Source organism: Mauremys reevesii, linkage group 1 (assembly GCF_016161935.1).
Source record: "Mauremys reevesii isolate NIE-2019 linkage group 1, ASM1616193v1, whole genome shotgun sequence".
Taxonomy (NCBI): domain Eukaryota; kingdom Metazoa; phylum Chordata; order Testudines; family Geoemydidae; genus Mauremys; species Mauremys reevesii.
In genome coordinates, this window is record NC_052623.1 from 252,472,313 (window position 1) to 252,543,803 (window position 71,491).

General features: G+C 49.3%; 1 protein-coding gene across 1 annotated transcript; it reads left to right on the forward strand.

The window, feature by feature from the left end:
* Positions 1-8,885: 8,885 nt before the first annotated feature.
* On the forward strand, positions 8,886-26,504 carry LOC120373215 (sodium- and chloride-dependent glycine transporter 1-like). The gene is made up of 3 exons (XM_039491364.1): positions 8,886-9,009; positions 17,497-17,667; positions 26,202-26,504. The coding sequence occupies exons 1-3, from the start codon at positions 8,941-8,943 to the stop codon at positions 26,502-26,504; spliced, it is 543 nt and encodes a 180-aa protein (XP_039347298.1). The 5' UTR covers positions 8,886-8,940.
* The last annotated feature ends 44,987 nt before the right edge of the window (positions 26,505-71,491 follow it).

The window sequence follows — 71,491 nt, forward strand, 5'->3', positions numbered from 1 at the left end:
GACCTAGGGCTGCAGCGGAAGGAGGGTGCAGGTGCGGGGGAGAGAGCCCAGGGCTGGGGTGGTAGGAGGTGTGTGGGGGGGCACTGCTGGTGGGGAAGGAGGGAGCCTAGGGCTGGGGCGGCAGGGGGTGGGGGTGGGGAGGGCACTGGTTGGGGGAAAGGGAGAAGCCCAGCGCTGGGGTGGCAGGAGGTGTGGGTGACGGGGGGAGAGCCCAGAGCTGGGGCAGCAGGGGGGTGCAGGGGGGAGCCCAGGACTGGGACGGGGGGCAGCCAAAATTTTTTTTGCTTGGTGCGGCAAAAAACCTAGAGCCGGCCCTGGCTCTCGATGGGTGCCCAGATGAGTTAATGAAAACCATGATGGTGATAGCAGCAAAGAGTCCTGTGGCACCTTATAAACTAACACACGTTTTGGAGCATGAGCTTTTGTAGGTGAATACCCACTTCGTCGGATGGTGGTGATGAGATACTATGAACCCAACATCTCCTGGCTGCTCCCGTTGTCCTGATCTTCCTCCACCCTCATGTGTAGGGAACACCAGGTGGTGTGGTGTCATATAAAGGTTTTATTGGCACTTTCTTGGGATGGCTTTGTGAGATACTCATGATTTTTTCACTCCCAAGCAGCTAAGTGATCTACAACTTGTGCTGGTACAGACTTTATACCATGCCACATCCCCATGCGCCCTTTCCATACATTGTGTGGGCACTTTAGCTTAGAAAAAATGAATGGTGTTTGGGATTGATCTAGCCCCTTAAATCACTGCCATGGGGGAACGGATGATAACAGTCCTCTTGGAATATGCCCTCCATCAGGGTAGCTGGTGCAGGACAGACTATGTAACAGACACCCTAGGGCAGGGGTGGTCAATTATTTTTTGTCAAGGTCCAAATTTCTTGGTCAAGGTATAGTCCAGGTCCAGACTCCAGAGAAATATTTTCACACCTCAATAACAACAATGATGATAATAAGCAAATACAAAGATTTTGCGATCCGTGCGAAAGTGTCTGGCAGTCCAGATTTAGCCCACGGTCTGCCTATTGACTGCCCCTGTCTGAGGGCTTAAAAATCACTCTCCCTTCCCCACTCAAATCCATTCTTCCTTGGGCTATTTGAGAGATACCGTTGGGGTCCAGAAGGAAAATCCTCCTGTAGCAGGGTGGACTCCCTGCTCCGGGGTTTTTAAGGGGTTTAAAAGTGGCCTAGCAGGGCTTGAGAGCCGCTGCTCCAAAAAGCTGGGCTGATTGAGGAAGTGGCTGCAGCTGGGGGCCACGCCCCAAACTGAGAAGCAGGGCCTTATAAGAAGGAAGGGAAGCCAGAAGCCAGACAGTCTTTCTCTGGTGATAGAGAGAGATGGGCCTGGCTGCTTAGGGCTTGAGACTAGATACCTGAGTGCAGCAGGGCTGGGGAAGGCTGAGGAGCCAGGGAGCTCCAGCCTAGAAAGCCCCAGGCTGTGGCCTAGCAGTAGGCCAAAGGTACTGGGGGTTGCAGGGGGCAACCTAGGGGTAGGACAAAGCAGCAGGTCCAAACCCAACTTTGCCTGTGATGAGTAGGCTGAGACTGCAGTCTGCCCCAGAGTGTGGGGCTAGACAATGACTGGCAGTAGCCAAATACTGAGGCAAGGTAGGGATAGAGGGTGAGGGTTCCCTGAGACAGAAAGGGAAACCCAGAGAGGAAAAGGGGTTACTGCTAGGGGGCAGCACCCCATGTAGAAGGGCACCGGGTCCAGGGAGGGACACGGGGGCCTACGAACAGGGGGATCACCGGCCTGAAGAGGGTGCTCCAGGGCTGGACTGAGCTAAATTCGGAGAGCTACCAGCAGGAGGCGCCACAGGGATGAGTCCAACCGGTTACACCTCCCTTTTCATGGTGGACTCTTCACTCCAGTCCCCCAAGTTGGGACAATCAATCCAGAGACATGTCACACCCAGGCTGCCGAGAGCAGGTTTGGGGCCCGGTGAAATTTTTTTTCAGGCCCCCCCAGCAAGGGCGGACCAGTGGGGTCAGTTCTTGGGGGGGGTGGAGGGGGGATTTGCGGGTGCGCCTGTGGGGGTGCGGGAGACACCCAGCGCAGTTATGGCAGGGAAGATGGTAGGGTCCCCGGCTGGGGGCGGGGGTGTGGGCGCATGACCGAGCGTGTCGCCTGACCCCTGCTGCCTGCGCGAGGCTCATTGTCTAGCGTGAGGAAGGGAGCGGGGCCCCATGTCCCCTCTACTCCCATAGCCAGGGGCGGGGGAACGTGAGGTCGCTGGCAGGAGTCCGGAAGTGACGTAGCGCGTTACGCGCCACACCGTGGGCCTCTCTGGAGCGGGGTTCCCTCAGGGCGGTTGGAGCAGCGGCGTGAGCCGTGACGTAGCCCCTCCCCCTCACACAAGGTGGGGGGTTATTTCCGTTAGGGTGGCTGGAGCAGCAGCTGCACCTGGCACATGTTATCCTGTCCCGCCGAGACCCACAACTCCCCTGCCGGTCACTTGCGGGGCTGGGGTGAGGTATGCCACTGTCCAGTAGCGTGGGTCCAGGTAGGTAGTCCTTGGCACTTCACAGCGGTGTTGGTGGTTAACAGGACTTGGAAAGGGCCTTTCCAGCATGGAACCAAAGCAGTCTTTCATTGGTGGACCTTTACATAGATCCAATCTCCTGGTTTCAAGGAGTGGCAGGACTGCTAGGGATTTTTTGGGGGGGGTGGGGGAGCACTTCTTTTATCTATGCGAAAAGAAACCTAACACATTTCATTAATGCCTGGCAGTGTTTTGCAGATTTTACAGCAGCTTGGGCACTTTCAAGCCTCCCTTCTTGGCTTTTTTTAATCTACAAAGGAAACTTCCACTCTTCACTCATACACCTTTTCCCAACAATGAACACATACACATTGCCATTATACAGTACTTTAGTCTTATTATTCAATGTATGCCACGTAGACTCTTCCAGTAAAATAACTTTATTACAGAGCTTTGGAGCAACAAGTCAGGACAAGCATACCCACTTTTGAGGAGTCCACTTGGTACAGCCTCTGGTGTCCAATAGATTCCCTTCCTCCACAGCCCTCTGGCTAGAAATCTGGGGTAGCCAGAAGGATCCGATGTGTAATAAGAGGAGTGGGTTAACCTTTCATGTCATTTGTTTCCAAAGACTGTTGGTGTGCAAATTTTAACAACAATTTTTTCAATTTAAAAGATCTGGCCAATGAAATTTCTTTTCTTACTTATACTAAAGTCTAATACATTTGCTTATCACATTTTCCTGATTTATCCAAACACTTTGTATTTCAAGTTGAATAAAACAAGTATCTGTATTTTGATTTAACCCTTCCATTTGATTTTGAACTAGACTGTCCTATGAAAATATTAAACACAGCAATTCTGGCCATGAGACAAACACTACAAAACAGGACATAGAACACAGAACATAATTCCTATTGTGCCAGTAAATGCATGGTACGTTGAATGCTGTTCAGCTGGCATTAGTTTTCTCTGATTATCTGAAAGACAAAAAGAACAGAGGTCTACCCCTTCTGGGCAGTCAGTCATTGCTTAAAATATTCCCTTAATATACAAATACTCCTGCCGATTTCAGGCAAAACAGAGGAATTACCCCATATTTTCTTGTATTTGTTTCATAGGCAGCCCAGGTTTCAGTGGCTTCTACCACATCAGTTAGATAATTTGCATTAATACAGATGCTTTCTGGCTTGCTTCTGAATCCAAAGCTATCTACACCTTAAAGACTCTTACTAAAGAGACACAATTGTTTTTACCAGAATTTTGATTGCCTTTTACTTTTAACTCTTGCTTTCAAAACACACAACGATCTGAAAGAAAACACCACTTATTGTAGCCCCTGAGAGCCTAATAGGATTTTAATGAAGTAGCACTGTATATTTACATTTCTTTAGCTAATTCGATTAAATTGTTTATAGCCAAATGATAGCAATCAAATAATTTCTTTGCCTGGATTTATTTATACTTACTCTTTTCCTTCCACTATGCCCTCAAAGTTTCCAACCTTCTTTTCCAATCTCTCTATCTGTTGCCTGACCACTTGGTCCTGATCCTGCTTTTCTCGCTGTACCGTCCCTTCCACGGGCACTGGCTTTGTTCCACTACCAATTTAGCTAGGAGGGTGGGCTTCTCAACTAGCCCTCACCTTTCCTGCTCTCTTCCCTTAAACATTCTTACTCACAAAGCTACCCGAGTTCTCCCCCATGAGGCTTGCCACCTGGGCAAAAAGGCATGGCCCATTAGCATTTAACTATTCAATTTCATCTTTGTGGCAAATATACTACTGTTACGGCGTATGCTGAGCATAAATGGTTAAAATTTTACAAGTCCTTGAAAGACCTGTACTTGCTTAGCCAGTGCTTCCTTTTCTGCTTGGAAGTCGTGTCTCAAGGCTTGCAACTTGCCCTGGGCGTAGGTTTGAGTTACTGCCTGGTTCATAATCTAAGCTCTTAATTGCTCAATTCTAGTTATCAAGTACACATCTCTTCCCTTTTCTCTGACAATTTGGGGGCTTGTCGAGGATGGCAACGTCCACCGAGACAGCGGCAACTGCTGCGGGTCATTCCCCTTTGAACCCCATGGCACCACAATAGAGGTAAGAGACCTTTTGAAATCTCTATTGGGGTGTCGGAGGAGGACTGTCCGTGGGGCCATTTGTCCCTCTTGGGCTTATGCCATCTGAACCTATTGACTGTGCAGCAAGATCAGATGCAGAGCGGTACTGGGGAACTGTTTTGCCACCCCCAGTAAGGTTAGTTTGAAGTGGTACTGAGGACTTAGTTTGCCACCCTCAATAAGGTAGTTGTATGCGGTACTGGGGACTATAATTTGGCTGCCCCCAATAAGGTTAATGCATAAGGGAAATGCATTAGGTTAATGCACTGGTGCTGAGGGGTTGTTACTGCCTCAAAAAGGAAAGTGTATTGAGTCCAGACATAAGGTAAAGATGCATCGTGATATTTAAAAATAGAGGCCTGGGGGGGGTGATGTATACACCAGTGTGAATGAGTGTCATAGGAAGATGCCCAGAGCCATCTGTGAAGCCGTAGGCTCGTGACCGGAGATGCTCCAATGCAAGCCCTGTGACTCCACCTAGTGGACCGGTAAAAGATTCTGACTAAGGTGTCTCTCTTGGACTGGCATCATCCAGCGAGGGGCCTGCCTGGGTCTAGGATTGTGTGATCCCATCTTCGCTTCCCTTTTCCTCTCTGCGTGAGCCACTGACTGGTCTGATCATCTCACTGGAACCAATTAGAGTAAGCGGCGCCATCTCTCTGAGACTAGCTGACGCTCTTTGCTGAAGGGAGGTGTAGGAGGGTCGTGGACATCCTCGTTAACCTTTCCTGTGTGAATTACCTGAGCGGAAGGTGGTGTGATACCCTTAGTTTATGAGCCGCTAGCGGACAGGGCGCCCTCTCTGTGTATGTGATTGGAAAATGAATGGGGGACAGTTTAAGCATTCCCTATCACCCCCTAAGGGTACCCCCAGCATAATACATGTATGTACATTATGGTCCTAGAACCTGCAGATATTTAGAAAATTCAAATCTTTACACGTGTAAAAATCCATCTAAACAATGCCCACTAGAAGGTACCTTCAATCTAGAAAAGATCATACATCTCAGAGGAGATTTTAATCACCAAAAAGCTTCTGACACACAGTGGGAGCAATTTGTCTATTCAGCTTGGCCCAGAGACAAAGAGAAATCTATGCTCTTAATTGCTCAATTCTAGTTATCAAGTACACATCTTTTCCCTTTTCTCTGACTTCTCTATTGCCCAGTCCTGCTACGACTGGGGGTAGATCCACCTGACACCCTTCCTGGTCAACCAGGGTGGAGAGAGGAATGCTAAACCCCTCTTTGGTTCTCAGACTTACTACGGCTGAGAGTGGGCACACCTTTAATCATGCAGTCCTCAACGTATAACACCAACAGTACCAACCAAAGCAAACATAAAATAACAAGGGCAAAACAAATAGATGGTGTGCATTCCGCAGGGTTCCTCCCTTACTCAATTTTCCACCAAACTGTGACAGATTTCTGTTACCAATCTATCCCTTGTGTCAGGTAATCAGGCTGACACCACAGGATTGTTTGGGGAAGATAAAGAAAACACACCATATGACTGAATTTTAAAGCTTCATTAATAAAATAAAACAACAACAACAACAACAGAGAGCGTTGGGAATGCTCCCACATCACTCAGGGGAAGAAAAATGTTAATGACCCAAGCCCTAATCCACTTTCATACTCACACACGTTCATCCAGGCTGGCCACGTCTGTGTGTAACGTCCAGAGAAAGGGGAGGAGGTGGACGGGAGATTATCCTGTATACAGCTTTTCCAGAGATACGCTGTGCAATCTCCAACTTGCTTCTGCTCTTGGGAGGGCGGACCTTTTACACCCTGGGGTCTCCTGTGGTGTCTCTTTCAGAGATTCTAATCCAGGCCGGCTGCCTGTGGCTTCTTCAGCGTCCCCAAACCATGCTGGCTCCAGGGTCGCAAAGGCAGACTGTTGGATCTCACTGGTCAGCTAAGCTTTGCAAATGTAACCTCAGTCCTGTAACTTGTATTGCCTTTGGTTTGCCTCTGTCTATATTTTTTCACAGCCAGCTGGGGCTGAAAGCAGTTTTTTCTTTGTACTTGGCGTGGTCTGTGTTGATTCTTGACCTTGAATGCTAAATTTTACTGCAGTACCTTCCCAGCATGTGGGGGAGAGGGATATGGACTTGTTTGGAGCCGTATTATCTGCAGCAAGTTTGTATCTCACACTGTTAGCTATTTTCTCTCTCTTTAGCTTAGTTAATTAGCTGGTGCATATCAGAACCAGTAGTTCTTCCTTCTTATACAATGCCAGTTGAGATGTTGTTGAACTGTATAGCTGAGCCTTCCTCTGGGGTATGTCTCAGAGAGAACCTAGCACAGGAGTCAGCAACCTTTCAGAAGTGATGTGCTGAGTCTTCATTTATTCACTCAAATTTAAGGTTTTGTGTGCCAGTCATACATGTTAATGTTTTTGGAAGGTCTCTTTCTATAATATACAACTAAACTATTGTTGTATGTGAAGTAAATAAGGTTTTAAAAATGTTTAAGAAGCTTCATTTAAAATTAAATTAAAATGCAGAGCCCCTCAGACTGGTGGCCAGGACCCGGGCAGTGTGAGTGCCACTGAAAATCAGCTTGCATGCCGCCTTCAGCACATGTGCCATAGGTTGCCTACCCCTGAACTAGCACCAGGGAAGGGCCACCTGAAAGGAACTTTATATCCAAACTCCAGTCCTGATGGCTCTCAGGTCAAAAGTAGAGGAGCTACACGTGAGATTTGAATGCTGCCAGTCTTTGCCATGGTGGAGGCCTTCCAAGGGAAGGCACAGTTGTCTCGCTGTCATCTGTGGAAAACAGGACTTGGGGGTATGAAGGCTGTTGATAGCAGGTCCTAGACTAAGTTAGAGCAGTGGCTCTCAACTTTTTCAGACTACTGCACCCTTTTAAGGAGTCTGATTTGTCTTGTGTACCCCCAAGTTTCACCTCACTTAAAAACTACTTGCTTACAAAGTCAGACATAAAAATACACAAGTGTTGCAGCACACTGTTACTGAAAAATGGCTTACGTTCTTATTTTTACCATATAATTAATAAATAAATTAATAGGAATATAAATATTCTTACTTTTCAGTGTATAGTATATAGAGCAGTATAAACAAGTCATTGTCTGTATGAAATTTTAATTTGTACTGACTTCACTAGTGCTTTTTATATAGCCTGTTGTAAAACTAGGCAAATATCGAGATGAGTTGATATACCCCCTGGAAAACCTCGGCGTATCCCAAGAGGTACATGTACACCTGGTTGAGAACCACTGATTTAGGGGAAAGAAGTCATTGATAACTGCTCCCCACCCTCTGGAGACAGCAGAATCTTGCTATCTGATACAACCCTTAACCACTCTTAGTTGGTATTCCTGCAGTCATCTGAAAAGTCAGAGGTCCTTGCTGAGATTTTACTTGAGAGAATTCCTGCAGAAGGCAATAGGAGTTTTGCCTGAGTAAGGACTGGGTGAAAACTGCATCAGGACTTCAGGATCTATTTTAACTTCCCTGGGGCTTTTACACATTGCTCATCACTGTGGGATAATCTAAACACTGCACAAATCTGGCTCAGTGTTTGGTGGGATTAATAGGAAAGCTTTTCTTCTGTCTCAGTAGCCATTCAAGGGGTTGAATAATTTTCCAATGTGTCTGCTCCACTTTTTTCTTTTCTTGGAGGTGCAATTTTCTTGTCAAGACAAGTTGTGAGAACACAAGAGAGAGTCAGATTGTACAAATAGCTCTCCTGAGAGTAGAACAAATGCTCAGTCCATTGTACTGTCATTGCACAACAGAGAGCCAAAGGCCGTTGCCCCCATAGGGCTTCCAACTATGCTTGGGACCCTTGCAACATGTAGAGATGGGCTTGAACTAGAAACCCAGCATCTAAACATACTGAACTTCAGGGTAGTTCACACCTGGATCTAAACTTTATGGCTTATACCCAAAGCTCAACATAGCCAGGGACCACATTCAGAAACAGTGCTAGAAACTTCCCAAGGACAATGGTCTATAGCAGCGTTTAAAAAAAACCAAATCCCTGGTCTCTGTGGACACTGAAATCATGCTATGAAATGATTGTGAAACATCATCCTGGCCCCATGCCTGATGATCATTTTAGTGCAAGGTGGTACCTAGTATAATTTCCTAGTGTGGACAGGCCTAGAGAGAGATCCCTCCTCCTATGCCCCTTTGCTCTGTGTGCAGTTCCCATCTCCCTCAGCCTTGTTTTTGTATTTGTCCAAATTCCAGCCGAGCCATTTTCTCTTGCACATACCCTTTTGCTGAGCCCTCCACGTCTCCCCTTTCTCTGCTTGACACAGGGTGGAATGTACGTCTTCCAGCTGTTTGATTATTATGCTGCCAGCGGTACATGCCTACTGTTCCTGGCCATTTTTGAAATCATCTGTGTTGGCTGGGTGTATGGTAAGTGGAACACAAGGACCCAGGCTACTATGGGAGGGATGGGAATAGCTGTGACAGCCCCAGGGAAAAGCAGGAGTGCCTTGTGCATCTGATTTAATCTGTTCACCCATGGGATTCCTCAGTCCCCATACGCTTAGCATAGGAATGATTCTTATCTCTGCTTGGAAAGGGATTTTCCCAGGAAGAGAAGTGAATTCAGTGTTCCTGCTCATTCAGGCAGAGGTTCTGTCTCCCACGCACTGTGCTGTTCTGCCAGTGGACCTCTAGCCCTTTCTGGCTGACACAGACTATGCTCATTTAGAGCAGAAGAGGATTCTCCACGTAGGAGTGGCAGTGGCTGCTGTTTTATGGCTGACCTGTCATGTGATCTCCCTCTGTCTTTCTGTTAATTTAATCCTGACAATTTATTTAATCTGAAATTCCATATACATACACACTGTGAATTAGCATGCATAAAACTCATTTGCATAGTGTCTGGCCACAGTTACAAATGAAATTAAAGGTCTGATCTAGCGCCCAGTGAAATCAATAGAAAAACTCCCAATGACTTCAAGAGGAGCAAGGTTGGACTCCCAAAGCTTGTCCTTGCTCCCTCTGTGTGTGCATGTGTCTGTGTGAGAGAGATTTATAGAAATGCAAAAAACAGAGCATGGTTTCATTGCAGGACCTCCCAAAATGCTGCCTTAGAGCATCACCTCACTTCTGCTCTAGTTATCTAAAACAGTCCTCATGGTTTCAGTCTCAGCTGTGATGCAGCGAGAGGACTGTATGTGAGCTCTCATCTGGAACAGTTAATCCTGGTGTGTACACTGTTGTTTGGAGAATGCTCCCTGCAGCATGTTATTGGGGCATCAGCCTTCAAATCCAGAGCTCTGAAAACTTATCAACTTATTCTATGCTCGGTTTTCAGAGCTGGGAAAAAATTACATTAGTGCTTCCCCTTTGGCAAATGCCATCAGTGGATTTGACACAGCCTGGTCTGTTTACAGGACTAAAGCTGTGCACCGGAAATCTGAAATCCTTGTAACAATGCCTTGCTGACAGGCAGGAGGAAGCTACCTAGTAGCTGGCAATAGGGAAACTTGGAATGTGTGTTTGTGTTAGCGCCACTGCTGTAATACTTTGCAGCGTAAGCCAGAGAATCAGTGCTGCCAACCCATAGGCAGGGGAAAACCCATTAACTGGCATTAGTCACTCTTTTTTTAACTAACTTCCCCATTTTTTTCTACTGACTCCATTTCAACACTCTTAGAAATGAAGCCAGCAAGTGCAAATTAGAGTAAAGCCATTACAATCACAACATGTATTGTCCTCGCCTGACCTATGAGGAAATGTTTTTAAAAAAACACAAAAACTGGGCATGTTTAGTCTTAAGAAAAGAAGATGGGGGGGCGGAGGTGAGGAGGTTGCGAACAGTCTTCAAATATATTAAGGGCTGTTCTAAAGAAGTCGGGGATCAATTGTTCTCCAGGTCCACTGAAGGTCGGATAAGATGTAATTGGCTTAATGTATAATAAGGAAGATTTAGGTTAGATATGAGGAAAAACTTTCTAACTATAAATAGTAGTTAAGCACTGGAATAGGCTTCCAAGGGAGGTTGTGGAATCCCCATCACTGGAGGTTTTTAAGAACAGATTAGACAAACACCTGTCAGGAATGGCCTAGGTTCACTTGGTCCTGCCTCTGAGCAGGGGAGGGACTTGATGACCTCTTGAGGTCCCTTCCTGCCTCACATATCTATGATTCTATGAATAAGCATGCATGCTAACACTCAGCAGGATAGTGGCTCCCAACAGGGCTGGCTTTCTTCTTCATTCCCAGCTGCTATGTCCCATTACAGACTGCTAAGAGTGCACTGACTTCATTGCTAGTAATTCTTTTCTACATGAGCAATCAGTGAGGTTATCACCAGGATGTGTTATGATCACAGTTGGGAAGGGATGTGGCCTGTGCAATTGTGAATGGGGAGGCGTGATGCTCAGGAGGCCCTCTGTCTGTAAATGTGGTCCACGCCCTGGCAGTGTTTGAGAAGCCTTGCAATAGGGGGAATGAAATCTCATTGCCATAGAATGAATGGAATCCTCCCCCTAGAATTTAAACACAGCCTGGGTTTTCTTCCACAAGATCACCTGGGGAGCTTCACCTTGAGGATGCATCCCTCAAACAGACCTTCTCCTGGTGGAGATACAGAGTCACACAGGGATTGGGCCCCAGGATCTGTTCCCTTTTTAGTAAGAGGGAGAGAGGAGAGTAGCTCCCTTTATGGGACTCTTTCACTAATTTCTGTAATGTGTGTCCAGCTATGACAGCTCTGGGCTCCTTCCTGCATATAAAGATTTACGAAGAACAAGGGATCCCTCTCACCACCCTCACAGAGTATTACTCCTCTGGCTAACTGCATGGGTTATCCCTTTCTCTGGAGCACTAGCACTGACCATCAGATACCAGATTTAATGATGCGTGTGGTCTGATCAATACTGTGCTCCTAGTCAGGTATGATTCTAAGAGGTACTGACTGCCTGCAGCTTTCACTAATATCAAGGAGGGTTGGAGGTGCTCAGTACCACTCAGTATTAGACCCCAGGCCTGGAAATGTCTGATCTCTCAGCGGCAACACTCGAGTTATAACTTGAGTGAAACTTTGCAATGAAGATAAGCCCATAATCAGTTCTTGCAGGAATTAAGCTCTTTTGGAGGGGTAGGTGGGGAGGAGAAGAGGTTTCTAGCTCCTATGATTGTGGAGAGAACCTTCCAACGGGAAGCTGAGGCAGCACTGTCAGACTGAGTTTGGAGAGAGAAGCCATTGCTTCTCTATTGTGACTGCACCCGGGATACCTTACACTGCTCCTTTGGCAAGCAGTGTAGCCAGCCACTGGAGGATTCCACCTGCATAGGAGAACCTCAGGAGGGGGTAGTTGCTGTAGTGGCTTTATGCCAACCCTTCTCCCCGTAGTCTGTGCAGGAGCTAAGGCCGGAGGAAGGGAGCATAGCTCCAGTGACCCCTGGCTGCCACAACACCCCCTTGGGACCATTAGAAGTCAGAGTCTAGTAGAGAATCCACCAGTCCTGTCTAATTTATGCCAGGAACAGGCCCTGTGTTTGCACAGTCTAGGACTGAGGAGCTCCAGGGGGCAGTTCTGTGCCCTAGCCCCAGCTGCACCAAGCCCATCGAGAGGCATGAGAGCTCTTCCCACCTCACTGGGGTGCTGTGTTTCAGGAGCTCTGCTGTCATTGTGATTGTAAACTTGCAGGGCAGGGACTCTGTGTCTTCCCGTGTGTTTGTGCAACACCCAGCAGAATGGGGCCCTGATCCTGATTGGGTACTACAGCAATGTTATTAACACAAAAATGAATTACACTTTTTTTTTTTGGCCCTCCTCCCATCTTCAGCATGGATTCCTGGACAACTAATCTTTGCCGTCGCCTTTTCTCTTTCATAACATGATCCCCGGCTGGTGCCCTTTCCTTCCCCTCTCATGCCTCCACTCACTCTTCTGCTTTCAGCAGGCTTCTGCAGCTTCAGCCTGCTGAACAGGTACTTGTGCTTTCCAATGGATGGGTTGCTTACAGGGCTCTGCTGCCTCTTTGCCAGACTGCCCTATTTTAGCTTCTCTCTGGTTATGCTTTGCAAACTCATGTCTTTAATGCCTCCTCATCAGTCTCCCTCTATTGCGGGCAAGGTGAAGGCCTCTGAGGACTTTATCCTGGTCTAAATATTGCCACATAAGGTTTGCACTGAAGACTGCAAATGTCTTTCCATTTGTTCACCTCAGATGAATTCTCTTTGCCCGTGTCTTGTGCTGGTTTCCAGTTCTTCCACCCCATGACACAGCTCTTGGCCATGACTATAGCATTTTCATGGTCAGTAAGCTGGCCCTTGGTTTCTTCCCCTCACACATGCACCACGCACCATCTCTCTGCTTCGTTCTTCATCACTTTCCTTAGAGCCCATGTTTCTGTTCCATGGAAGGTTGTTAAGTGTCAACCTGATTTTTTCAAACAGAGAGGCCTCTTACTCTTCGTGACGTTGTTCAGCTTCCCCAGCGGCTGAGAGTCTGAAGAACTTGGGCCAGATCCTCAGCTGGAGCTATGCCAGTGTGCACCAGCTAAGGATGTGGGTCATGGTTTCCATTCTGGGCTTTCCTATTGCTTAGCTGGGCAGATCTTGGACAAGTTACTTAGCCTCTCTGTGCTTCAGCTTGCTCCTCAGTAGAATAGGGACAATAATATCTACTTTTGTAAAGTGCTTTGAGATCCTCAAATGAAAGGTTCTATAGGACTGTAAATGACAATTATGCTACCCTATGAATGGGTTGTACAGTTGAATTCTGCTTTCGGCTTTGGTGAGTTCATCTCAAATTAGAGAAAGAAGGGCAATCAAACTGAGGATGGTAGTTACTGTATGAGTAGACCAATTGCACCTTTTAATCTTTTCTCATAATACAAGATCAAGGAAAGACAGAGAGCAACAAATTTAAAATGGATTGAAGGAAATCTTTTCTTCTCTAATGCACTGTATAATTAACCTGAGGAACTCACCATTGCTGGATAGTCTTGAGAAAACCAAAATTTAATAACTTCAAAATAGATTAGACACATTTGAACTTGAACAGCATCTGCGGTTCTTATAGGCTATATAAAATATTATGCCCTGAAACATCAGGATGCAGAGCCACTATAAACTGATCACCAGCAGGGTTCAGAAAGAAACTTCCCCTCTGGGTATAGGTTTGCAAAATTAGGGGAACTGTCAGTGTGTTTTTTAATGTCTTCTAAAACATCCAACACTGGTCACTTGCAGAGGAGATATTAGGTCTCAGGGACTATTGCTTTGTTCCAGTATGGCAACTCTTAGGATGCACAGGATAAAAGCAGACACGTCTGTTCCTTCCAGCAAAGATCGCTCTGGGGAGATCTTTAGGACATTCCCTCCCGTAATGTATATAATCCTTCCAAATCTGTAGTGGAGAGAAAGGGCAACACATGCTGTGCCTCCAGCTTCTTCTTAGCTAGAAAGCAATGGTGACTGGGTGAACTGATAACTTCTTCAGCCTGATTACTTTGTCATTTGCTTGTGAAAGGTAGATCATGCAAACCTCGTGTTCAAGGGCATGCTGAATCCATTCATGTCAGGTCCTACCGTGTTCCACTACATCATCCACTGCTTGCAATGGGCGCACTGGAACCACAGAAAATGGTGTTTATCTGGAATACATTTGGAAAAGGAAACATTAATGATACTACTACTAAATATAATTAGTAGAATATGGATTCCTGTGCAGAGGTGTCTTCTGTGTTCTCCTTGCTATTGTTTGGTTTATTTGCTTTTGAAAAAGAGCTCTTTCCCCAGTTAGGATTTCCCTTCCACTTGATCCTGTAGAGAAATCCAGGATGAACGTTTTTCTTCACACAATGCACAGCATGTACAACTCTTTGCCAGAAGATGTTGTGAAGGCCAAAACTATAACAGAGTTCAAAAAAGAACTAGATAAATTCATGGAGGATAGGTTCATCAGTGGCTATTAGCCAGGATAGGCAGGGATGGTGTCTCTAGCTCTGTTTGCCAGAAGCTGGGAATGGTTGATGGGATGGATCCACTTGATGATTACCTGTTCTGTTCATTCCCTCTGGGTCACATGGCATTGGTCACTGTCAGAAGACAGGATACTGGGCTAGATGGACCTTTGGTCTGACCCAGTATGGCTGTTCTCATGTTATGTTCATGATACTCTATTGACTTTAGCAGATTTACACCAGGGATGAATTTGCCCATGCTGTATTGAACATCACAGTATGTTCCTGTGGAAAGATTGTGCAATGTCACATAGACTATTCCATGGGCCTGTTTGAACCTGGAAAGTGATATCAGTAAAGCTGGTCCAAAAAACACTTTTTCCTCCATATGGAAAATTTCAACTTTTCAGGAGAAAAAAGAAACCCACCACACTGAATATTTTTGGCCAAAGTCAGAAATTCAGAAATGCTGCCTCATGGGAGTTTTCTGGTGCCTCATGTCCAAATTCCTCTAGGGGTGGACAGTGGGCTCCCTGGACAGACTATATATCTCCTGATATGCCCCCAATCTCCCCTCTTTACTGAGCCACTGCAGTGCATCATGGGAATCACATGGATGTGGTGCATCATGGAAGATGCAATACATCTGGGGAACCCAGCCACAGAGAATGAGGGCATGAGCCATCCACTTCAACTCCCATTAAGAACCATGTCAACTTTGCAAACTGATTTTTTTTTTATTTCAGCAAAAAGTTTTGATTCCCAAGTTTTCAGATTTTAAACAAAAAAAGGTCAATTTTCTATTGAAAGTTTTTTCATGGAAAATTTTGCTTTGTCAAAAATCCAATTTGCCTTAAAAAAACATTTTGAGGGAAAATATTGGACCAGTCCTAGATACCAGCTAGGACAATTAAGCTGAAAGCCCAAGATGTATCCATCTGGTTAGTAGGGCAGAATATTCTTCAAAGAGCCCCTCCACCCACAGCCACACAGTTAATCTAACAGAACTGTCTCTTGTTGACCTATGGGGCACATTACAAAGCCTGTGTATACCCACAGGTTTATTGGGGAGGGGGGGTCAGCTAGGTTAGGGAGTTATTTTAGGCCCAAATTGTTAAGAGTGGGTGCCTAAAGTGAGACACCTAGCCATAGGGGTCATTTAGAAAAATTCAGGCAGGCAAAATTTGCTTTCCTGATGACCACATCCCAAGGTGTGGGGGAGAGAAAGGGATGGCAAAAAGTGGAAGACATAATGGAGCCTGGGTGACGGTGAAAACCAAGGCCCAGCAAGGGACAACTGCCCTTCTTGCTCCATAGCAAACAACACCCCTGCACCTTTCTCCATATTTAGGCATCTAAATAAGCAGCCTGAATTCCAGAAATTCTGAGCACCTGGAGGACCAAATATATCCCTGCTGTATGGAATTAGAGCTTCCATTTTAGTAAAGCATAACTGAACCTGGACTTGGCATGAGTAATTTCTGAAGAACAAAAATTCTCACCCCCCCCCTTACCTCTCTCTTTCTCTGTCCCTTCCTCTGGTGGTCAAGGTGCAGTCCGTTTCTATGACAGCATCGAGGACATGATTGCTATTATCGGCGGTGGCCGCTGATTAAGATATGCTGGCAGGTTGTCACCCCTGGTGTTTGCTTGGTTGGTACAAACTATGGTGAGGCATGTTTGTACAGGGATCCTAGAATCTGAGTGAAGAAGAGAATTTGAGAGGGGCACTAGTGTTTCATAGAATTGCTGTGGAGGAGCAGTAGCTTCTCTGTAGTTGAAGCTGGAATTAATTTCCATTGTACAGCTTTGTCTTAGGTTTGGAAATTTCACTTAGCCTGAAAATTGGCATATTTATTCTGCAGGCAAAGGAGAATGTATCTGCAAAGCCTGAAGGGAATTGATCATTTTTTAATTTCAGCCCATTAAAGAATTATTGTGTTCTGAAATGTTCTCTTCTGTCTACATTTCTGTGACTCCTTCTAGTTCAAAAACAACTTGTTCCATAAAGTCAAATCACTTTGAAAATGCACCCACCGACTGTTTGAAGAAAACAGTTTATAATTAAGGAAAGATATTGACTATTTTTGTCTCGTGCCCAGTTTTGTTTCCATTGATTTCAGCAGATGGTATGGGCCTAATCCTGTTCCCGTGACTGTCATGACATTTGTTTGCCATTGACTTCAATGGGATCAGAATCAGGCACTATGGCCAAAATCTTCAACAGCTTGGATAGGCACAAATAGCTTTTGGAGCTGCCACCTGAGGGCTCCAATGGGAGTTGAAAACAATCAGGGAGTTTTTGGAGCTGCTGCTTGGTCATGCATGAGTTGCTGAGAGCTTAGTGGTTTGAGTGCTCTGTAGGGCTGGGTGCAAGCTGAGAGCTCATCTTTCAATGAGTATTTTCAAAGAGGGCCTTGGGTGCCCCAGGGCTGTTCTCAGAGCTGAAAAGTCAGTCCTGTCAGAGGCATGACTAAGCCAGGAGTCACCAGAGAAGGTGCCCAAACTGCAGCCCCTGATTGGCTGCTCCAGAGTTTCCGCACCCTGACTACAGAGAGCTTACAAATAAGGACCTTCCTCCTACACATACATTGGAGAGAGAGGGAATTTCCTGGAGGTTTAGAGGATCCGTGTTGGAGAGGGCAAGGCGAGGTAAGGAAAGGTGGGGAGATCGGAGGTAGAAGAGCACTGAGACTCACATCCCAAAGGTTCAGGGGAGGGGACAGGTTGATGAATGGAAAACAGCACATGGGGGAGGGAAAATTCCAAAACCAAAAAATGTTTCAAAACTCAGTTAAGGCTGGTAAGTAACAGCAGTATACATACCCATCACAATATTTCCAACTCCCAAACACTTAGGAACAAGTATATAACTAGGTACGGAGATCACAAATCTTCTACTGTTTATACATCCCTTGTCAGGAACCGTCTCTCACCACCTGTTTCTGACTCACCATGCTCTTCATTCCTCAGGCGACCTTCCTATTTTCACTGACCAAGTACACCCCCCTCAAATACAACAACTGGTACGTGTACCCTCCGTGGGGCTACGCTCTGGGCTGGTTGATGGCTTTCTCTTCCATGATCTGCATTCCACTCTACGTCATTTTCATCCTGCTGAAAACCAGGGGATCACTAAAGAAGGTAAAAGAAGGTCTAGAACTTCTAGGTCACAGATTCAAATCCAGCCCAGGTCATCAGTGACTAAAGACTGTGTGAGTGCTTCCCATTGGCTTGTGTGAAATGAATAGATGGTCTCCATCCCGTACAATAGAACTTCAGAGTTATGAACCCTTGGGAATGGAGGTTGTTCATAACTCTGAACAAAACATTATGGTTCTTTAAAAGATTAGAATTGAACATTGACTTAATACAGCTTTGAAACTTTACTATGCAGAAGAAGAATGCTGCTTTCCCTTTATTTTTTTTAGTAGTTTACATTTAGCACAGAACTGCACTGTATTTGGGTTTTGGTTTTTTTCTCTGCTGCTGCTGCCTGGTTGCATCCTTCCTGTTCCAAATGAGGTGTGTGGTTGACCGGTCAGTTCATAACTCTGATGTCCGCAACGCTGAGGTTCTACTGTACTAGTATGAAACCACCTCGGCAACTAGCCCTAATTGAACCTCTTGTTGAGAGGCTTAGAAGAGAGGCCGCAGATGAATAGAGGTGTGGGGAATAAAGTACCCTCCTGCTCCCAGAGGTGGTCACTGTGGATCACATTTGAGACACATGAGTGGGACAGTGGGGATGAAGATAGTCCTTATGCTGCCCATGCTGTCTTTGATCTGTGGCACTGTCAGTACAGCAGTTTTCACGATCGTGAATGTCAAACAATTCAATGCGTAGCATTTCTTTAAAGGGACAGACATAGAGGAGGGCCTGGTTCACTGAGGCCTGACACCGTGTTCGTTGGTTACATCTGTGTAAAGTGGGCATAAGTTAGAATGGGAGCAATTTGCAATAGTGTAAAATGATGACACGAGATGCAGGGAAATGGAGAATCTGGCCCGAACTGTTTGGAAGTGCTTCCAAAAGAATATAGTGACTCAGTAGTGTGACCAAATAGAAATGTCTCCTATCATCTACCTCTCCTCTATAGGCACGTGACCATATCTATCAGTTCTTTCCAATGTGTCCCTTTTCCTGTCAGCCCTTTCATTCTCTAGCTGAGTGTTGTGATGTGATGAGAATGGAAGGAGCTGTGTAAGAGAAGGTGCTCTTGCCAATATCATTTGAGACCATGAAAGGATAGGGAAGAGGCCAGTGTAGATGAATGGAGAGATTTGGAAGGAATGCAGAGACAAACCAGAATTGTGCATTTGTCTGGAACAAGTCCATGGAGAGTTTTAAAAAGAAAGAGGAACGTTTTGGACTGGATGCTGGAGAAAATGGGGAAGCAGCAGGGTCATTTTAAGCTGTAGCTGAAGGTGATGTGTTGAGGCTTTGTGGGACAAAGTTACTTTCATTTGGTAGCTACCAGTTTATGGGAGCCCAAATCCTGAAGCCCTTACTCAGGCAAAACTCCCAGTGACTTCATTGGAAGATTTGCCTGTATAGGGAGTTATGGGTCCATAGTCAATGGGCGATACCCAAAACAGTGGTCAGGATCGCCTCCTCACAGGATGGGGCTCAGAGGAAGACATCTCAATGAGGACCTCCTTGGCTAAGTCCTCCCCTGATCATTCCGTCTGGGTGGCCTGGCATTTGCCTACTTCAGAATGACCTGCAGCGGCCATCGCTACACTGGGAAGGTTCTCGTGAATTTGCTCAGCTCCCAGGGGCTCAACAAGCACCTTGGCCTACCTGGAGCGGGCCAGATCTGCAGTTCTGTTTGCAACCGATATGCATGAGTATGATGATGCAAGGCAACCATAATGCTGACTTAACTGGCTAGTGGAGGATTCCCCCAGTGTGGCACAGAGCTGTCATAGCAGCATCTATCTCTACCCTTCCCACTCTCTGGTGCAGAGAGTGTTGATGGAAAACGGAGTTTGAATGAGGCAACTCTATACTCCGTCAATGCCTGGCTCCCAGAAGGCCCCCTGAGGACACAGGCTTCTGGGCTTAAATTTCTAGTGAAGATCAGCTGCCTCCAGGATCAGGGGGAGTGAAGATGGCATAAAGCACCCTCCTGAGTTGTGCCAAGTGCAAGTCCTGGATCAGACACTGGCTCTTTACCTCTGATCTTCCCCTTTCTTCTTACCAGTGTCTCCCCTAGCCAGGGCTGCCCCAGATAACTCTTCACAAGGTGTATTACCTAACCCTGCCCTGGGCTAGTCACTCTCACCAGAGTCAGTACGGGCAGGACATATGACTTGCTCCCAGTCCCCTCTTCTTCCATCACAGGGATCCTGAACCTGTGGAGAGCCTTATGCAAGGTTCTAAGATGTCTGTGTGGGGGGTGGGGGTGGGAAATGGGACCATGGAGGTGGTCACCCCCTATTCCAAGATCCACACACCCCGGGTTACTTCCTTGTGAAGACCTGGGGAAGCACAATCTCTCCCCGTTTGTCCCAGTTTGAATGACAGCTCAGGCTGATGGAAATGTAAATGAATTGGGGAGGGTGGAATGCAACTCTGGGAAGCTGGGGGGAGTTATTCAAATCTCGCTAAATGAGATGAGTGGAGAGGAGAACCCTGCAGCACTATTGCATCAGGGAAAAAACTGGGCTCACAACGTCCTTTCCAGCTCAGTCACCTCAGGGAAGGTGAATCTGTGCCCATGAGGCTCTTATTTCCTGGCTAGGAACTCTAACTTAATTAGAAGTGACAGGGTGTGTGGCAGTGCTGATTAGTGCCAACCTGAGGTGCCTAATGAGTTACAAGGCAAAGCCCCATTCAGAGGAGAGGGAGAGAAAAGCCTTGAGCAAATGGGGAAGGGAGGAAGGCAGAGAAGACAGTCAAGAAGTGCAGCCTCCTGGATTGGAAACAGCACTGGGAGTCAGGAGACCTCCCTTCTAGTATTGACTACATCTGTGCTCTTAGGCAAGTGACTTGGCTTTACTGGCCCTCTCTGCACAGGGGAAAGGGTGCTTTTATCAGCTGGACCAGCTTTATGCATTTGAAAAGGCCCTTAACACCTGGGCCTATTCTACACTGATTTTGTAGGGGTATTGCTATTTTGGTTAGGATTGTTGTTTTTAACTGGAATGGTTATACTGGTACAACCCTTAATGTGGATGCAATTATATTGGTATAAAGGTGCCTTTTCTGGGCATACCTTAATCCCCTTCCCACACTGGAATAAGCTAGACTGGCATAAGCAGGGGCGGCTCTAGCCATTTCGCCACCCCAAGCACGGCGGCACGCTGTGGGGGGCACTCTGCCAGTCGCCTGTCCCGCGGCTCTGGTGGATCTCCCGCAGGCGTCCCTGGGGAGGGTCTGCTGGTCCCGTGGCTCCGGTGGACCTCCCGCAGGCGTGCCTGCGGATGCTCCACCAAAGCTGTGGGACCAGCGGACCCTCCGCAGGGACGCCTGCGGGAGGTCCACCGGAGCCGCCTGCCGCCCTCCCGGCGACCGCCAGAGCGCCCCCCGCGGCATGCCACCGTAAGCACGCGCTTGGCATGCTGGGGCCTGGAGCCGCCCCTGGGTATAAGCACTTTTATACTACTGGAACTGTTCTTAGCTTTTAGCTGTGGAATCTCCTGAGCCTAGTGGCGCATGAGGCAACCCATTTTCCCCACTGCTGTCTGTCCAGAGCAAGATGTTTGTAGTCTCCATGATGGCAACATCATTTTCAGTCATCCTGCAATAAGTCATTCATTGTCCTCCATGCCTTCTTTTCCGCCCAGGAAGGAACCAGTTTAAGACATACCTTGTGCTTATGCCACGTGGTTACCTGATGGTATGACCAAACCACCGTAGCAGTCTCTGTCTGATCACAAAGGTCCTAGTGGATTCTTGATCACTGACAATTTTTAATTCAAGATTGGATCTTTTTCTAAAATGTAAATTCTGTGGCCTGTGTTATACAGGAAGTCAGATTAGATGATCACAATGGTCCCTTCTGCCCTTGGCATCTATGAATCACTGAGTCCTCAGTCTGCTGACCCATGTGATGCAACACTTCCACATTGGTTACATGATTTTTCTAGTGAGTTCCTTAAATTCTTTTTAAGCAATGCTTGTGGAGTGTTTTCAGCATCCTCTTGTGTACTTCTGCCATCTGCCATGTTTCTGGGCGCACAATAGAACTTTACAATCTCATTTTTGTGTGTAGATGTGTCTTACTCTTCCTGATGTTTGACACATGGGAAAATGATCCACTGGCTTTGCCAATGCTTGCCTTCACATCTTTAGGGAGATGGCCATTAGCAGATATTGTACTTCCAAAATAGATTAAGTCAGTAACTCTTTTGTACTCTTCTCCATCAATCACACATCTGCCAGTGTTGATAGCATTCTCTCCTATCTCCATGATTTTGGTCTTCTGTATACAGATACAAAATCCCACTTTGACTGCTTCTGCTTTTAGGTTCATAAAGAGTTTTTCATTCCATCCCAGTTGGTATCCAGCATGACTATATTGTCTGCAAAATCTAAGTCTTGCAGCTTATTTCTTGCCTAAACAATACCAGTGTTCTCGTCTTATCATCACAAAATCTATGACAATACCGAAGCCAAGTGGAGAAAAAATGGAACCTTGCCTTATGCCAGTAACACTCTTAAACCATTCTGTCTCTCTACTTTTGGTCCTGATGCAACCTTGTCATACAAAGCTTTTATCAAATTAACTGTCTTCGCTGGGATTTCATAGTGTCTCAAGATCTTCCAGAGGGCATCTCTGTGCATGCTATCCAATACTTTCATAAAATCAAGGATGTTAAAAGCTATATTCTTCTGGTATTCTAAGCCTTTCTCAATGAGTCTTCCAAGGTGAAAATCTGTTCTGAACATGACCTACCAGATTGAAATCCAGCCTGTTCTTCCCTGAGTACTTTATCAATAGCAGTTTTCATCCCATTCAAAATGATAATACAAAACACTTTCCCAGATACAGCTAGGAGTATCACCCTTCTCTAGTTATCACAAATAAGCTGTTCTACCTTTTCAGGGATTTTGCAGATAACACCTCTTCTCCAATCTTTGGACGGGTGTCCCATCTCCAGATCTCTGCAACTGCCTGCACATGTAATTCACCAGCACTTCCTCCCCAGCATTTAACATTTCAGCATTTGTTTTACCCTAGCCTGGTGCATTAGCACTCTTCAGCTGGTTTATAGCCTTAGGCCTTGTCTACACTACAAGACTATTTCGAATCTACTTAAGTCGAATTTGTGGATTCGACCTTATGAAGTCGAATTTGTGTATCCACACTAAATACACTAATTCGAACTTCTGAGTCCACATTAACGGGGCCGGCGTCGACTTTCGAAGCGGTGCACTGTGGGAAGCTATCCCACAGTTCCTGCAGTCCCCGCTGCCCATTGGAATGCTGGGTAGAGCTCGCAATGCCTGCTGGGGGAAAAAATGTGTCGAGGGCGGTTTTGGGATACTGTCGTCATTGAACCGTCAATCACGCCCTCCCTCCCTGAAAGCGCCGGCGGGAAATCTGATCGCGCCCTTCTCTGGTCGGTTACAGCACGGACGCCACAGCTCTGCGAGCATGGAGCCCGCTGCGATCATCGCTGCACTTATGGCCGTTGTCTACTCCTCGCACCTTATCGTCCACCTCTTCCACAGTCAGCTGCTGAGAAATCGGGCGAGGAGGCTCCGGCAGCGCGGTGAGGAGAGTGGCGCAGACCTCTCACAAAGCAGGGTACGCCGCGCCGTGGAGATCATGGTGGCAATGGGTCAAGTTCATGGTGTGGAACGGCGATTCTGGGCCCGGGAAACAAGCACAGACTGGTGGGACCGCATAGTGCTGCAGGTCTGGGATGAAACAGAGTGGCTGCGAAACTTCAGGATGCGTAAGGGCACTTTCCTTGAACTGTGTGACTTGCTGTCCCCTGCCCTGAAGCGCCAGGACACAAGGATGCGAGCAGCCCTGAGTGTGCAGAAGCGAGTGGCCATAGCCCTCTGGAAACTTGCCACGCCAGACAGCTACCGGTCAGTAGCGAACCACTTTGGCGTGGGCAAATCTACCGTGGGGGTTGCTGTGATTCAAGTAGCCCACGCAATCGTTGAGCAACTGCTCTCAAAGGTAGTGACTCTCGGAAACGTCCAGGTCGTCATAGATGGCTTCGCCGCGATGGGATTCCCAAACTGCGGTGGGGCTATAAATGGGACTCACATCCCTATCCTGGCACCAGCCCACCAGGCCAGCGAGTACATTAACCGAAAGGGCTACTTTTCAATGGTGCTGCAAGCACTGGTGGACCATAGGGGATGTTTTACCAACATCTTCGTCGGGTGGGCGGGCAAGGTTCATGACGCGCGTGTGTTCAGGAACTCTGGTCTCTTCAAACGCCTCCAGGCAGGTACTTTCTTCCCGGACCACAAAATAACGGTTGGGGATGTGCAGATGACTACAGTGATCCTCGGGGACCCGACCTACCCGGTAATGCCCTGGCTCATGAAGCCCTATACAGGCACCTTGGACAGTGAGAAGGAACTCTTCAACTACCGGCTGAGCAAGTGCAGAATGGTCGTGGAGTGTGCTTTCGGACGTCTCAAGGGGAGATGGCGGAGCTTACCGACTCGCTCGGACATCAGCGAAAAGAATATCCCCGTAGTTATTGCTGCTTGCTGTGTGCTCCACAATCTCTGTGAGAGCAAGGGCGAGACCTTTTTTGCCGGATGGGAGGTTGAGGCAAATCGCCTGGCTGCTGTTTACGATCAGCCAGACACCTGTGCCGAGAGAATATCCCAGCGGGAAGCGCTGTGCATCCGGGAGGCTTTGAAAGCTAGTTTCCTCGCAGAGCAGGGTAACCTGTGACTGTCCACTTGATTTTAAGAGAGCCTGATCATGGGCCTGTGTCTGTATGTGTCGAGTTAGATCTGAGCTCACAAACCCGGTTCTCCAAGTTTCCCCCACTTCCAAAGCACGTTTTAAAACTAATGAAATGTAACAGTAATTAATAATAAATCTTTTGTTGACTTTGCATTTCTGTTCCTGGGTTGAAACATGGAAGCATACTGTGCTGGGTTCGGTGTGCACTGATGTACAGACCGCTTGTCCAATACAGGACGGACAGCCTCCTGCTCCTACATAGGTCTGTGGGGTGGGGGACGGTTTACAGTGGTTGTGCATGTAGGGGTGGGTTTGCAGGAAGGGGTGGGTTTGCAGGAAGGGGCGAGGGGTGCCGTCTTTGGATAGGGGTTTGCATGACGGCTGTGGGCTGTGGGTTTGGGCGTTGGAAGGGGTGAGGGGTGTGGGGGAAGGGTGAGTATCTGTCCCTGGATGAGGGCTCTTTTTGGGGCTCAGGACAGCGGAGAGGCTCGTGGCTACGGTCGAAGTGCATCGTAAGGGAAGCCTGCCTTTACATTCGGGGATGGCAGGCGCCAGGACCCTGGACAAGCATACACATCAACGAATCACCCGGGCAGCATACACCACACAGACTGACCCTGGTGCCTAGTGACTGCAGTCTGTGTGTGCCCTGCAGTTGACCCTGCCCCCAAGTCTGTACCCTGGTAATGTGGGCTATGCACTGCAATTAAAAATCCCCTACACACAAAGTCTTCTGACACGAAACGTGGCGGAAACAGTGAGTAACAGCAAACCGCTTTTAATAATGTTATACACAGTGGGGGTTGAAACTTGGATTTGGGACTGGGTGATCCTGTAAGGGAAGAACTTCTACAAATTTAGAGCGCGAGAGGTGTCTTGTACATTAGCGCTCTGCTGCGGTGCAGTGACAGTTCTCACGGCCCCTACCGCCCCTCCTTCTTGTAACTTTGGGTGAGGTGGGGACAGGACTTCTTGGCGTTGGAGGGCGGTTGCAGATGCAGTGCAGGGGGGCTCTCTCCTCCTGCCTGCGGTCCTGCAGAACATCTACAAGGCGCTGGAGCGTGTCCGTTTGCTCCCTCATTAGACCAAGCAGCGTTTGAGTCGCCTGCTGGTCTTCCTGCCGCCACCTATCCTCCCGTTCGATGTGTGTGCGATGCTGCTGACACAGGGTCTCCCTCCACTGTCTCTGCTCTGCCGCTTCTGCTCTGGAGCAGGCCATCAGTTCCTGGAACATCTTGTCCCTAGTCTTTTTCTTTCGCCGTCTAATCTGAGCCAGCCTCTGCAAGGGGGATGCCGGGGCAGTCCGGGAAAGAGCCGAAGCTGTGTGATGCGAAAAAGTAAGTGATTTCCTTGAACAAATACAGGTTTGCGGACAGTGAACACAGTCAAGTCAGTTTAAGAGAACAAGACTATACAGGGCACCAAGTCTCGCGAGATCTCAGAACTAGTTCGAGATTTCGGAGTATGCTCTCATTGGCGGCGCCATTGCACAGGAGAGCGGACAAGCGGGGAGAGACAGCTGAATCCGTCTTGCAGACAGTCCTGGTAAGCCTTACAGTAGATAATGCTTATCAGTTAGTGGATAGCTGTGCTCTCCTGCTAAAGGCAATGTGGAAAGCAGAAAGGATGAGCCTTTTGCAGCCCCTCCCGCCAGTGCACGGGAAAGATCAATGTATGCTTGTTCTCTGTGGCCTCTAGCACGTGGCTGTTAGGCGAGGGTCATTGTTATGCAACCTAATTTTAAACCATTAACAATAGTAACAATACACTAATTGCCCTACTTAGATGCAGTATTTCCAGAACGAGATCACCCTGAGGCGGGTGACCCGTGCCCAGAAAGAGAGGATGCTAAGGGAAGCGCTGCACCGACCAGGACCGTATGCAGCAATGCTCGTGGAGGCGATGATCCCTCTGTATATTCGGATGTCCTGGCAAGGAAGAGTTTGCTTCAACGGAGCGCCCAACAAGGCACCTCTCCCAAGAAACCTCCTGCGGAGGCTTTTCGAGGAACTGTATGACACCTTCGTTGAATTGTCGCTAGAGGATTTTTCTTCAGTCCCTCTTTGTGTGGACCTACTTTTCATATAGTTTAATATTTACAATTTTTTATATAGTGTTTCTATTTTTTCTATACATATTTTATAAAAAATAAATGTTTACACGTCTATAGCACTTACCGCCTGATCCTTCCCCTGATTCTGAGTCCGGGTTAACGGCAGGGGAGGGTTGGTAGGGGATCTCTGTGAGGGTGATGAAGAGATCCTGGCTGTCAGGGAAAGCGGGAGTGGGTTCGCTGTCGCCTGCGCCGTCCTCCAAAGACCATTCCTCATCTTCCCCATCGGCGAACATCGAGGAGGAACTGTGGGGCAGTGGTGGCAGACCCACCTAGAATGGCATGCAGTGCCTCGTAGAAGCGGCATGTCTGGGGCTTGGCTCCGGAGCGTCCGTTTGCCGCTCTGACTTTTTGATACCCTTGTCTTAGGTCCTTGACTTTCACGCGGCACTGCATCGCATCCCGGCTGTATCCTTTGTCTTTCATGGCTTTCGAGACCTTCTCGAAGGTCTTTGCATTCCGCTTGCTGGAGCGCAGCTCCGAGAGCACAGACTCCTCGCCCCACACAGCGATCAGATCCATGACTTCCCGGTCAGTCCATGCTGGGGACCTCTTTCTATTCTGGGATTGCCCGGACTCCTCTGCTGGAGAGCTCTGCATCGTTGCAGGTGCTGCGGAGCTCGCCCCGATGTCCAACCAGGACGTCAGATTCAAAGTGCCCAGACAGGAAAATGAATTCAAATTTTCGCGGGTCATTTCCTGTGTGGCTGGCCAGAGAATCCAAGCTCGGACTGCTGTCCAGAGCGTCAACAGAGTGGTGCAGTGTGGGATAGCTCCCGGAGCTACTAAGTTCGATTAGCATCCACACCAAGCCTAATTCGAGCTAGCCATGTCGAATTTAGCGTTACTCCACCTGTCGGGGTGGAGTACCAAATTCGAACTAAAGAGCCCTCTAGTTCGAATTAAATGGCTTCCTGGTGTGGACGGTTGAGCGGTTAGTTCGAAATAACGCTGCTAAATTCGACTTAAAGTCCAAGTGTAGACCAGGCCTTAGTTCCTTCCTCCGAGGAGATTACTTGTAGTGGTATAGATAAGACCGCTACGTCTTCACATTTCTCAGTATGTGTTAATGGTTCTGGCTGGTTTAGCACAGCATGGAAATGTCCCATCGAACGGGCACTCTTGTCCATCCTTTGTGGTTGAAATCGTACAGTCTTGAGCTTTTCTACACAATTCTACAAAGGTTAGAGCAGGGGTCGGCAACCTACGGCACGCGTGCCACCTTTGGCACGCGAGCCAATTTTGCCTGGCACGCAGCTGCCAGCCGGGGTTGCAGCCGGCTGAGTGAAGCAGGGCCGGCGGCAGGCACGCCCCCCAGCTCCCCCCTCACCGCACTCAGGTTCTGCGGCTCCCGGGAGTGTGAGCCGCCAGGGCATGGGGCCCTGAGCCTGCTGCAGGAGGGGCGGCGGTGGCAGCAGCTCACACTCCCGGGAGCTGCAGAGCCCGAGCACGGCGAAGGGGAGCTGGGGGGTGCATGAGGCCCGCTGTCCGCATGCATATGCTGCAGGAGCCCCCCCCGGGGGGGCACCTGAGAGTGTGAGCTGCCGCTGCCCCTCCTGCAGCTCCCCTCATCCCACTGCCTCAGCACTCTGCAGGGGAGGGGCTGTGTGCACAGCAGCCCAGCAGCATGTTTTGCCTCCACGTAGAGCCAGCCTCTCACCGGCATGGGCCTGGTAAGGGGAGTCCTGGGGGGCAGTCAGGGAGCTGGGGGGGTTAGACGGGTTGGGAGTTCTGGGAGTCCTGTCAGGGGGCGGGGAGTGGTTGGATGGGGCGTAGGAGTCCCCGGGGGTCTGTCTGGGGGCGGGGGTATTGATAAGGATTGGGGCAGTTGGGACAGGTAGGGAGTAAGGTCCTAGGGGGGCAGTTAGGGTGGGAGGGTCTCAGGAGGGGACAGTCAGGGGACAAGGAGCAGGGAGGCTTAGGTAGGGAGTGGAGTTCTGGGGGGCAGTTAGGGGCAGGGGTTTCAGGAGGGGGCAGTCAGAGGACAAGGAGCGGGTGGGAGGAGGTTGGGGGTTCTGACCGGGGCAATCGGGGTGGGAAGTGGGAGGGAGTGGATGGGGGCTAGGGCAGGGCTCTCCCCTCTTTTTTGATTGCTGAAAGATGGTAACCCTAGGCAAGGGGGGAGCCAGGGGGTGCACGGGGGCTGGCACCCACATACATCCACTGCAGCCTACTGGCGCCCCTGGGCAGGAGGGGCACAGCTGCTCCCTGCTAGCAGTGTCACCACCGCCTTTGCAGGGCTGCTGCACCACGCTGGCTCCTCCATGGCTGGGGCTTGCTGCTGCCGCAAGCAGGACACTCTGGCTCTCTGGTGCCTCCGGAAGGTGGCTCCTCCCTGCCGTGCTGCTGCAGTGGCCCAAGCCCAACAAAGCCAGTGAGTGGACTCAGGGTGGGGGCCACCTGGGTGGGGTTGGGAGGGCTCGCAGGGGGGCTGTGCACCCTCCAGAGGAGTTCAGGGGGCAGGGAGGGGGGAACCTGGTCTGGGGAGCAGCCCCTGGGCACAGCTGGCCCCTGGGGTCTATAAAGGCTCATTGGGGATTTGCCCCTCAATGAACCGATGTGCAAGGTGGAAGTTTCACCTAGGTGGCAAAATATCCTTGCACCGGCCCTGCCCCAGGGGGTGCGTGCACCCCAGGTTAAGAACCACTGCACTAAACTGATAAGATCTACATTTTAATTAAATTTTAAATGAAGCTTCTTAAACATCTTAAAAAACTTGTTTACTTTACATACAATAATAGTTTAGACTTATAGAGAGAGAGATCTTCTAAAAATGTTAAAATGTATTACCAGCACGTGAAACATTAAATTAGAGAGAATAAGTGAAGACTTGGCACACCACTTCTGAAGGGTTGCCGACCCCTGGGTTAGAGCATTGAGATGTCAGTTGTTTAGATACTAGAGAAAGCTTTTTAGAATCCTCTCTCCTATGTGCCTCCACGGTGTCTCTTGCTTTATTTTCCATCCATTCTCTAAGATCTCTTCTGGCTAATCTTTTACCTTCCTTGTTTCTGTCCGCATATTCTTGTTGCAGAATAGTTCTTTTATTGCTGTCTCATTCTTGTTGCTTTCTCTTCTTTAATTTTTTCCTCTATTCAGCTAGCTTCCATGTATTTGGTTGGAGCCATTCTTGTTTCTTAGATAGTCTCATCCCACATGGTAGTCCTGGATGCATCCTCACTTGCTTCTTTGAAAAACTTCCGTTGTTTTTCTGTCATCCATCTGTGTCTTCAACTCTTTTAATCTATTGCTAAATTGCATCTTGAAATGTGCCTTCACTTGGATCTACTAACTTTCTAGTATCATACATTCCTTCTGCCTTGAGTGTTGTTTTTTTTTATTTATTTTTTTAAAGTTTTATTTTGATTGTCCCAATAACAAGATGGTGGTCACTTCTGATACTAGCACTCCTATACAGCCTGGTGTTCAACTGTGATCTTCTCTAGCACCTGCTAAAGGCAACATGATCAAGCTGTTTCTGGGTGAAGCCATCATTTCATCTCCACGTCAGTTTGTCTTTCCTTGTGTGAAAATGCATAGACTGCATAGGACACAGAATTATAAAAACATTTTCCATTGTCAGTCTGTTCTAATATGCCATTTCTGCCCATAATGTGCTCAGATCCAGTATTATCATCGCCAACCTGTGTATTTAGATCTCCCATAGAGATAACAATATCATATTTATTGATCTTGCCAAGGACACTCTGCAACCTTTCAGAGAAACAATCTTTGCCTTGTTCATCGCAATCATTTGTTAGGTGCATAACACTGAACAAGTGTGACTTTTGCTTGGTTTGTCATAAAGCGAGTGTCAGTATTCTTGAATGTGCAGATACCCATTCCTTCGGTGCTGCAGTAGCTTCCTTGCTAAGCTTAACCTTCCAAATGTTTATCATCTTCTCTTCAACCATGCCTTCCAATGATAATTAGATGAGTCCAGTCCACCTCATCTCAGTCAGTCCAGGTATCCTTAGGCCAGAGATTTTCATTTCTCGATAACTTGTGTCAGTCTGCCTGTGCTCTGAAGTGATCTACCATTCCAACTCCCAATTCTTGACTTAGTTTTAGCGAGAAGATACCCCATTTCAGATTAACAACTTCCTTGCGGATTTGATTCTCCAGCATCAGAATGTCAGACGGATTTGCTGGTTGATCAGTACTATTTTGTCTTACATCCAGCACATCATGGTTCTCCACAGTTGATATTTGTATTTGCAAATCTGTGACAGATTCATCTTGTCTCCAGGATGTTTCTGTAACAGAGCATTTTTGTGAGACCAGTGGACTGCCTTTAGTTTGGCTCCTACCCTTTGACTTTTCTGTCTTGGGTGACCTTACCAGGAGTTCTACAGCTGCCAACATAGCTCTCAGGGTATCTGGAGCACACAAGCATATGCACCACATCAAGGTGCAGTCCCTGGGGAAACTATAGCTGTCCTCACACTGGAGGGGTGGTTATTGCAAGACTGATATCTGCACACAAGTTTTACCACTTTAATTATAAGACTTCAGCTACCTAGTCTACAACACAACCAGCTTACACAATTGAAAGAGGTTAAACTGTCTGCTATTAAAGGTATATGGGGGCCTTTGTGACTTAACTTTCCCAGCTGTAAAATGGGAATGATACTTATCCACCTTTGGTAAGCATTTTGAGATCTACAGCCAAAAAGTTCCTGTAGGTGCCAAATATTTTATTATGATGCGTTAGTGCTAATTTATAGTGTGCTCAAGTGACTGATTTAGTCAAGTACAGATAAGGGATTTTTGTGTTTACCTCTCACTTTATAAAATGTCAGATATAACTTACATGGACTTTTAAACTGCCTCTTTATAAAGAAGCTTCCAAGGACATGGATTGGAAATGCAGGAAGGGGTCTGTCCACCTCCCCCACTCCCCACCAAAAAAAAGAAAAATCCTCATGAATATTTGTTCTGATTTTGAAACGGAGTTTCCCTGACTGTCTTGTGCCCCTCTTTCATTCACTGCCTATGAATATTTTAAGCAATGCATGTACTGGCAGCAAAGCTCCAAGGAACAGCATGCTGTATTTAAAGTGAATATTGCTATATATTCATGGAAAGCACATTTCTAATTGGTAATTGTGACTATTCACACCAGCAAGCTGACTCCCAGAGTTCCACTGGGCCAATCAGGAAACACAAACATTGTTACCTTATGTGTCCAGTTAAAAACAGCTCAAATTCCAAACATGGAATCACAAACAAGCTACAGGCCAAGAACTATGCCAGAAATTACTGGATGAATATTTTTTAGTAAATTAGATAAAACAATCTGTTGGCAGGCAATTCACAAACAGAGAGAGAGTGTGTGTCAAAATTAGTTATATAAATGAGTTAATTGCTCAGGCCTGTTTGTGATACGGTCTGTAATCATGTGATCAGATGAGTGGTGTGTGCTGAGCCAGACAGAGTTAAAAGACACATGTAGCTATGAATATCAGTGTCTGTTAGAGAAGTGTTTTGATGCTCAATGAGTCTGAAAACCACTGAGAAACACTTTCTGGTAGTCCCAGGGAGTGCAGGGTCTTTATTATCAGCCCTCCGAATCAGATGAGTTCAGAGGAGCCACAACTCCCATTGAAGGCAGCGGAAGCTGTGACTACTCAGCACTACAGACAAATTAAGTCACAAGGGACTTGTCTGAGGCCACTGGAGATGTGAGGCAGAACCAAGAATAGAACCCTTGTGTACTGATTCCCATTCCTGTGCCTTAATCAGAAGACCATCCCTTCTCCCATAAAATACATTTCTAGTGCACCTTGTGATACATGTCCCAAAATGTAAACAAATAGCAACACTGTACGCCTGGAGGTTGAATAATCATGGATGAGAACTGGCTAAAGATCAGAAAAGTAAAGAGAGAGAGAGAGAGTGTGTGTGTGTGTGTGAGAGAGAGAGAGAGGAGATGGAGGAGAGGAATGGAAAGTGGAGAGGATTAGCTCTCTGAAATGCCTTTGCCCACAGCAATTACTGTGGATTGCTATTGGGTGTCAGTTTGTTTATCAGTTTAATTAACAGAGATTCCCTCCGTCTGCCTGTCTCTCTGCAGAGGCTAAAGCAACTCACTTCCCTAGCAGAGGACTTGCCTCAGCCAAAGAAGCACGGGCTAGAGTGTCTGAACCATTGGAGAGCCCCAAAGCAGAATACAGGATCTCATCCCCATCAGCTATGGAAGTGCTCATAACCACAGAGAAGGAAACCGACTTGTAAAGCATATGGGAAAGGATTTCGCCTTTGCATTCTGGTCATAGGTGTGTGCAGCACATTTCATTAGGGTGTGCATCCAGGGAGCCCCGCCCAAGCAGGGCCGCCCAGAGAATTCAGGGGGCCTGGGGCAGGGCTGGGTCTTCGGCGGCAATTCAGCAGCAAGTCCCTCTCGGAGGGAAGGACCTGCCGCCAAATTGCCGCCAAAGAATGAAGCAGCGGCAGTAGAGCAGCCTAAGTGCCACCAATTGCGGCTTCTTTTTTTCCCCCCCTCGCTGCTTGTAGCACTTGTACTCACCGGGCAGTGCTCCGAGGCTTCAGCAGCGGGTCCTTCACTCGCTCCGAGTCTTTGGCTGCACTGAAGGGCCCGCCGCTGAAGACCCGGAGCGAGTGAAGGGCCCGCCGCCGAAAACCCAGAGCGGCTCGCGGGGCCCCTGCAGGGCCCGGGGCAAATTGCGCCACTTGACACCCCCCCCTCCCGGGCGGCCCTGCACCCAAACCCTGCCCCGATCCACTCCCTCCCACTTCCTGCCCCCTGACTGCCCCACTCAGAACCCCCAACCCCCCATGCTCCTTGTCCCCTGACTGCCCCCTCCTGGGACCCCACCCCCTATCTAAGCCTCCGTGCTCCTTGTCTCCTTACTGCCCCCTCCTGAGACCCCCCCCCACTGTAACTGCCTCCCTAGAACCCTACCCGCTACCTGTCCCCTGACTGCCCTGACCCTTAGCCACACCCCGACCCCCGGGACTCCCACGCTTATCCAACCGCTCCCTGCCCCCTGACAGGATCCCCAGAACTCTTGACCTATCCAACTCCCCCTGCTCCTTGTCCCCTGACCGCCCCCAGAGACTCCTTCCCCTAATCACCCCCCAGAACCCCACCAACTATCCAACCCCCCATCCCCGGACAGCCCCAACCCCGAGCCACACCCCTGCCCCCTGACAGGTTCCCTGGGACTTCCACACCCTATCCAATGCCCCATTCTCTGTCCCCTGACTGCCCCCAAGACCCTCTGACCCATATCCAACCCCCATGACCTGGCCCCATTACCATGCCACCACTCAAAACAGATTCCCCACCAAATCCCACCCCAGACATCCCCTTGACCAATGACATGATGGCACTTACGGGGCAGGCGCAGAGAGCACCAACCAAGCTGGAGCGCAGCGGTGGAAGAGCGCTATGACTGACGTAAGTCAAAGGTCATGTGTAGTGCTGGGGAGGCAGCGATTGGCTGGGTGGGCCTGGGCAGGGAGGCAAGGGGGGGTCATGGTAGCAGCATAGGGTTCACTGTACACACAACTAACAAACTGCAGCTGCTGCTAGTTTGGCAAAAAAAAAATTTCCGCCTGCCCACGCAGGGTTTCCCTGTCACCCCGACTCATAGGTGCTGACTTTTGATTTTGCCCCATCCTGGCTCCACCCCCTTATCCAAGGCTCCGCCCCCACTCCACCTCTTCCTGCCCCATCTTCCTAGACCCCCCAAACAACACCTTTTTGCCAACTGCCTCCCCTAAATGCCTCCAACCAGCTGCTCACTCCTTTCTGCCCCCTCCTGCCTTAAGGGCAAGGTGTGGGTGCTGGAGGGGTACTCTGCCAGTTTTGAGGGGAGGCTATTTTCAACATATTTATACACTTTCATTCTCGTTATTGAAAGTGTGTCTATCATTGGTATCTCCCCTTCCTGATGTTTCCCAGTTCTTGCTCTCCACCTGTGTCCCTTTTCCCCATCTCTCTCTGCTCCCCACTTCCTGGTGGCTCTGTTTAGCACCTGCTCCCACCCATGCACTCAAAGCAGCTCTGTCTCCTCCGAACTCCAGGATAATGCCCAAAGTGAATGCAGGGACAGGGCCATCTGTAGGATTTATGGTGTCATACGCAGTATTATTAAACTGGTGCCCCTATGCCTAACTTGGGGCACAGCCACCACCCTGGCCCACGGACCCCCAGAACCACACACCCTCCCCCATTGCTGACACACACCGAGCTTCATACGCAGCAGATGCTGCAGTAGCTGGGCTCGCAGCCTGGGGGGGAGGGACGAGGCAGCAAAGGATACCAAGCGGCCCGGCCTGCCTCATGGTGGTGCAGAGTCACAGTTCCCCGCCCCGTATCCTCTCCCTCACACAGAATGCACCGCGCCAGCTCATTCAGCTTTGTGAATATGGCCTCTGCCTAAGGAGACTGCAGCGTGCGCTGGGTGTGCTGGAGCCGACCCGCGCTTACCTGCTGTCCCAGTGGTTCCCCAAATTTTCAGGTGCCCTACGCAGCCATGGATGCTGCATATGCCTCAGGATGGCCTGAGAAGACAGGAGGTATTTCAACTTGAATAAGGCATTAGATACAGTTTCACATGACAGTCTCCTATGGAGACTAAATTCAAATGGAACAGCTATAAACTGAAATGCCAAAAACTACATTGATTTATATCAAGGCTGCACAGTTAAAATCACAGGAAAAGCTGAAGTTAAGGGCCCATCAGCCGCATTACCTCAGCTCCATGGCATGTATATTGGTATATAGACTGTGTGACATAATAGCAGCCTATTGAACTAAAGCACACACTGAAGCAGAAAAAGAAGAGGGGCAGATCTACTTTGTGGCAGTGTTGGAAGGAGTTAACACCCCATTTCCCCTGCCCCACCCCCTGCATTAGTAGAGGTGGGTACTGAATCAAAAAAGGAGATGGGCTTTTATAGGATTGGAAAAACTTCCCTCAGCCAGCATCCTCGCACACTCATCAGTTCATGGGAGATCTTTTATGAGGTTACATCTGGGATCTTGTCTTCACCACAAGAACAAGGTGTGTTCTTAACTTGAGTGAACTAAATCAAAGTAAAATCCTAGTGTGGACAAAGAAGTCTGTGGTATTCCCATGAATTAGCAGATTAAGTTAAAAACTAACCTCCCCCATTGTCTTTACCTAGACCTGTTGACTCATGTGAAAACTGCAAACTGGCTTGCGTTCACTAGGCTATTACCGTGTGTTAGTTATCACCTTTTAGCTAACTTGAGTTAACACCCCTTTCTTCCTGCTGTAAAGATGGAGCCTGTAAGTCTAAGGACCCAGTTAACAGGGTATTCTGCAGCAGAAGGCAAGAATCCATTGGCAGGGGCAGCAGAGGGAGAAGTGGGCCCTGCTATACATTTGACACGTCCTCTGCTGAATGTAGGGAGTTCTGGGTCCATCAGCACAAACTACCATGCTCTGCTGTCAGAGGGGACCATGGGAAGAGAGGAACCCAGTGACAGAGCAGGCTGTTTGGTAGGAATCCACCTGTCAGGAGGCTGGGTACTCCTCATTTCCATCCAGTTACTCCAGAAGTGCTGGAGAAAGGGCCCTAATTTTGGAATTTGGGGGGGAGGGGTGTTTGTTAGCAGTAAATTCCCTCCTTAAAAGTTGGTTTACAGCACTTATATGCACAGAATATGCCCCCATGTGCAATATTTGTACTTGTTTTTCACAGACTTGTGTATATTTTGGAAGACTTTGTATTGAACAATACTCTTAAAAATAACGGTGTTTCGTCAGACTGTTCTTTTCTGTGCAAATAGGTAGATGAGTGGGAGGGTTTAATCTCCAGCTAGTGGTGCTCCTGTTCAGTAACCCAGCTGGATGCCCTGCTGATAGAACTGGCTGGAGAGGGGTGGAGAGCTGAGTTCAGTCCCTAGCTGGTCAGGCACCAGGATAGAGTCAGGAGGCCTGGGCTCAATACCTGTAGTTGGTGAAACCCTTGAGTGATGATCTGAGAGGTTAAGGTTAATCAGGTGAAATGCCTGATTGGTTGAGTTTTAAGTTAGTTTTTATTAGCCACTCTTCACTGGCCATAGGACACAACCTATAGATGAGACTTCTCTCCTCAGCCTATGAAGAAAACTGCAGTTTGTTGTCCTGGGCACTGGAAGGAGGGGTGACCTTTTACTAATACCTGGTACTGGTTTCCTACTGAATTTTGCTGTCATTTTATGCTTCATTTGCCATAGTGCCAGTTGTCAAGGAAGCAGAATTCACCCTGTGGAGAAGGGGGCAGCAGGACAGATCTTGCAACACTTTTTAAAAAAAATAAACCAATAGATCCTAAACCTTCAATTGCTTTGGAGTACTGGCACCATTCTGTATCCCCTACCTGTGAGCCTTTTCTGCAAAGGAGGACATTTATTTTTGGAGCTGTCTGTTCTGGTTTGTCAAGCCTCAGCAGGGAGAGTCATGTAGAAAGGAAAGGAATTCCCTCAGAGAAATGGATGCAGATCCCCTGCAAAGTCAGCCATGAGCTGTTCAGTGTTACCCTCCCTTGTGACATGTGTCTCCAACCTTTTTATGCACAGGATCACTTTTTGAATTTAAGTGCAATCCAGGATCTACCCTGCCCCTTCCCTAAGGCTCTCCCCTTCCCCGAGGGCCCATCCCACTCACTCAATTCCCCCACCTCCATCGCTTGCTCGTCTCCCTCACTCACTTTCACCAGGCTGGGGCCAGGGGTTGGAGTCTGGGAGGGGGTGCAGGCTCAGGGCTGGGGACGAGGGGGTTGAAATGTGGGAGGGGCTCTGGGCTGAGCCTGGGGTTGGAGTGCAGGAGTGGCTGAGGGGTGCAAGCTCTGGGAGGGAATTTGGGTGTAGGAGGGGGCTCTTGGCTGGGGCAGAGTGTTGGGATGAAGGAGCGAGTATGGGATGTGGGGTCTGAGAGGGGGATCAGGGCTGGGACAGGGGGTTGGGGTGCAGGAGGAGTGCAGGCTCCCGCTGGGTGTCACTTACCTTGGGTGGCTCCCGGTTGGAGGTGCAGTGGGGCTAAGGCAGGGTCCCTGCTTGCCCTGGCCCCACACCGCTCCTGGAAGTGGCCAGCACGCCCCTGTGGCCCCTGGGATATGGGCATGTGGCTCAGTGCGTTACTCCTGCCTGTAAGCACCGCCCCTACAGCTCCCATTGGCCACAGTTCCCCCTTCCCAGCCAATGGGAGCTGCGGGGGTGGTGCTTGCAGGCAGGAGCAGCATGCGGAGACCCCTGCCCTCCCAGGGGCTGCAGGGACATGCTGACCACTTCCTGGAGCGGCATGGAGCTGGGGCTGCCTTAGCCCAGCTGCACTGCTGGACTTTAGTGGTTAGAGATTGCGACTGACTGTCAGAGGTTCCAGGATCGACCAGTTGATCACGATCTACCAGTTGGTGACCACTGCTGTAGAAGCTGTGAGCGCGCTTATGAAATGCAGTCACTGTACTTTCCCCTCCTGCAGACTCTCAGAACTACAGTAGTTTCCACTATAGGGCTTGGTTGCATCCCATGCAGGGGGTAGCGGGGCTACCACCTATTAGGAACATAGAAATTGCCAGGCTGGAGCAGAACAGTGGTCCATCTATTCCATGAGCCACTCTCAGCCAGTGACCAGCACCAGATGCTACAGAGAAGACATATTGCAGTACGTGAGAGCGTGGTGCACCCCTCAGTGCCACTGGCTGCAATGGGTCAGCGAGCTTCTGAGTAGATTGAGTTTGGTCCTGTTCACAAGCTCACGCTTTATTAGTAGCTGGCACAAAGTTTTAGCTCTCGCAGTGAAATGTCCAAAAATCCTAACTCCCATCCATGCTTTGTTGAAGGTGCCAGTTACTCTCTTGTTAGTCTCCTCTGAGGCTACCTCTCCTTTCTGTGTCCCATGCCTGGTCTGTATTACAAAGATGGGTTGATGTAAGTTGTCTTGCACTGACCTCTTTGTACACATGTCTATGCTCAAATTTGTCTCTGGTCAATGTAAATGCTTCCTGATGGTGATGCAGTAAAACCACCTCCCCCAACAGCATGCAGCCATGGTTGACCTGCTGAGGTCAATGAGGTGCAAGTGTAAACACTGTGTGATCTGTGTCAACCCTAACAGTCCCCCAGCAACCATCCTACAATGCCCCACTGTGGCAGTGGCCATTCTGATCACAATTTTAAACTCCAATGCTCCCCACCTGAAAGTCCCCTGTGTGTTTTTGAAATGCCTTTTCCTGCTTGCCCACCTTGGTGAACACACCTAGCAGCTCCCCCCGGTTGTGTGCACTAGACACAATCCTGCCTGGAGTAGACAAGAGATGGTGGATCTCCTGGGCCTGGAGGAAGAGGCTTTGCAAGCACAGCCATAGCACCATGGACATCTACAAGCAGATAGCACAGGGGGTGAAGGTGTATGACAGGGATCAGCAGCAGTGCCACATGAGAACAAAGGAACTTTGCCAGAAATACCAAAAGGCCAGGGAGGCCTCTAATAGATCTGGTGGTGCCCTGCAGATCTGCTGCTTTTTTATTGAACTGCCTGTTGTACTTGAAATAGACCCCACCAGAAACCCATAGGCCACTGTGGATACCTCGGAGGAGCCTGAGCTAGAGACTCCGGCCATGACAAGTGAGGAGAAGGAGCGGAAAGACTTAGCGAGGAACTCCAGTGAGCCTGTGAGCCAGGGCCTGTTTGAGACTCCATCACAGAAGACAGTCCTGCCAGGTAAACACGAATGAGCCTGAGAACGGGGAAGAGAATTTTGGGGGGGTATATGTGCATTTCCCCTTACAGTCTTTACACTTAATGATGGCACGCAGCTCGTCCACAAGTTAACAAAACACAGCTATTGGAGACACAAGGTAGGTGAGGTAATATTTTTCATTGGACCATCATCTGTTGATGGAAAGTACAAGCATTCAAGCTACACAGAGGTGGTGTTCAGGTCTGAGGAAGGAAATTAGAGTACCTGAGCTAAATACAAGTTGGAACAGAGTGTTAAGTAAAAGGGGTAATGCCAGTTGTAGGAGGCCACTTGAAAAGAAGTAGGCAATTGAGGGTTACATTGTTATGCATAAGGGATTTGAAGTAGGCAATTAAAGGTTAGCAAGCAGTGGGGTGTGTTACAAATTCTTGTAATGAGTCATAAAACTGGTGTCCCTGTTGAGTCCATGGTTTTAAGTGTCTAACAAAGTTATGAATTTAATTCCCAGGCTAGCCTTTTGAGGGTGTTGCGCAGATTTCCTTTGAGGAAGCAAAGAGTACTTGTAAATGTACAGAAAGCACCACACAATTCATCTGAAGGTGCATCTGAAGAAGTGAGGTTTTTTACCCACACAAGCTTATGCCCAAATAAATGTTAGTCTTTAAGGTGCCACTGGACTCCTTGTTGTTTTTGTGGACACAGACTAACACGGCTACCCCCTGATACTTGACACAATTCATAGAATCACTAAAATACCCAGTCCTATTTATAAAATTATAGCAAACACCAGACCATTCCTAACAGCACCCTAATATTCAGACCAGAGAACACTCCAAGAGAGAACACTGCTGTGAATGACCTTAAAGTGCTCATTGAAAGCCTCCTTTAGTTTCATAGCTTCATGTTGGGCTCTTGTAATGGCCCTCGTGCCTGGCTGTTAAGAGTCAGCCTCCTCACCTCCCCACAGGCAGCAACTTTCCCCCCTTTGCCTCACAGATATTATGCAGGACACAATAGGCAGCTATAACCATGGGACTATTGTGACATTGTATAAAAGATGGGTGACCATTTATAATATTATTGATCCCATTATTATATAATTGCAACAAATCTTGTACAAAGTACATCATTTAAGGTATCGATGGAAAAGTTAGTCTGTCAAGTATGATTATCCTGGTTAAATCCATGTATCATCACAGTATCTGACATTCTGACTATTGGTGATGTATTTGTATCGCAGATGTGTTTCTTCTTGGGGTGACACCCACAGGGTAGTTTATATCCAGTCTCTCCAGTCCATTCTGAATGGACTAGTTAAGCTTGATGGGCCACTAAGAAGAATCAACTCTCCAGATAGCTGTTCCTGAGGATGTCTCGGACAACAAGGAGCCAGTGGCCACCCCTGTGATTTAACAAAACATATTGGGGCATTTGATGCAGACATGTGACTTCAGACTCCCTCTTTGTCAGTAACTTTCCATACACAGGGGCTATGGGCTTTGTTTGGTATAGGTACATTTCTATGCACATGGCAGAGAATATAAAAGACACCTGAGACATCTCCATTTTGCCTCTTTCCTGCTACAGTTCTCTGGACTGGATTGACAACTGAAAGGAGTGTTTTGAACTACTGACTGAGGACCTTCCAATCTTTTGGAAGTTACCAGCGGGACTTTTGCAAACCAGCAGACTATTCCTTCACTGCTACAAACCTGATTCAAGGACTTCCCAAACATTGGTGAGTATATGATCTTTTAACCATATATAACTCTATTCTTTACTTTTGTTAATTAATTCTTAGCAGGGTGGATTTGATTGAAATCAAATTGATTTAAATCATGATTGATTTAAATCACTAGTCAGGAAGACTCAATTTAATCATGGTTTTCTACATTCTTGCGGGTTTTTCTGGGTGTGTGCCGTCATTCGCTCCTCCCTCCGTGAAAGCTATGGTAGACACCATGCTGCCAGCAGATGGTGCAGCACGGTGCACCACCTGTCTCCTGGTATGTTGAATCCACTTCCAATGTCCTCTCCTCTTTCTATTTGCTCTTTCATCTAACCATTTCCCACCATTTCTCTGCCATCGTCAACAGAGCTGCACAGCTTCCGCTGCTTTCTCCAGATTGTATGTGCTGGGATCCCGTGGAAGCTACAGAATGCAACAATTCTCCGCTGTTTCTTGGCCATCATGAACAGAGCCGCACAGCTTCCGCCACAAACTCTGCTCACGTTTCCACCGCAAACTCTGCTCTCACCACTTTTTCCATGTTGTTGGTCCTGGGCTCCCGTTGAAGCTACAGAAGGCAACAATTCCCTCCTGGTTCTCAGCCATCGTGAACAGAGTCGCACAGACAATCTGGAGAAAGCAGCGGAAGCTGTCCTGAGCTCCTGTGGAAGCTACAGAAGACAACCATTTACCACCTTTTATCAGCCATCTTGAACTGACCAGCTCATTTTGCGTCCTTTTTCAAGGATTACCCGTGCAGGCGCCATTGCGCGGCAAACGTGGAGCCCACTCAGATCTCTGCTGCAGTTTTGACCATTGTAAATACCTCGCGCATTATCCAGCACTATGTTCAGTACCTGCAAAACTGGACGGGGAAGCAACAACAGTGCGATTACTATACTGATGAGGACATGAGCATAGACATTCCTAGAAGCACGGCATGTGGTGATTGGGAGATCATGGTGGCATTGGGCCAGGTTCATACCGTGGAATGCCGATTCTAGGCCCGGGAAACAAGCACAGATTGGTGGGACCACATAGTGTTGCAGGTCTGGGATGATTCCCAGTGGCTGTGAAATTTTCGTATGTGTAGGGCCACTTTCTTGGAACTTTGTGACTTGCTGTCCCCTGCGCTGAAGCGCAAAGACACCAGAATGAGAGCAACCTTGACCGTTGAGAAGCAAGTGGCCATAGCACTGTAGAAGCTTGCAACGCCCGACAGCTACCGGTCAGTCGGGAATCAGTTTGGAGTGTGCAAATCTACTGTAGGAGCTGCTGTGCTGCAAGTACATAAGAACATAAGAACGGCCGTATCGGGTCAGACCAAAGGTCCATCTAGCCCAGTATCCTGTCTACCGACAGTGGCCAATGCCAGGTGCCCCAGAGGGAGTGGACCTAACAGGCAATGATCAAGTGATCTCTCTCCTGCCATCCATCTCCATCCTCTGACGAACAGAGGCTAGGGACACCATTCTTACCCATCCTGGCTAATAGCCATTTATGGACTTAGCCACCATGAATTTATCCAGTCCCTTTTAAACATTGTTATAGTCCTAGCCTTCACAACCTCCTCAGGTAAGGAGTTCCACAAGTTGACTGTGCGCTGAAGAAAGAACTTCCTTTTATTTGTTTTAAACCTGCTGCCTATTAATTTCATTTGGTGACCCCTAGTTCTTGTATTATGGGAATAAGTAAATAACTTTTCCTTATCCACTTTCTCCACATCACTCATGATTTTATATACCTCTATCATATCTCCCTTAGTCTCCTCTTTTCCAAGCTGAAGAGTCCTAGCCTCTTTAATCTCTCCTCATATGGGACCCGTTCCAAACCACTAATCATTTTAGTTGCCCTTTTCTGAACCTTTTCTAGTGCTAGAATATCTTTTTTGAGGTGAGGAGACCACATCTGTACATAGTATTCGAGATGTGGGCGTACCATGGATTTATATAAGGGCAATAATATATTCTCAGTCTTATTCTCTATCCCCTTTTTAATGATTCCTAACATCCTGTTTGCTTTTTTGACCGCCTCTGCACACTGCGTGGACATCTTCAGAGAACTGTCCACGATGACTCCAAGATCTTTTTCCTGACTTGGTGTAGCTAAATTAGCCCCCATCATATTGTATGTATAGTTGAGGTTATATTTTCAAATGTGCATTACTTTACACATATCCACATTAAATTTCATTTGCCATTTTGTTGCCCAATCACTTAGTTTTGTGAGATCTTTTTGAAGTTTGTCACAGTCTGCTTTGGTCTTACCTATCTTGAGCAGTTTAGTATCGTCTGCAAACTTTGCCACCTCACTGTTCACCCCTTTCTCCAGATCATTTATGAATAAGTTGAATAGGATTGGTCCGAGGACTGACCCTTAGGGAACACCACTAGTTACCCCTCTCCATTCTGAGAATTTACCATTAATTCCTACCCTGTGTTCCCTGTCTTTTAACCAGTTCTCAGTCCATGAAAGGACTTTCCCTTTTAACCCATGACAGCTTAATTTACGTAAGAGCCTTTGGTGAGGGACCTTGTCAAAGGCTTTCTGGAAATCTAAGTACCCTATGTCCACTGGATCCCCCTTGTCCACATGTTTGTTGACCCCTTCAAAGAACTCTAATAGATTAGTAAGACACGATTTCCCTTTACAGAAACCATGTTGACTATTGCTCAACAGTTTGTTTTTTTATGTGTCTGACAATTTTATTTTTAACTATTGTTTCGACTAATTTGCCTGGTACTGACGTTAGACTTACCGGCTGTATTTGCTGGGATCACCTCTAGAGCCCTTTTTAAATATTGGTGTTACATTAGCTAACTTCCAGTCATTGGGTACAGAAGCCGATTTAAAGGACAGGTTACAAACCTTAGTTAATAGTTCTGCAACTTCACATTTGAGTTCTTTCAGAACTCTTGGGTGAATGCCATCTGGTCCCGGTGACTTGTTAATGTTAAGTTTATCAATTAATTCCAAAACCTCCTCTAGTGACACTTCAGTCTGTGACAGTTCCTCAGATTTGTCACCTACAAAAGCCAGCTCAGGTTTGGGAATCTCCCTAATATCCTCAGCCGTGAAGACTGAAGCAAAGAATCCATTTAGTTTCTCCGCAATGACTTTATCGTCTTTAAGCGCTCCTTTTGTATCTCGATCATCGAGGGACCCCACTGGTTGTTTAGCAGGCTTCCTGCTTCTGATGTATTTAAAAAACATTTTATTACCACCTTTGGAGTTTTTGCCTAGCCGTTTGTCAAACTCCTCTTTGGTTTTTCTTATTACATTCTTGCACTTAATTTGGCAGTGTTTATGCTCCTTTCTATTTGCCTCATTAGGATTTAACTTCCACTTTTAAAGGAAGTCTTTTTATCTCTCACTGCTTCTTTTACATGGTTGTTAAGCCACGGTGGCTCTCTTTTAGTTCTTTTACTGTGTTTCTTAAATTGGGGTATACATTGAAGTTGAGCCTCTATTATGGTGTCTTTAAAAAGCGCCCATGCAGCTTGCAAGGATTTCACTTTAGTCACTGTACTTTTTAACTTCTGTTTAACTAACCCTCTCATTTTTGCATAGTTCCCCCTTTTGAATTTAAATGCCACAGTGTTGGGCTGTTGAGATATTCTTCCCACCACAGGGATGTTGAATGCTATTGTATTATGGTCACTATTTCCAAGCGGTCCTGTTATGGTTACCTCTTGGACCAGCTCCTGCGCTCCACTCACGACTAAATCTAGAGTTGCCTCTCCCCTTGTGGGTTCCCATACCAGCTGCTCCAAGAAGCAGTCATTTAAAGTATCGAGAAATTTTGTCTCTGCATTTCATTCCAAGGTGACATGTTCCCAGTCAATATGGAGATAATTGAAATCCCCCACTATTATTGAGTTCTTAATTTTCATAGCCTCTCTAATTTCCCTTAGCATTTCATCATCACTATCACTGTCCTGGTCAGGTGGTCGATAATAGATCCCTAATGTTATATTCTTATTAGAGTATGAAATTTCTATCCATAGAGATTCTATGGAACATGTGGATTCACTTAAGATTTTTACTTCATTTGATTCTCCATTTTCTTTCACAAATAGTGCCACTCCCCCCGCACGACCTGTTCTGTCCTTCTGATATATTTTGTACCCCAGAATGATTGTGTCCCATTGATTGCTCTCAGTCCACCAGGTTTCTGTGATGCCTATTATAGCAATATCCTCCTTTATCACAAGGCACTCTAGTTCACCCATCTTATTATTTAGACTTCTAGATTTTGTGTACAAGCACTTTAAAAACTTGTCACTGTTTATTTGTCTGCCCTTTTCTGATATGTCAGAATCTTTTTTATGTGAATGTTTCTCATCTGATCTGGCCCTTACATTCTCCTCTTCCATCCTCTGCTCCTGACTATAACCTGGAGATTCTCTATCATTAGATTCTCCCCTAAGAGAAGTCTCTGTCTGATCCACATGCTCCTCTGCAGCAGTTGGCTTTCCCCCATCTCCTAGTTTAAAAACTGCTCTACAACTTTTTTAATGTTTAGTGCCAGCAGTCTGGTTCCACTTTGGTTTAGGTGGAGCCCATCTCTCCCTGTATAAGCTCCCTCCATCCCAAAAGTTCCCCCAGTTCCTAATGAATGTAAACCCCTCCTCTCTACACCATCGTCTCATCCATGCATTGAGACTCTGAAGCTCTGCCTGCCTACCTGGCCCTGCGTGTGGAACTGGGAGCATTTCTGAGAATGCTACCATAGAGGTCCTGGATTTCAGTCTCTTCCCTAGCAGCCTAAATTTGGCCTCCAGAACATCTCTCCTACCCTTTCCTATGTCATTGGTACCTACATGTACCACAATCACTGGCTCCTCCCCAGCACTACACATAAGTCTGTCTAGATGCTTTGAGAGATCCGCAACCTTCGCACCAGGCAGGCAAGTCACCATATGGTTCTCCCGGTCATCACAAACCCAGCTATCTACATTTCTAATGATCGACTCTCCCATTACTAACACCTGCCTTTTCCTAGCAACTGGAGTTCCCTCCCCCGGAGCGGCAACCTCAGTGCGAAAGGCAACCCCAGCACCATCTGGAAGGAGGGTCCCAACTATGGGAAGGTTTCCCTTTGCTCCCGTTGACTGCTCTGCTTCCCTGGGCCTTTCATCCTCCTCAACAGCACAGGGGCTGTCTGACCAGAGGTGGGACAATTGTACAGTGTCCCGGAAAGCCTCATCAACATACCTCTCTACCTCTCTTAGCTCCTCCAGTTCCGCCACCCTGGCCTCGAAAGTCCGTATGTGGTCTCTGAGGGCCAGGAGCTCCTTGCACTGAATGCACACATACACCACCCACCCACAGGGCAGGTAATCATACATGCTACACTCAGTGCAATAAACTGGATAGCCCCCACTCTGCAGCTGGGCTTCTGCCTGCATTGTCTCCTAGTTAATGAAAGGGTTGTTTAAAGCAAGAAGTTTTGAATGTAGTTTGGTTTATAGGTTTTATGGGGAATAAAGGGAAACAGATAGAACCAGTAAGGGACCTCCGCTCCCTTCCCACTCCCCTTCCAAACTCCCTTGCAAAACTTCCTGTTAGCAGCCCCTGTTCGCAAAGTAGCCAACACAATCATTGAGCAGCTGCTATCAAGGGTAGTGACTTTGGGAAATGTACAGACCACTGTGGATGGCTTTAATGATCTGGGGTTCCCTAACTGCGGTCGGGCGATAGACGGAACGCATATCCCCATCTTGGCCCCGGCACACCGTGACGGTCAGTACATAGACTGCAAAGGGGTACTTTTCCATGGTGCTGCATGCACTGGTGGATCACAAGGGACTTTTCATCGACATCAACGTGGGATGGCCGGGAAAGGTGCTCGCATCTTCAGGAACTCTGGTCTGTTTGAACAGCTGCAGGAAAGGACTTACTTCCCAGACCAGAATATTACTGTTGGGGATGTTGAGATGCCTATAGTTATCCTCGGGGACCCAGCCTATCCCTTAATGCCATGGCTCATGAAGCCATACACAGGCACCCTGGACAGTAGTAAGGAGCAGTTCAGCTATAGGCTGAGCAAGTGAAGAATGGTGGTAGAATGTGCTTTTGGATGTTTGAAAGGGCGCTGGCGCAGTTTACTGACTCGGTTAGATCTCAGCACAACCAATATTCCAATTGTAATTGCTGCTTGTTGTGTGTTCCACAATATTTGAGAGAGTAAGGGGGGAGACTTTTATGGCAGGGTGGGAGGTTGAGGCAACTCGCCTAGCTGCCAATTTCACACAGCCAGACAACAGGGCGATTAGAAGAGCGCAACAGGGCGCGCTGCACATCAGAGAAGTTTTGAAAGCTAGTTTCATGACTGGCCAGGGTACGGTGTGACAGTTGTGTTTGTTTCTCTTTAAGTTACCCGCACCCTGTATATATGAAAGGAAATAAAGTCAAAATTGTTTAAAAACTGTTCTTTATTATTTGATGCACAACGCATTGAGAGCAATTATACGGTAGACTGGGGGGAGGGGCGTTAGGGGGGTGGAGGAGGAGGGAAGGACAAGTCCAGAAACAAAATCAAAAGTTCCCATATCCCAGCTTTCTGGTGCTTGGGCGATCCTCTGGGGTTGAGTGTGTGGGTCCCCGTAGCCTCCCGCCTCGTGTTCTTGGGCGTCTGGGTAAGGAGGCTATGGAACTTGGGGAGGAGGGAGGGCGGTTATACGGGGGCTGCAGTGGAAGTCTGTGGTCTTGCTGCCTTTCCCGCATTAGATCCACCATACAATGGAGCATGTCAGTTTCCTCCCCCATGAGCTTGACCATAGTGTCCTGCCTGCTCTCATCACATGCCTCCTTCCTCTCTTTGTGTTCCTGTAATGCTTTACGGGACTCCGCAATTGTTTGCCTCCATGCATTCAGCTGGGCCCTATCAGTGTGGGAGGACTGCATGAGCTCGGCGAACATGTCCTCCCGAGTTCGTTTTTTCCGCCTTCTAATCTGGACCAGCCTCTGGGACAGAGTAGATAGGGACTGCGTTGAAACATTTGCACCTGCAGGAAGAGAAAAGGGAGGGTAGTATTTAAAAAAATACATTGCGAGGTTCTGCTTCTTCTACATTCATTTTGATGCTTTCAAACTGCTGGGCCCCCTTTCCCACAGCAAGCAATGCCTGGTGGGTTTGCCATATAAAAGGAGGGCCTGCGGGCTCTCTGGATGATCACTGCACACAACAACCACCACTCCCCGACCCCCCCCCCCCCCCCGCGTGGCTCCGATCAGGCTCAGAGCAGGGATGAGCCATTTACTGTAAACGCGAACAACCTAGCGCGGCTGGGTTCCCCCCTCCCCCCCCCGCCCCTCACTGCGTGGCTCCGATCAGGCTCTCACTCACTAGAAGTACCTTCTCCAGGGTCATGGAACAGGAGCCCGCCTTGGGAGTGAGGGGAGGCTATTGGATCCAGCGTTAAGATTAGTTCCTGACTAGGGGGGAAAACGGATTCCCCCCTTGCCACCTGTGCACTGTCCTCCTCCTCGTCCTCCAATGTCTTTTCCTCCTCGCTCCGTGCAACTCCCCCCTTGCAGGTGTCCATGGACAGTGGTGGGGTAGTGGTGGCATCACCCCCCATAATTGCATGGAGTTCACGGTAAAAGCTGAATGTATGGGGCTATGACCCAGAGTGCCTGTTTGCCTCCCTGGCTTTTTGGTACACTTGCCTGAGCTCCTTGATTTTTGTATGACACTGCTCTGTGTCCCTGGAGTAGCCTCTTTCCATCATGGCCCTGGAGACTTTAGCGTAGGTATTGGCATTCCTTTTTTTGGAATGTAGTTCTGCCATAACACACTCATCTCCCCAGGGTGTGATGAGATCCAGTACCTCCCGTTCAGACCATGCTGGTGCTTGTCTGCGAATCCGGGACTGCGTGATCTCCTGTGATGGTGGACTGTGCTGATGGTCACCTGTCCTGCTGATGATCAAACAGGAAATGAAATTCAAAAGTTCCCGGGGCTTTTCCTGCCCACCTGTCTAGTGCACTGGAGTTGAGAGTGTTGACCAGAGCAGTTACAAGAGAGCATCCTGGGATAGCTCCCGGAGGCCAATAATGTCAATTTCTGTCCACAATACCTTTAACCTAGGATTGTGATCTCGATTTAAGCGCTACTCCACTTGCCGAGGTGGAGTACAGAAATCGAATTAAAGAGCCCTTTAAATCGAAAAAAAACCGTTTGGTCATGTGGACGGAATCTTTTTTTTTTTTAAATAACTCGGCTAATTCCTAAATAACAGGCTAGTGTAGACCAGGCCTTAGGTTTGAACAGAGACTGGGAATGGTTGGGCCATTACACTAATTGAATCTATTTCCCCATGTTAAGTATCTTCACACCTTCTATGGGTCATCTCGATTATCACTTCAAAAGGTTTTTTTTCTCCTGCTGATGATAGCTCATCTCAATTGATTGGCCTCTTACAGTTGGTATGGCTACTTTCACCTTTTCATGTTTTCTGAATGTATAAATATCTTCTTGATGTATGTTCCAGTCTCTGCATCCGATGAAGTGGGCTGTAGCCCATGAAAGCTTATGCTCAAATAAATGTTAGTCTCTAAGGTGCCACAAGTGCTCCTGTTCTTTCAACACAAAAATACACTTTAACAAACCCATTATTACATTTTTAAAAATACAAGTGTCCCGCTGAAAACACGGTGAATGTCATAGTTTTTGGGTCATTACAGATATCCCTAGAAATCCCATTACAAACCATGTTATTTGTAATGTCATGGAATGACGATGCTGGGATACCTTTAGCAGATCAGAAAGTAAGAAGATTTCATAGATGAGGGGGAAACTATTTTAAAATGGTTACTTCTAACATTTCTGTGCTGACAACCTCCAAAGCCTACTCAGTAGGGGTCTGCAAAAATGACCCTTTTAATAGGCACTGGGCCTTTTCACACATGGGTGATTGATATGCTGGGAACTACATAACATAAGAACATAAGAACAAACAGGCAATGAAAGTGAATCTCTCTCCTGCCATCCATCTCCATCCTCTGAGGAACAGAGGCTAAAACATTGTTATAGTCCATTTGTTTTAAACCTGCTGCCTATTAATTTCATTTGGTGACCCCTAGTTCTTGAACCTGCATTTACAGCATTGCCATTACAAAAGTCATGTATTCCTCCCCCCAAAAGCATGATTTTTTAAAAAAAATAACACATTGGGATTCTTTTTCTTTGTTTCTGGTTTGTGAGTCTTTGGGGTGCAACTTCTGAATGTTTTCAAGCTTTCCTCTGCAACCAGGAGGGTTAGAATCTCGCTTTATTTTTTTTAAATGGAAACTGAGATTTCATGCTGTCTCTTGATTCATACAGCTGGGGCATCAGTAATAACTCCAAATATCATGAGACGCAACAAAATCACAAGAGGTGGCAACCCTGTCGAGCCAGGCTTTCACTGCTATATGCTGAGGCCCAGGGAGCCTGTACGGTGGCAGAAAGGGCCAGATTTTAAAAAGTATTTAGGTGCCTAAAGATTTTCAAAAGCACGTAAGGTACTTTTAAAAGTTCCATTAGATACCGCTGAGCATCTTTAGTGTTTAAATTCCTCTATAAATCTGATGCAAAGTCTCCAGGGGCGTGGGGCAGGGCATTCTGATTGCGACCTCCCTTTCAATTGTGAGTCAGGGCATAAGACTCCAGAGCAGACCAAAAACAGAGAGTGATGCTAAGTGATGAGCTCATTCAGCACAGCACCTGGGCAGCCTCCACTGGTGGGGCTCCTGTTCACAGATTTTTAAGGCCAGAAGGGACCATTGTGATTGTTTTGTCTGATCCCCTGGATAACACAGGCCACAGGATGTCCCTGAATTAATTCCTGCTTCAAGTCCAATAGCTGTGGTTGAACTAAAGCAGAAGTCTGCCATGGGGTACGTCAACTCATCTAGATATTTACCTAGATGCACAACAGGCTACATAAAAAGCACTGGCGAAGTCAGTACAAACTAAAACTTCATATACACAATTACTTGTTTATACTGCTCTACGTACTATACACTGAAATGTAAGTACGATATTTATATTCCAATTGATTTATTTTATAATTATATGGTAAAAATGAGAACGTAAGCAATTTTTCAGTAATAGTGTGCTGTGATTCTTGTATTTTTATGTCTGATTTCGCAAGCAAGTAGTTTTTAAGTGAGGTGAAACTTGGGGGTATGCAACACAAGTCAGACTCCTGAAAGGGATACAGTAGTCTGGAATGGTTGAGAGCCAATGAATTATGGCATATCTTATAGAAACACATCCAAACTGGCTTTAAAAATGGTCAGTGATGGAGACTCCACCACTTTTAGTAAGTTGTTCCGATGGTTAACTGCCTTCACTGATCAAAATTAGGACATTAATTCTAGTCTGAATTCATCTAGCTTCAGCTTCCAGACATGGATGCTGAGCTATAAACAGTGTGTGTTGTTTGTAACAGAATTGTCTCTTGCTTTTCCCCAGGATTTTTGTGCCTCTCTCTTTCACTGACGGTATTAAGCATGCAGAGTTAACACCTATTTAGTTAGTTATGTGTGTTCAGAATTCTTTGTATCCACCTCTGTGGTGAGTTTTAGCTTTTGCTGGTTTGTGTGAGAGGATTATGCCCTTGTATTTTCAATTTTTTAATTGCGCCAATCTGATATACGTGTACTGACAGAATCCTGTTGAATAAATACATCACTGCTGGGATTCTAGTATGTGAGACTGGTTCACAGCTATAAATAGAGGTGATTTATAACCTTGGCAAAACTTTCTGAAGTCTCCCTCCCTGTTTGGAGGAGCGGGAGGCTGTTTGTGCCACATTTACCCTGGGCAGACTTGTCAGCAGCACTTTCAGGTCATGCTGGCAAGAGTCCTGCCAACGGGCTGACGTACGGCCCATCGAACGACTGTAAAACAATTTCAAACTATTCAATTCTATTGACAGCAGCAACTCCCGCCCTGGGACGAAACCCTATTAATGAAACCAAGAGCTCATTTCCTGCCAGCATGTCACATGAGCAAACAGTAGCAGGACACATTTTCTCTCTCACACACAGTTTGTCTTTCTCTCATGCACAAACACAAACAATCTATCTATCCCTCCCTCCATCCATCCAACCACTGCAGTGTCCAAGCAATAAACTGGTAAGATGCATCTGCCTGGCACTGTCCAATCGAATGTAGATTTGAAAGCAGATTCGAGACTTTGCTCTTTCCAGGTTCTGAGGTAGCTCTGGTTTTCTTCTTTTCTCACTTGCTCACTCACAACTTGCACTAAGGGCTATCTCCAAAAGGCCACGCCCTTAGGAAACCTTTAGCTGAAGCTACCAGCCTCTCAAAGGCAATATTAGTAGTAGTAGCAGAAGTAATATCACTCTTTCAAGGATATAATTTTTCTGGGGAACTAGACTTTTTGCCACAGTCACTTGGTGTAAAAACAGCCAGAAATGTGTGCCAGTGGGAGAGTGCTCACCCAATAACAAAAAGTAAGGTTCAAAAAATTAAAAATGAGGGTCACACCCCACTATTTTTCCTCCTTTACGTCAAAAGGTTTGGGTCTTCCTTGTCGCTCTTCCCTCAGGAGGAGGCAGTGTGTCTGATCTGTGATTGACAGGCATCATGTGTCCAATGTGTTACATTTTTAATCTCTTTTGCTGTGTTCTTCAGGTTCTGATACCACCATCATCACTGTGGAAGCTCAGATGGATTATTATTCCTCCTGTAACGTCTCTCCTCTCCACATTGCATGGCCATTGTCCTCCTCATGTTTCCTCCTCAAATCTGCTATTCTTTCCCCCCCACTACTCCCATCTCCCATCCTCTTTTCCCACACCCAAGTGCTCGCGAGGTTAGATTCCAACAGCCAGTGTTTCGCATTCAGGCCTTCTCTACACTAGGAGGGTTTTGCCAGTGTGGTTATACCCAGGGAACCAACACAAGTTATACCAGTGGTTCTGAAACTTCGGTACTGGTGACCCCTTTTGCATAGCAAGCCTCTGAGTGCAGCCTCCCTTATTAATTAAAAATACTTTATCTATTTAACACCATTATAAATGCTGGAGGCAAAGTAAGGTTTGGGGTGGAGGCTAACAGCTCGTGACCCTCTCTAATAACCTTGTGACCCCCTGAGGGGTCCTGACCCACAGATTGAGAACCCCTGAATTATGCCAATATAACCATGATAGCCCAGTGGTTTAATTATTGGCCTACTAGACCCAGCGTTGTGAGTTCAATCCTTGAAGGGGCAATTGGGGGATTTAGTTGGGAATTGGTCCTACTTTGAGCAGAGGTTGGATTAGATGACCTCCTGAGGTCCCTTCCAACCTTGATGATATACCAGTAAAACAGCATCTTCGCTAGAGCTTTTATCAGCATAGTTACATTGGTAACAAAAATCACACCCCATCCTGGCATAGCTGCGATGGCAAAACTTTTAAGTGTAGACAAGTGCAGGGCCGGCTCTAGGTTTTTTTCCGCCCCAAGCAAAATTAAATTTGGCTGACCCTACCCCAGCCCTGGGCTCCCCCCTGTACCCCCCTGCTGCCCCAGCCCTAGGATCTCCCCCCCCCCGCACCCTCTGGCACCCCAGGCCTGGGCTCACACGCACCCCGTGCTGCACCAGCTCTTGTCACCCCTCTTCCCCACCAGTGCCCCCACCCCTGCCACCCCAGCCCTGGGCTCTGCCCCTCCACCCACACCCCTGCCGCCCCAGCCCTGGGCTCCTTCCCCCCACCCCCACTGCACCCTCCTCCTGCCCCAGCCCTGGGTCACTGGTGACTTGCTCCCAGAGCAGGTCATTCAGCAGGAATTTTGGATGTGCACAGAATACAGACAGGATTGGTTCCCATATGGTTACAGAACTGCAGTAAAGTGGAACAATTTTCAGCTTGTGTGATTGGAGGATATCTGGATGCATATTATAAGACTGTCCGCCATAAATGAGTAAAAGTCAAGATGCCTTTCTTATTCTTTTGTTCCACTCTTTGTTTCTATGGGGAATTTGCCAATGCAATATCACTGTCTTCCTTTTAAACAACTTAAAAAAAAAAAAAGCAGTGGCTCTTGAAAATAGCAATTCCAGTCCTAAAAACCACTGGGAAGCATTTCTTGCTCAATTTTATCTACTTTTTCTAGAGCAAATTACAGTAGATCAGTATATTTGATTTGGGAGAAATGAAGTAACAGCTGTCCGAATTGAGCTTGAACACTCCAGAATTTTGAGGTGTTGAAATGTGGAAGGCAGGTGCTAGTTTCCCTTTCTGAATATTAGCTAAATCTGGAAAGGAAAAGTCTATTTCTGCTTCCATGGCTCAGAAGTGGAAATTCTCCTAAGTGCCTGGTACTGTAGCTAACGTTGCCCAGGTCCAGTAGAGCCTCCCCTCCCTTACTTTTCATTTTAAATTCTAGTGGGATTCACATATCTCCCTTGCTAGGCTTCAGATAGAGAGGGGCACTGTCCATTTAGTCCACCCAATTCCTTCTTTGGGGGCTGCAAGGTGAGGTCACACCAGTATTCCTAAGCCAGTCTGGGGATGTCTTCTGAAGGGGATATCTGGGCCAAAGCCTTCTACTCCTTGGGCACACTTGTTCCCCATTCACAGTGCCATCCCGCTCTAGCAGTGAGCTCAAGCTGCAGCTTGAGGTTTCAGTTACCATACTCCCTCCCCCCCTTTCCTATTGGTAGTGGCCAAGGGAATGCTGGGAAATGTAGTTCTTCACGTGCTTGTTCATATCGATTCGAATTAGGTGTGCGCATGCCACGTGCACGTTCATCGGAAGATTTTTACCCTATCAACACTCGGTGGGTTGGCTGGGCGCCCCCTGGAGTGGCGCCGCTATGGCACAGGATATATACCCCTGCCGACCCATCCGCCCCTCAGTTCCTTCTTACCGCCCCTGTCGGTCATTGGAACAGTGGAGTGCGGCTTAGCTGACCTCCACTTCCCTAGCTACTCGTAGTTCTCTCGTTCCTTGTTGTGTATATAGTTAAAAACTTTTTATATAGTTCAACTTAGTTTATCACTTTATAGTATATTTAGTATAATATAGATAAGAGGGGTTTGGGGAATAGCCCCTTCCCCGCACCCAGTGCCGGGTCCCATGCCCGGTTCACCGGGTTTCAAACCGTGCTTGGCCTGCCGCAGGCCGATGCCAACAGGAGACCCGCATGACTCCTGTCTGAAGTGCCTCGGGGAATCGCACCTGACAGCTAAGTGCCACATTTGCAAGGCTTTTAAGCCAAGAACAAAAAAGAAGTGGGACATTAGGCTAAAGCAGCTCCTCATGGAGGCGGCTCTCACCCCTCTGCCTTCGGCACCGAGCGCTGGTCACTCTTCGAGCAGAAGCACCTCCTCGGCGCTGGACCGCACCAGTACGGCCAAGGCTCCTCGGCACCACCCGTCGCCGGCACCGAGGCCAGCTCGACGCTGCTCCCTCTCCCCAAGGTCAAGAAAGACTAAGACTCCTGCTGCTTCCGTGCCACCTGCACCGCAGCCAGAGAGCTCATCCAAGTCGGACCGCCCGGCGCTGACACCCGCTGCGGCACCGACGTCGGCACCATCGATTTCGGTCCGACAAGGGCCGTCGAGTCTGGTGCCTGTCAGCTCCCCGGCTAGACTCGTAGAGCTTACTATCCCGTCCACGCCGGAGACGTTCTCAATGGCGAGGGATCTGATTTCAATGACAGAGTCTACGCTGCCTCCACCCCCGGCACCGCCTGTGCGGGCGATACAGTCTATAGCCAAGCTGGCCTTAATTCAGCCACCCTCTGTCAGCAAAGCAGACCGGCACCGTTCAAGATCACGGTCCCGCAGACGTTCCAGGTCCCGACGGCGCTCCCGCTCCCGTTGCCGCTCGGAGTCCCGGCACTGTTCTCTCCGGTACCGGTCGCACTCGCGGCTCCGGTCGGCATCCCGGTCGCCGGCCCGCTATTCTCAGCACCGCTCCAGCTCCCGGCACTGCTCCAGGCACCGTGACTCCCGTAGCCATTCCCGACGCCGAGCCTCGAGATCGCGGTCGACCTCCCGGCACCGTTCCAGTCGCAGGTCCCGATCTCGTTCCTGGTACCGGTATGCCTCCTGGTACCGGTCTCCGGTGCCGAGTAGAGCTAGGCTAGCTAGAGACATGGACTCTGCTCAGGGCCTCTCCGCTCCTCCATGGCCATCCAGGCACACTTCAGAGTCGTCCCGCGCGGACAGCTATTATGCGCAGGACCGCGAGTCTGATGTGCCCACCGGGGTCTTCCAAGAGGCCCAGGACCTAGGCCCACACCAGTGGTCCTTCTGGATGCCTTGGGCGTACCACCAGGCCCAAGGGGCACCAGTAGTCCCGTCCCGCTCGGCACCATCAGAGCACCGGATGCCAGAGGCGACAATCAGCCATCCCCCTCCGGCTGGTACGGAGGAAGCTCCAGTCCACCAACCGGACTCCCCAGTCCCACTAGAGCAGGAGGTTGCTCAGGAGCAAGAGGCCACGCAGGACCCTCTTGTCCCAGGTGTCTCCTCTTGTGACGTTATTGATATAAATGGGGACCATATAGAACATGGGTTGCAACCAAGGTCCTGTAGTGGCACCAAATCTTAGGTAAAGGGGGTCATATAAGGTGTAGGAACTTTACACTTCTTAAGCACTAAGGGGGTTGGAAAACCGCCCCCGAATTTAGAGCGGCTGAAGTGGTTCCCACCCCCCCACACTCGGTCAGGAGACACACAGATTAAGCGCCGACCAGGTGTTTACCACTGGAACACGCAGTGCATAGAGCACCAATCAGGAGAGGGGGCGAGAAGTTGGATTAAGTTAGTACATGCGCATAATAGGATGATTTATGTAACCATTTACAATAAAAGGACATGGAAAACTCCCACGGGGGCGCTCCACTGCAACAGACTGACGGACTTGGCTTTATTTATTGCAACATAAGGTGTCTAAGACCAGGTTATGGGTTGCTGGTTATAATTATGCTGTCTGTATGTCTGTATCATTTTTAGTTGAAGTTATGAATGTTGGCTCTATGCTGTCTGTATTTCAAGTTGGTGCTGTGCTTCTGGGGGAAGCATCCCAGACAAGCTGGTGTTAGCTCTGCTTAGCCTGCTTGATGGCCCATTAAGGACCATCAGCTACACAATTGACCCATGGAGAGAAGGCAGACACGCCTTGTGACTCAGCAAGCTATGCAGAGACTTGTCCATGTGACTGCAGACTCCATTTTGCTGGGATTTTCCACAGTAAGAACAAAGAGATTCTTACACCTAGAAAAGCCTATATAAGGCTGATGCATCATCTCCATCCTGTCTTCAATCCTGCTTCTGACCTCTGGAGGGACTTTGCTACGAACTGAAGCTCTACACAAGGAACTGAGGACCCATCCCAGCGGGGGATGTTCCAGAGACTTAATTTGAACCTGCAGTTTACTCCAGCACTGCTGCAAGCCTGAACTAAGAACTTTGCCATTACTGTATGTAATTGATTCCATTTAACCAATTCTACCTCTCATTTCTACCTTTTTCCCTTTGTAAATAAACCTTTAGATTTTAGATTCTAAAGGATTGGCAACAGCGTGATTTGTGGGTAAGATCTGATGTGTATATTGACCTGGGTCTGGGGCTTGGTCCTTTGGGATTGAGAGAACCTTTTTCTTTTATTGGGGTGTTGGTTTTCATAACCATTCATCCCCAGGACGAGTGCACTGGTGGTGATACTGGGAGACTGGAGTGTCTAAGGAAATTGCTTGTGTGACTTGTGGTTAGCCAGTGGGGTGAGACCAGAGTCCTCTTTGTCTGGCTGGTTTGGTTTGCCTTAGAGGTGGAAAAACCCCAGCCTAGGGCTGTGACTGCCCTGTTTGAGCAATTGGTCCTGATTTGGCACTCTCAGTTGGGTCCCGCCAGAATCGCTCCGTCACACCTCTTCCTCTTCCTCTTCTCCCGATGAGGCGGTGGCAGGGACATCCTCTTCGGGCCCTCCTCCAGTTGACCTGAGGGCCCACCAGGACCTCCTCAGGAGGGTAGCACTCAACATGAACCTCCAGGTGGAGGAGGTCCCAGAGGTGGAGGACCCGGTAGTGAGCATTCTGTTGGCGGATGCTCCCACCAGAGTGGCCCTATCGTTCATTCGTACCATCCAAGCCAATGCCAACACTATATGGCAATCGCCGGCCTCCATCCCACCTACGGCCAGGGGAGTCGAGCATAAATCTATGGTGCCCTCTAAGGGGTACGAGTATTTATATGTCCATCCTCCTCCCTGATCACTGGTCGTTCAATCAGTTAATGAGAGGGAACGCCATGGCCAGCAGGCGGCAGCCCCAAAATCGAAGGAGGCTAGGCGAATGGACCTGCTCGGCCGTAAGGTGTACTCAGCGGGTGCCTTATAGCTCTGGGTGGCGAATCAACAAGCCCTCCTCAGCTGCTATAATTACAACACATGGGCGGAGGTGGGGAGATTTACGGAACTACTCCCTCAGGGTTCCCGCCAGGAGTTTGCGGCCTTCTTGGAGGAAGGAAAAAAGGTGGCCAGAACTTCCCTCCAAGCCTCGCTCGATGCAGCTGACTCAGCAGCCAGGACTCTGGCCTCAGGTGTTGCCATGAGGCGTATCTCATGGCTTCAGGTTTCCAACCTCCCACCCGAGCTGCAGTACACCATCCAGGACTTGCTGTTCAATGGTAAAGGCCTCTTTTCGGATAAGACTGACCCTAGGCTGCAAAGCCTGAAAGACAATAGGGTCATAATGCGTTCGCTAGGCATGCACACACCAGTGACCTAACGCAGACCCTTCCACCCCCAACCTCCCCGTCCGTACTTTGTGCCTAGAAACAGACAGGACTTTGACAGGCGGCGCGGCCGAGGTGGGCGTAGACGCCAATCAGGACCCCAAAGGGGCCAAAATCAAGGTCCCTCGAAACCACCAGCAGGACCAAAATCTAACTTTTGAAGGTGCGCCCGAGGACGGCGTACCAATTACAGGCCAGGATCCTTCTCCTTCCTTCTCCAACCGTCTCTCCTACTTCCTCCCGGCGTGGTCCCAGTTAACCTCGGATCTCTGGGTCCTATGCACGGTGGAATATGGATACCACCTCCAATTTGTTTCAACCCCACCCTCCCACCCCGTCCCTCTTCAGGGACCCCTCTCACGAGCAATTCCTCTTGCAAGAGGTGCGGTCTCTCCTCGCCATGGGGACTATAGAGGAGGTGCCAAAGAATGAAAAGGGCAAGGGGTTTTACTCCCGTTATTTCCTAATCCCTAAGTCGAAGGGTGGTCTCAGACCCATCCTAGACCTGCGAGGACTCAACCAGTTTATGGTAAAGTTGAAGTTACGTATGATATCCCTGGGGACCGTTATCCCGTCCTTGGATCCTGGAGATTGGTATGCCGCCCTCGATATGAAGGACGCATATTTTCATATCGCCATTTGTCCTCCGCACAGGAGGTACCTCCGCTTCATAGCCGACCATCAATTCACCCACACACCATCAATTCACCCAGCATGTGGGCATCGTCAGGGACCTATTCACTCGTCTAGGCCTGGTGATCAATATAGAGAAGTCCTCTCTGGTTCTCACACAGAGGTTAGACTTCATAGGAGCGACCCTAGACTTCAATCTCGCCAGGGCCTGCTTACCACAGCCGCGGTTTCAAGCAATGGCAACAATCATCCACGGTCTGCAAAATTTCCCGACGACCTCGGTTCGCAATTGTCTCGGTCTTTTGGGTCACATGGCTGCATGCACGTTCGTAACCAAGCACGCCAGTCTCTGCCTCCGTCCGTTACAAACTTGGCTCAACTCGGTATACCGCCCGAGCAGGGACTCAATAGACACAATAGTCACCATTCCCCCGAGCACTCTAGGGTCTCTAGACTGGTGGCTGACTCCCTCCCTGGTGTGTGCAGGGCTACCGTTCCATCCGCCTCAGCCCTCAGTGTCCCTGATGACGGACACGTCTTATCTCGGCTGGGGCGCGCACCTCGGAAGCCTTCGTACGCAAGGCCTCTGGTCACCTCAGGAGCTGACGCTGCACATAAATGTCCGAGAACTGAGAGCAGTCCGCCTAGCGTGCCAGGCGTTCCTGCAATACTGACAAGGCCACGGTGTCTCAGTGTTTATGGACAACATAACAGCCATATACTATATAAACAAGCAGGGAGGGACTCGATCTTCCCCCCCTTTGTCAGGAGACCATCAGACTCTGGGACTTTTGTATAGCCCACTCGATAGACCTGGTAGTGTCCTTTCTCCCGGAGGTTCGGAACACTCTGGCGGATTGACTGAGCAGGTCATTCCTCTGCCACGAGTGGTCGATACGCCCGGATGTTATTCATTTGGTTTTCCAGCAGTGGGGATTTCCCCACATAGACCTGTTTGCTTCCCGCGAGAACAGGAAATGCCAGATGTTCTGCTCCTTCCAAGGCCTCTCACCAGGGTCGATCTCGGACGCATTCCTGATGCCGTGGACGAACCGGCTGCTTTATGCCTTCCCGCCATTCCTGCTGGTTCACAAGGTCCTGCTAAAACTCCGCAGGGACAGAGCGCACCTAATCTTGATCGCTTCAGCGTGGCCCAGGCAGCACTGGTACACCATGCTGCTCGACCTGTCACTAGCCAACCTGATTACCCTGCCACTCCACCCAGACCTCATAATGCAGGACCATGGCAGACTTCGCCACCCAGACCTGCAGGCCCTTCACCTCAAGGCGTGGCTGCTGCATGGCTAAACCAGTCAGAGTTGTGTTGCTCTGCCTCAGTACAGCAAGTACTTCTGGGTAGCAGGAAGCCTTCCACCCGGTCAACGTATCTGGCCAAATGGAAGCGTTTCTCCTGCTGGTGCAGGACACACAGTGTTACCCCCACTGAGGCCTCGATCCCAACCATCTTGGATTACCTCTGGTCTCTCAAACAGGAGGGCCTGGTGGTATCTTCATTGCGGGTGCACTTGGCGGCCATCTCTACCTTCCATCCAGGGGGGAGTGGCCGCTCCGTGTTCTCACACCCTATGGTCTCTAGATTTCTTAAGGGCCTGGAGCGCCTATATCCACAAGTACGACGCCCCGCCCCAACATGGGACCTCAACCTGGTTCTAACCAGACTTATGTCTCCCCCCATTTGAGCCATTGGCAACATGCTCGTTGCTATACCTGTCCTGGAAGACAGCTTTTCTCGTAGCCATTACATCGGCCAGACGAGTTTCCGAGCTTCGTGCTCTAACGGTGCACCCACTGTATACTGCGTTCCACAAGGACAAGGTGCAGTTACGACCACACCTGGCATTCCTCCCTAAAGTGGTATCGGCATTCCATGTCAACCAGGATATCTTCCTTCCGGTCTTCTTCCCAAAGCCGCACTCATCACGACGGGAGCAACAGTTGCACTCCCTGGACGTCCGTAGAGCGCTCGCATTTTATATCGAGCGGACAAATCATTTTGTAAAACGCCCCAGCTCTTCGTCGCAGTGGCAGACCGAATGAAGGGTCTACCTGTCTCATCCCAGAGGATCTCATCGTGGGTAACGGCGTGTATCCATACTTGTTACGACTTGGCTCATGTACCCTCGAGCCACCTCACCGCACACTCTACCAGAGCTCAGGCTTCATGTGCCACCTTCCTGGCTCGTGTACCTATCCAGGAGATATGTCGTGCAGCTATCTGGTCTTTGGTCCACACCTTTGCTTCACATTAGGCTCTGGTCCAACAGTCCAGAGATGATGCAGCCTTTGGCTCAGCAGTTTTTCACTCTGCAACATCTCACTTTGACCCCACCGCCTAGGTAAGGCTTGGGAATCACTTAATTGGAATCGATATGAGCAAGCGCTCAAAGAAGAAAAGACCGTTACTCACCTTTGTAACTGTTGTTCTTCGAGATGTGTTGCTCATATCCATTCTATTCCTTCCCCACTGTTGGAGTAGCCGGCAAGAAGGAACTGAGGGGCGGATGGGTCGGCAGGGGTATATATCCGGTGCCATAGCAGCGCCACTCCAGGGGGCGCCCAGCCGACCCACCGAGTGTTGCTAGGGTAAAAATCTTCCGACGAACGTGCACGCGGAACGCACACACCTAATTGGAATGGATATGAGCAACACATCTCGAAGAACAACAGTTACAAAGGTGAGTAACCGTCTTTTCTTTCCCTGCTCCAGGGCTGGTTCTAAAGGCAGGGAGCTAACCAAGGAACTACAGTTCCCAGGCCCCCCTGTTGGTTCTCAGCTCCCAGGCTTGATCCCTGCTAGCTGCCGCCCCTGCAAATGGGCTGCCCCAAGCAGCTGCTTTCTTTGCTGGTGCTTAGAGATGCTCCTGGACAAGTGTAGGGTGGTTTGGCCAGGGCTCGTCCCCCTCCGGTGCCACGGGGAACCAGGCCACCTTGCTACTTGGGTCAGGTGTGTCGGGGAATTAGCTTGGCTGGATGGCAAACAGTGAGCAGCTCTGGCCCTTGGGCAGGGGCTGAACAACCAGTTCAATAGTACCAAGCCCCGGCCCTAGATCAGGGCAGGCAAGAAACAGTCAGTAGCTCAGGCCCTCAGGCAGGGGCTGAGCAAACAGGTTAGAAGAGCAAAACACAGGCTCCTGGCTTTGAGCAGCTGGAGAGAAGGGGAGACTGCCACCCGTGCGGTGGGTGTCAGGGGGGACGCAGGCCCACCCACTCCACTGTGTACCAGCCCAGGGCCCTAGCAGCGGCAGAAGACCCACTGCTGCGTCAGTGGGGATCCTGACTGCAACACACTGACATTGGCTCTGGCAATGCTGCAGCCAGACTTGGGTCGGCTGCCCCCGGGCTACTTCCTACCTCCCCCTCTAGAGGTGCCTGGGTCTGGATGGCGTACTCCACGGGGTCATAGACCATGGGCTCCTCGGGGTAGCTGATGAGCAGTTGATTTGGCAGCTCCTCGGGTAACTGGCACACGGTAGGCCTGGCAGTTCCTCAGGGTAAGGGGCGAGAGGTAGGCTTGGTAGTGTCTCTGGGGTCGGGCTAGCATCAGGCGTTGGCTGGTCTGGCCAGTCCTCTGTTCGGCCACTGATCACCGTGGTCTCCCCACTGAGAGCTACACCACAGGCGTCTGGTCTCTCCGGTGCCTGAGCTTCAAGTGAGCGCTGGGCTTTTATACTTCCTGTCCTGCGCCTTGACCTCTGAGGGGCGGGTGCAGGGTTTGCTGGCTCCGCCCACTTTGGTGTCCAGAGAGAGTCGTCCCCCTCCGGGCTGGCGGGGAGCCAGACCCCTCGCTACACACACACACGCACACCCTTAAGTCTGTCTCCTGCTTGTCGGGGCCAGACTCTTCCATACCTCCCAGGCAGGACAGGAAGTCAGCATTAGAGTGGTCCTTGCCTGCCCTATGGCGAACTGTAAAGGCATAGGGCTGGAGAGCCAGGTACCACCACTGTATTCTCATATTATTATTGTCTTTCATTTTATTCATCCACTGAAGCGGGGCGTGTTCAGTGACTAGGGTGAACCGGGCTCCAAGAAGGTAGTAACGTAGGTCACCAGGGCCTCCTTCTCCACCACTGCGTAGTTCTTCTCCCACGGAAACAATTTCCGGCTGATATATAAGACCAGGTGGTCTTCCCCATGTATCTCTTGGGACAGGACGGTGCCCAGTCCTACCTCCGAGGCATCCATTTGGAGGATGAAGTCTCGGTTGAAATTGGGGCTGTAGAGGACCAGTTCATAGCAGAGACTCGTTCAGGATTCCTGAAAAGCATCTTCGCATTCCGGGATCCAAACCACATGTCGAGGGCCCTCCTTGGTTAAAAGGCCAGTAAAAGTAGCAGCAATAGACACAAAATGGGGAATGAAACGCCGATAATAGCCAGCGAGGCCCCAAAACTGTCACACCTGATGCTTTGTGGTGGGAGGCAGACAGGCCGCCAGGGCCTGGACTTTTCCCACAAGGGGCTTCACTTGTCCATTCCCTATGGTGTAGCCCAGATAAGTAGTCTATTGCCATCCGATGCAGCATTGTTTTGGGTGGGCTGTCAACCCGGCGGCCTGCAGGGATCTCAGGACTGCCGCTACCCGAACTAAATGATCCTCCCAGTTGCGGCTGTAGATGACCACATCGTTCGGGTAGGCGGCCACATAGTCTCGATGGGGTTGGAGGACACGGTCCATCAGCCGCTGAAATGTGGCTGGGGCCCCATGGAGGCTGAAGGGCATCCGGGTGAAATTGGTACAGATCTGTTGGGGTGGCAAACACAGTCTTCTCCCTCGAAGCGGAGTTAAGGGGGATCTGCCAGTAGCCCTTGCTGAGGTCAAGTGTGGTGAGGAAATGAGCCTCCCCTAACCAGCCAAGCAGCTCATCTACGCATGGCATAGGATATGCATCAAATTTGGAAATGGCGTTGACGCATCGGAAGTCGATGCAGAAGCGCCACGTCCCATCAGGCTTGAGTACTAGAACTATCGGACCGTGCCATTCACTCTGTGAGGGTTCAATTACGCCTAGCTCTAGCATGGTTTGTACCTCTTCCTCGACGATCTGCCGCATGTGGTGCGGCAAGGGCCTGGTCGTTTCTCGGATCACTACCCCAGGTTCTGTCTGAATGGTATGATAAACCAGGGTTGTGTAACCCAGCTGGCCGGTGAAGGTTTGCCGGAATACCTGCAGAAGGCACCGGGCTTGCTTGTGTTGTTCATTTGTGAGGGTCTCCGCAAGCTGGGGCCCCTCAGTGTCTTGGGTTAGGGTGCCATGGGGGCCCAGTTCTGGCTCTGGTGGGTAAGGGTTAATTAATAAGCCCTTGCGCTCCTGCCAGGGCTTCAGGAGGTTGACATGATACCACTGGGTTTTCTTACATCGGTCTGGTTGGTTAACCTCATAGGTGATGGGTCCCACCTTCCGGACCACCTCATAGGAACCCTGCCAATGGGCCAGTAGCTTGGACTCACTCGAGGGCAGGAGAAGCAGGACCCAGTTCCCAGGTTTAAAGTCACAGCTCTGCATGTCTCGGTTATAGGTTCGTGCTTGAACCTCCTGGGCAACCCTTAAGTTTGCCCGGGGGAGCGTCCTGGCCTGAGTGAGGCATTCCTGGAGCTGGAGGACATACTTCAAGAGGCCCTGGATTGGTGATGGAGCTTGTTCCCAGTTTTCGCGCATCAGGTCGAGCAACCCCCGTGGGCAGCAACCATACAACAACTCAGAAGGGGAAAACTTTGTAGAGGCCTGGGGCACCTCCCGGATCTCCAGAAGCAAAGGCAGGAGTAGCTGGTCCCATTGGCACAGTTCTTCTGGGGGGAATGTCTTTTAGAGTACGATTAAACCGCTCAACCAAACCGTCAGTTTGTGGATGGTAGATAGAGGTTTGTAATTGCTTGATCCCCAGGAGCCTACACACCTGCTGCAGCAGTTTGGAGGTAAAGTTGGTGCCCTGGTCCATGAGGATCTCCTGGGGCAGGCCTACACGAGCAAAGACCTTCACGAGCTCGCCCACAATGGTTCGAGTAGTGATGCTCCACAGGGGTACTGCCTCCGGGAAATGGGTAGCATAATTTACTAGGACCAACACATACTGAAACCCCACGGTGCTTTTCGGGAGGGGCCCCACCAGGTCCATGGCCACAAGTTCGAAGGGCATTTTGACTATGGACATGGGGACCAACGGGGCCTTGGGTGTCCGCGGGGGTGTGGTTAGCTGGCACTCTGGGCAGGAGTTACAATAGCTGCTTACCTCCTGATGCACACCGGGTGAGAAGAAGCGTGTCAGTATCCGGACTAGAGTCTTCTCATGGCCCAAGTGCATGGCAGCAGGGATGTTGTGAGCGAGTTTCATTACTGCCCGTCGGTGACAACGAGGCACGAGTAGTTGGTTCTGGGGTTCTCCAGTGCGCGTGTCCCCTTCTACCCGATAGAGCCGGTCCTGTCATAATTCAAAGTGTGGCCACTGCTTTGCCTGGTGCGGGTCAATTACGTCCCCATCGACTGTGCCTAGTTGCTCGTAAGCGTGACTGAAAGTGGGATCTGCCCTTTGGTCACAGGGGTTCAGCAGCAGCTTCTGGAGAGGAGTCCTCGGGCTCTTCTTCCGGTCTGTTGGGGTCTGGTGCCTCCTCCCCCTCTGACTGGGTCTCCCGGAGGCTCCCTTCCAGTGCTAGGGTAGTGGCAGGCTTCTCGTCAGCATTGGAGCAGAGGACTTCTGGAAAGTCTGGCCAGTCCCACCCCAGGATCACCAGGTAGGCGAGCCGAGGAGCCAGGCCAACCACCATTGATTGTGTGGCCCCATCCACAGTCAGTCGGACTTGCGCACTGGGGTAGGGTCGTACATCACCGTGAATGCATTGTAGACAGATCGTCCCCAGGCGTGGGTCAGCCTAGAGGCCTAGGCTTTGGCGAACCAGCGTCTGGCTGCAGCCTGAGTCAATTAGGGCCAACGTTGGGCAATCCGTGACAACCACTGGCACCGTAATCTTGGCGGCTTGTGGGCATTGGGTGCAGGCTTCTCCCGTGCAGACCTGGCCAAAGCTGCACTCCATCTCGGCACAGTCTTGCTGTAAATGGCCATATTTCCCCACAGGAAAAACAGGGTTCGATATCCGAGCACCCAGGCCGGGACAGTGTTCCTACCTGGCCCATGGAAGGGCTTTGGTTGGCCCCTCAGCAGGTTTGGGCTCTGGGCCTCATGATGGATTTTGTGGCTTGCTCTAGGTGGCCCCCCTTTTCTCTGGATTAGGGCGCTCCGGTCCTGGTGGGGCAGCTCGAGTGATTCAACAGCAAGGAAATCCTCCATCAGTGTGATGGCAGCAGTTAAGGTCATAGGCCGATGGCAGAGGACCCAGGCCCTCCCTCGCGATGGGAGTATATGGATGAATTGCTCCAGAATAATCTGTTCAACAAGCTCATCCGAGGACCACGTTTTGGGTTGTAGCCACTGCTTGCAGGCTTCCCTTAACTCTTGGGCTACCATCCGGTGTCGGGCCCCCATAGGGTAGAGCAAGCTCCGGAACCGCTGTCGGAAGTTCTCTGGGTTAACGTCCAAGGCATTTAAGATTGCTGCCTTTACCCGGGTGTAGTCCCAAGCTGCGTCCCTGGACAGGCCCTGATATACGGTTTGGGTGGTCCCAGTCAGATATGGGGCCAAAATAGTAGCCCATTGGTCTTGGGCCCAGCCTGTGACTAACACCACCCTTTCAAAAGCTAGCAGAAAAGCTTCTGGGTCGTTCTGAGGGCCCATTTTTGTCAACTGGATGGGAGGGGCTAGGCTGGATGGTCCAGTGGCATCCGCTGGCTGGGGCTCCGCAGGACGGGGCAGAAAGGTCGTCAACTGCTGCAGGCATTGCCGCTGGTGGTCCCATATTCTGGCGTCCCAGCTCCAAAATCAGCTGTTGCTGTTGGGTCCCGAACTGCTGGACCAGCTGCTGCTGGAGCTGGGCGGCCTGCTGCTGTTGTTGGCTTTCAGCCAAGAACTTAATAAGCTTGTCCATATCCATGGTCGCTCAGGCACGCTCCACTGCAGATCCCTTCTCACAAGGATTGGGGGATCAGGGCCCCCATTTTCCACCACGTGTAGGGCGGTTTGTCTCCCTTTGGGGTGGCGGGGAGCCAGGTGTGTCGGGGAATTAGTCTGGCTGGGCAGCAAACAGTCAGTAGCTCAGGCCCTCAGGCAGGGGCTGAGCAAACAGGTTGAAGAACAAGTCCACAGGCTCCTGGCTTTGAGCAGCCGGGGCGAGGGGGAGACTGTCACCCACGAGTTGGGTGGCAGGGGGGATGCAGGCCCACCCACTCCACTGCATACCAGCCCGGGGCCCTAGCAGCGGCAAAAGACCTGCTGCTGTGTCAGTGGGGATCCTGGCCACAACACACTGACATTGACTCTAGCAATGCTGCAGCCAGACTTGGGTTGGCTGCCCCCGAGCTACTTCCTACCTCCCCCTCTAGAGGTACCTGGGTCCGGACAGCCTCCTCCACGGGATCACACACCACAGGCTCCTCGGGGTAGCTGGCGAGTGGTTGGTTTGGCAGCTCCTCGGGGTAACTGGCACACGGTAGGCCTGGCAGTTGGCGGTAGGCTTGGTAGCGGCTCTGGGGTCGGACTAGCATCAGGTGTTGGCTGGTCGGGCCAGTCCTTGGTTCAGCTGCTGACCGCCATGGTCTCTCCACTGGGAGCTACACCACAGGCGTCTGGTCTCTCTGGTGCCTGAACTTCAAGTGAGCGCTGGGTTTTATAATTCCTGTCCTGTTCCTTGACCTCTGAGGGGTGTGTGCAGGGTTTGCTGGCTCTGCCTACTTTGGTGTCCAGGGAGGCTCGTCTCCCTCCGGGGCGGCGGGAAGCCAGACCCTCTCGCTACAACAAGGCATAAGGGTTTAATCTAACTAGAGCATTACACTGGGTTAGGTTTTTTTAGAACAGTGTTCCACCAGGCTCAAAAAGGTTGTTTGCTTTTTTTAACAAAAAAAGTAAGGCAGTCCAGGGCCCCCCGGCAGCTCACCTCCCCCTCTCCCCCCTCACCTCCTCCCTCCTCTCTCCTCCCCTCCTCCCTCCCTTCCCCCCTGCTTCCTGCTCCTATGAAGCCTGCCCCTGAAGCAAAAAAGCAGGCAGCAGGGGTGCCAGCGTGGCAGCAGCGAGCAGCCCCGGGGGCCCCCGGGTGCACCCTGGTCCCGGCAGGTCCCTCAGACCCAGGCCCCCTCTGGCTCCGGGGGCGCGGCGGCCCGGCCGGGCGCCGGCGCCGCCCGCTGGCGGGCCCGCGGCTGCGCCCGGCGGTCAGGGTGGGTGGTGCCGGTCCGACCGTCGTCCCCAGGCGGGTGGTGTGGGCAGGGGCAGGGGTGGGGAGGGTGTGGGGGGTGGGAGGGTGGGTGGGGTCAGGAGGAGAGAGGGGGAGGGGGGGGAGGATCAGGGGGGGGGGGGGAAGGGGGAGGGGCAGGATCAGGAAGGGGGGGGGGTGAGGTGGTGGGGGAGGGGGGACAGGGAGAGGTGGGGTGGTGGGGCAGGGGGGGGTCCGGGGGGGGGAAGAGAGAGAGGAGAGGGGGGGGGGGGGCAGCAAGCAGGGGGGGGGGGGGGGGGGGGGGGGGGGGGGGGGGGGGGGGGTAAAAAAAAATGGGGGGGATGGGGGATGGCATGGGCCCTGCACCCCGACCTCGTGGTGTGAGGAGGAGGGAACCGGTTGTTAATATTTTGGCAGCTCATTACTGATTACACTGGGTTAACATTAAGGGCATGGGTACACTTGCACATGTAGAGCACTGGGAGTTAAACCAGCTTTTGGAGACTGCAGCAGGAAAAACGCTTCTGTGTGTTTACACTGTCAGATTTAAGCACACTGACATGGCCACATTAGCAGCTCTTGCAACGCCACAGAGAGCAGTGCATTATGGTAGCTATCCCAGTGTGCAAGTGGCTGCAACATGCTTTTCAAATGGGGGAGGGTGGAGTGTGACAAGGAATGTGTTGTGTGTATGTGGGGGGAGAGACAGTGTGTTTTGGAGGGCTGAGAGTGTGTCAGCATGCTGTCTTGTAAGTTCATACAGCAGCAGACCCCCCTCCCCTCCCGTCTCTCTCTCTCTCAGACACACTCACAGCAACACCATTCCACAGTAATGCTTTGTCCCGGAGCAGATAAGCATGCCGGCTGTCAGAAGCGGAGCTTTGAAAGGGGATATCCGCATTCCTACAGCCAATTTCAAAATAATGACAAGAGTGGCCACTTGACTTCAGGGGATTATGGGACATTTCCGGAGGCCAATCACAGTGCAGTAATGCAACACCTCATTCACACTGATGCCCTGGCGTTTCAGCCGGGGCGCAGCAAGTATTATGCTTCTCGTGGAGGTGGATTACCAGGAGCGGTCCATCTGTAGAGTCCGGTCACTCTACACGCCTTGCCAGTGTGGACACGTCAGGAGTTAGGGTGCCTGGGTCTGCTTTAACACTCTCTAACTTGCAAGTGTAGTCAAGCCCTAAGTGTAATTTTAAAGAGGTCTAGTTAAGTGGCTGCAGAAGGGTGTGTGGCCATTCTTATTTTGATTAAACCAGGTTAATTTCAGTTTAATTTAGGTTGATCAGGATCAGATTTAAACTAAACTGAATTTCAGGCTGGTTTACAGACAGTGTTTACATGAATTAAAAGTGATACAGTTCAGTTGGCACAACCTCTATTGTATCCCACTGAAGGTATCACAGCTTCCATCGGTCCATGGCATTACAGACAGCATGGTTTGCAATGGGATGCTGGGTATCTCTGGGGCATTCTTGATTGAACAAAAACCTGTCGCACCAAGGTGTTTCAGAGGGAGACTTCTTTAAAAAAAGAGTTAGTTAAAGTTAATATCAATAATCAGATGTTCCAAATCTTTAACTAAATTTACCACAACAAGCCATTCTGATAGGAACTTCTTTATATTGATATAACTGCACCCATGCTAGGGATTGCACTGATTTAATTATATTGCTATAAATCAATGCACAGATGGTGTGTAGACCATCCCTGAAATAGTCTTAAAGCAGAATAAGAGTGTCTACACCAGGGGTTTGTACTGTGTTAACTAATCTGGTTTAACACAAGATTGTGAGTAATGTAATCCACTGGTGAGTGTGTGTTACAGGTCCTCCTCTGTGCTCAGTCCACAGAGGATGTGAGTCTGTTATAGCCTCTACTAGTGAACCTTGTAGCAGTTTGTGCTTTTAGCTCTGGAGGCACCTGATTCAATCCCCGGTGATTCAGCCAAGATGGCAGCCATCACAGTAGTACAATTAGCGATACCCAATATTCCGGTATCCCAAGTCATGCACAGCTGTGACAGGCACTAGGGATGGATGGTAGGAAAAGGTGGGGAGTATCCAGGGGTTAAACTGAAAGCATATCTGCAGGCTTCCTGTACTCTAGGTAGTAGGATGCTTAGGTGCAGTATTCTCCATGGGGATGCTAAAACCTCACTGTATCCCAGACACACACACTCTTGTGGCTGTTGCATTAACAAACAGCCTTCTTGGCATAAGTTAAATTCTCACACTCGGGCGGCCTGCAGCTGCCAGCTCTTATATGGGATTAACCAAGTGACAGTTACAAATCTTTCTGGCAGCTCATGGAGGGCAGGCATTGATAATTAAATCTCACACTTTGCTGGCTGCAGCTATTTGGCTTTGCTGTTTTTGAAATGCAACATGGGTCCTTCCTCGGTCAGCATGAAACCAACACATCTGACAGTGCTCTTATGGCAAACTGGGCAAGTAGCCTCTCAGTCACTAACTACATTGTACCAATAGCTTGGGACATCCTTACTTTAGTGCCATCCTCCTATGCAACTTTGCCAGGTTATGCTTCCGTTAGCAAAAGGACACTGTCTCAGTCCTCCTGATGTCCAAGTTTTCCTCCTCCATCAACAGTTAATAGAGTCCTTAGGCTGCAAGTTGTTATTTTGCAGCAATGATCATGTATCAATGTCTGTTTTCCTCCTTTCAGACTGTCCCACCCATATTGTCAACAGCAATGAGTAAGGGTAGAAGAACTCACCTCATATCCAGAAGTATCATGCCAAAGGATGGGGATGGGGCTTTCATTCAAAGAAAAAAAAGATAGAGTTGTGCAAAGAAGGGGAAAAATGGTCTCCCCTCTCCCCCACATCTAGAAATATCAGGAATGTCAAGTCTAGTTTTCTTC

What these genes read in the sequence shown, in the direction of transcription:
- LOC120373215 (XM_039491364.1), top strand. Translation starts at nt 8,941, where the DNA reads ATGCTGCCAGCGGTACATGCCTACTGTTCCTGGCCATTTTTGAAATCA. An exon ending in CTGTGTTGGCTGGGTGTATG is followed by an intron (nt 9,010 to 17,496) that starts GTAAGTGGAACA and finishes TTCATTCCTCAG; the next exon opens with GCGACCTTCCTATTTTCACT. An exon ending in CCAGGGGATCACTAAAGAAG is followed by an intron (nt 17,668 to 26,201) that starts GTAAAAGAAGGT and finishes TGCCCTACTTAG; the next exon opens with ATGCAGTATTTCCAGAACGA.